This window comes from Pipistrellus hanaki, assembly GCF_964339955.1.
Source record: "Pipistrellus hanaki genome assembly, chromosome: 8".
In the NCBI taxonomy this organism is placed as follows: domain Eukaryota; kingdom Metazoa; phylum Chordata; class Mammalia; order Chiroptera; family Vespertilionidae; genus Pipistrellus; species Pipistrellus hanaki.
In genome coordinates this window covers 35,919,600-35,991,688 of record NC_140510.1, presented here as the reverse complement: position 1 = coordinate 35,991,688, position 72,089 = coordinate 35,919,600, and the positions used below count along the sequence as shown (strand labels likewise).

The 72,089-nt window shown below is 41.1% G+C and overlaps 2 protein-coding genes across 2 annotated transcripts; one reads left to right on the top strand and one right to left on the bottom strand.

Moving 5' to 3' along the window:
* The first annotated feature begins 16,333 nt into the window (after positions 1-16,333).
* On the top strand, positions 16,334-17,309 carry LOC311626398 (protein tyrosine phosphatase type IVA 1-like). Its single transcript, XM_084891666.1, has one exon. The coding sequence runs from the start codon at positions 16,768-16,770 to the stop codon at positions 17,278-17,280; it is 513 nt and encodes a 170-aa protein (XP_084747792.1). The 5' UTR covers positions 16,334-16,767; the 3' UTR covers positions 17,281-17,309.
* Positions 17,310-34,007: 16,698 nt separating this feature from the next.
* On the bottom strand, positions 34,008-52,974 carry DAPL1 (death associated protein like 1). The gene is made up of 4 exons (XM_084893306.1): positions 52,857-52,974; positions 44,797-44,884; positions 42,230-42,290; positions 34,008-34,384 (listed from the first exon to the last, which is right to left on the bottom strand). Exons 1-4 carry the CDS (start codon positions 52,912-52,914, stop codon positions 34,268-34,270), a joined length of 324 nt encoding a protein of 107 aa, XP_084749432.1. The 5' UTR covers positions 52,915-52,974; the 3' UTR covers positions 34,008-34,267.
* Positions 52,975-72,089: the final 19,115 nt, after the last annotated feature.

Genomic DNA, 72,089 nt, shown 5'->3' with positions numbered 1-72,089 from the left:
CTAACAGGGAAGTTCATCTGCTGCCCGGAATGGACCGGTCTGCCTGGGATGAATAGGTCGGCCAAAGCAGGTGGCCCTCTCGGTCCATTTTGGCAAACGATGTGTCCTCCGATACTACTGGTAAACTCATGAAGTCAATTTATTTTTTTGTTGCCAGCATTAAAATAAAATAAAAATCGGGGTGTGTGTGTTTCCTAACAGAGATTATGTGCTAAGTAACAGTCCAGCCCCATCATGCTCTTCTGGCAGATAGAATAAAACACTTAAAATCACTGACAATTTTTAAAAATTAAAGTATGATTTAAAAAGAAAGAAAAAAAAGACAGCTTCTCTGTGGAGATTGGGGGGAGGGGAAAAGGGGAGGGAACTGGGCTGCCAATGCCAAGCTATCCATGCTCACTGACAAGGAAGACCCAGGCAGGCACCAGGTAGAAGAGAAAGCAGATATGTTGATCCATAAACCATCCAGAAATAAACAAAGGAAAACACATGTGCACAGTCTGAGAACAGAAACTCAAAGTTCTGGAAGGATCCAAATAAAACATTGCCTTTGGAAGAGAAAGGAAGTCCTACAGGGGCCACGCATCATATGTGTTGTTGACAAAGGCGAAATGCTCCAGGTAAGCACGGGCTTTCCGTTTTGGCTGCTGGCAGAGGCAACGCTTCAGATCTAACCGCGGTGAGCACACACCATGTTGCTCTTTCTCAAGTGGCCTCCAGGTAAAAAATAAATGGCACGAATATCAATGCCAAGTTTTTTGTTACTTGTCTAATGATACCATTAGAAGTTATAAAAAGAATATTAAAATTAATAGTAACAATAAACATATATTTCATTTTACTATGTGCCAGGGACTCTGCTAAGAACATTTAATCTTGAAGCCGTTGCCACAGGGTTGATATTATTGGCCTCATTTAATAGGTGAGGACGCTGAGGTAAAGGAAGTATCAAGCCCAGCGGTGTGGCTCTATGGTTGAGCATCAACCAATGAACCAGGAGGTCAATGCACCAGGAGGCCACAGTTCAATTCCTGATAAGGGCACATGCCCAGGTTGCAGGCTCCATTACCAGTAGGGGGCATGCAGGAGGCAGCCAATCAATGATTCTTTCTTATCACTGAAGTTTCCTTCTCTCCCTTTTCTCTGAATTTTATATATATATATGAAAGTGGCTTGGTAGAGGCAGGATTTGAATCTGGGCAGTGTCACTCCATAGCCTGAATGCTTAACCTCTAATTAGAGCTGACACTTAATGGAGCTTACTCACTTTGTGCTAGGTGGGTATTGTTCTAACCAGTTACTACTGTCATTTTACAAATAAAGAAACAGAGAGGTGGAAACACTTTCCCAAAGTCACACTGCTGTCACAGATGGAGATGAAATTTAAACCCAGTCACTCTGACCATAGTCTCTGAGCACTTAATGTCTAAGTTTGAGTATATACACATTTCTCTTAGGAATTAGTAAAGGCATTTTTTAAAAAATGGGGCCTGAATTGTTTTGCCTAAATGGGCCATTGTGATGAAGTGATTGCCATCAGGCTTAGGTGTTCTCAGGGCTGTGGCAGTGAATTGGGAGGTTGGGCCTTTTGCTGGTTTACATTGCCCTCTAGTGGTTGGTAGAAAATTCTGATGCTTTGACTATCCAAGAGTATGCTGTCCCTTAAGAGGAAACCTTTTAAGCATAAAGATAAGCCATGAACCGGTCAGAATTAGTAGTATTTATACTTTTAGTATCTTTTGACTAAAAATATATAAAGACAAAGAGCTACCATGAATTTAGTACCTCTTATGTGAATGTATTTTATTAATCTCGAAAGCATACAGATGTATTGAAAATAAGATGATATATATGTATACCTATATGTATTATATTTTTCTTATATACAAATTTAAATATGTATGTATCATCTTTTTTACAATATATCAATATATGTACACACACAGACACACATATATACACACATGTTTACATGTAATTTATTTATAAGTCTTAGCTATAAGCAATGCTTGAGGCACATTGATGAGTTTGAAAGCTCTTACAACAGATTTCTCTTCTAGGCTCCTTGGCTAGAACTTCAATAAATACCCACAGCTAAGCCAAGCACAGGCAAGGAAACAAAATTAACACAAAGTCTTAGATTAATCGGTATATTCTCCTGAACTGGGCCTTCTTCCCCGAGGCACAGAGATCTAAAAAGAATTCTGTTTATAAGGAAGAAGTCCCGCCGCTGTGCATAGCCGTCTCACCCGCGTCTCTCCTGTCCCTTAGTCTCCATCGCTGGCAATGGGAGCAATTCGGTTTGTGCAGGCAGTAAGGGGCGATTGTCTACCAGGAATTTAAAAACAACAATAAAGCCATCTAAAAAGGGGCCTGCTTCTTATTATCACCATCAGCCTGCAAGTCTAAATAGTGATAGTGGTAAAATAATTTCTCATGAAACTTTTTTGCTGGTCTAAATTCTAAACAACTACTTTGGTTTCTACTTAGGTAAGTACCAGTAATATGCATGTCTCCATTTAACATTATTTTATTTCTTATCCTTTTAAAAAATGTATTTTATTAATTTTAGAGAGGAAGGGAGAGAGAGATAGAAACATCAATGATGAGAGAGAATCATTGATCAGCTGCCTCCTGTACACCTCCTACTGGGGAATCAAGCCCACAACCCAGACATGTGCCCTTGGCCAGAATTGAACCTGGGACCCTTCATTCTGCAGGCTGATGCACTGGCCATTGAGCCAAACCAGGTAGAGCTATCTCTTATCATTTTATAAGCATTGTGTTCAATATCATGGACATTAATTTGGAGAACTTTCAGTATACCGCTGACCTAGGGCACATGTAGACTCAGAGGGAAGCATTTGTCTCAGGAGGAGGTTCATGATAAACTGGAGCAATTAGATCTCCACTTGGGGACAGCGGAGTCATATATTCCTGAGTCTAAACTGTAGATCTGAAATTATCAATCACAGCGATTATAAAAACAAATAGTAACTTTAATTCTGTCATTCTCTGTGACCCTACACACACACTTGCAAATAGCCAGAATCAACCTGGAACAACGCCCCATGAAACGCTAAGCTTTAGGATTGTTCACCGAAGACTGGCTCACAGAAATGGTGGAGAATACCATGAACCCTCTGATACCAAAGCATGAGGAAATGGGCGTTTTAAAGAAGACTGTCAGGAGAAACCACAGAAGACACTGGTCTTACGTTGCAGGAGAAATCTAAAGGACAATGTTTGAATGCCTCAGACATTTTCACCAAGAACTGAATCCTCATTCTAAGGCAAAGGATCAAATACAATCAATGTTTATTGTCATTCAGCTACATTCTCTGATTTTTGCAAAAGAAAAATTGGGGAAATTTTTAACCAAACACAGTGGAAATGTGTGATGACGTTTTGGTGAAGAAAATTTAGAAGCTTTTTTTAAAAAAACTGTAGACACATTTGAATGCTATAATTACAAACTCTGGGATTTGCTGTGAAGTGGGATTATTATAAATGTCTGCCAATCCCATTCTTTTTATTTTTTAAATTTTTTTATTATTTTTATTATGAAGATTACTTTTATTATGATACACTCTTTTTATTATGACTTTTATAATGAGGGCACATGCTTTCTTGTTTTGTATTTGCTGCTCTGGCTTTTCATAACATTTCTTTTAATCCTTTTTTTTAAAAATTATTATCTGTGTACATATACCATTGCGCCCCCTCCCATAAATGCCCTCCCTCCCCAGAGTTTTGTGTCCATTGGTTGTACTTATATGCATGTATACAAGTCCTTCGGTTGATCTCTTATCTACCCCAGATCTCCCTACCCTCCCCACTGTAATTTGACAGTCTGCTTGTTGTTTTACTGTCTCTATATCTATCTTTTGGTTCATCAGTTTATAATGTTCTTTATTATCCATAAATAAGTGAGGTCATGTGGTGTTTCTCTTTCATTGACTGGCTTATTTCACTCAGCATGATGTTCTCCAATTCCATCCAGGTTGCTGCAAATGATGAAAATTTCTTCTTTTTATGGTAGCATAATATTCCATTGTGTAGATGTCCCAAAGTTTTTGGATCCACTCATCTGCTGATGGGCACATAGGCTGTTTCCAAATCCTAGCTATTGTAAATCATGCTGCTATGAACATAGGGGTGCATGTATCCTTTCTGATTGGTGTTTCTAGTTTCTTGGGATATATTCCTAGGAGTGGGATTACTGGGTCAAATGGGAGTTCCATTTTCAGTTTTTTGAGGAAGCTCCATACTGTTCTCCACAGTGGTTGCACCAGTCTGCATTCCCACCAGCAGTGCACGAGGGTTCCTTTTTCTCCACAACCTCGCCAGCACTTGTCCTTTGTTGATTTTTTTTTTTTTTTATGTTGGCCATTCTGACAGGTGTGAGATGATACTGCATTGTTGTTTTGATTTGCATCTCTCAATCCCATCCTTTTTAACTATTTGTGTTTGTATTGTTTCTTTTGGAAAATTTTCAAAATTAAAGTATTTAAAGTGTACCTTGTGTAATATGGGTGGAGACAGCTATGTTCTCTATAAACAAGTAAAGAACGTTGATTTTGACAGCCATTGACAAATGTGCAGAAGTGAAGGCTTGAAAACAGAAACTGTAGTGCCTGACATTCATTACCACAATGCAATTACTGTAGGTATAAGGCTCTGCTTATTTTCAAGAAAACTAACTTTTTAAAAATTATCAACCCATTACATGTTTCCTTTTATGTCCTAACATATTTATTTTACATTTTTATTAAAATTTTTACTGACTTAACTGTGTTGATGACCGCTGATCTGTGTAGAGATCACTACCTTGGTGAAGTCTTAGTAGCATCTCAGAAGGGGAAGGTTGGAGGTGGGATTTATTTTTTTTCATTGTTGTCTCCATTTTAATTAACACTTTACAAAGTACAAGATACCCAGTCTTTTTTGGGGGACATCAGATGCATTTTTCTCTACTTAATACAGTACATGAATCTCGAGGGTTTTGTTTCTTCAACAAAGTAAGCGTGAGGGGCCTTGGCGTAGGGTTCTCCACTTCTCCCCTCACCCAGGGTCAGGGCCAGAGGCAGGTGTCACAGCGACTGCTGGTGACCTGGGCATGACCCCAAGATGAGGCCCTGGGTAGGTGAAGGCCCTTCAGAGCTGCACTGTATCCACTCACCCCCATCTCAGGATAATGAAGGTGATTTTGGCATAGAGTAAGAAGTGGGCTTGGGATTTTGTGTTAGGTGCCCAGAGCCGAAATATTTCTGAGGTTTCTGGGGTCTAGTTTAAAGTGGGCCTTTCAATGTCAGGTGAAATTGGGATTGGACAAGCTTCATGATATAATGATATAATACAGTGAAGTTAGGACTTTGGAGTGGATCTTCAAAAAGTAAATAATTATTTGATAAGCTCAGCTGAGCTAATGATTGCTTTGAGAAGGAGCTGTTTATCCAGTGTTGTGGAATGAGTGTTTGTGTTTCCCCCCCGCCCCCCAAACTCATACGTTAAAGTCCTAACCCCCAATGTGATGGTGTTTGTAGGCAGGGCCTTCAGGAGGTAATTAGGTTTAAATGAGGTCACAAGAGTGGAGCCCTCATGAATGGGATGAGTGTCCTTATAAAAGGAGCACAGACCAGAGCTTCTAGGCACACACAATGAGGGAAGGCCACATAAGGACACAGTGAGAAGCCAGGAAGAGGGCCCTCACCAAGAACCTAACCTATTGGAATTTTATCTTGGACTTCCCCAGACTCCAGAACTGAGAAAATGTATGCCTATTGTTTAAGCCACACAGTCTATAGTATTTTGTTATAGCAGCCTAAACTAAGATACTTGCTAAGGGCAAATTGATAGTCTATGGTTTGGATAAATCAATTTTTCAGGAACTTCAACTTTATCTTCCTGATCAAGCATTTTCTTGAAGAGTAAAGTCATGCACACAATAAACTGTATGGCTGTAAATAGTTTCAGATCTCAATATTTGCAAAGTTCAATGAAATAAAATTAATACTGTCTGCATTTCTTTTCTGGCTATCTCATTACTCATTTCATTTCATGACTATTTCTGAAAATAATTTTATTGTATAGAGGAGGGATGTTAAAAACTATTTATCCTGATTGCCAATTATGTAAGGGAGATCTGTGGGAAGGACCATGTAAAGGAGCCTACAGAGGTGTGCATTGTGGGCAGTAGAGTCCTGGCTTCACAGCCAAAAAAAAGGAAATGAGGTTAAACAAGTTATCCCAGAGGAGCTAGTCACCATCCAACTTCTTGGGTGAGTTAAAATTATTAATTTGTACAGCCATGCGCATAGCATGGTTCACAGTGGCCAACAGGTCAAAGCAACCCAAATATCTATTGACATGAATGGATAAACAAAATGTGGTATATCCATATAACGGAATATTCTTTAGCCGTGAGAAGGAAGAAAACTCTGTCACATGCTGCAACAGGGATGAGCCCCAAGGACAGTATTCTAAGTGAAACAAGTCAGTCACAAGAAGACACGTCCTGTATGACTCCATTGAGATGAGCCCAGGGTAGTCACATCCACAGAGACAGAAAGCAGAAGGACGTTGCTTGGGGCCAGGGGGAGAGAGAAGTGGGACTTATTTCATGGGTATGGAATTTCAGTTTTGCCAGATGAAAGGAGTTCCAGAGATTTGTTGTACATTAATGTATTCGAGGCTATTGAGCTTTACATTTAAAAATGATTAAGATGGTAAATTTTATGTGATGAATATTTTAGCACAATTTAAAAATATATTATGTTTTATGTGGAAACATTAATAATTCACCACCATTTGCATAATCTTATTTTAGCATAGTTTAAAAAGGGGGAGGGCACCACTACAGCTTACCTCAATGTATCTTTGTGTGAGTAAGAAAAGGCACTTTGCCGAAACCGGTTTGGCTCAGTGGATAGAGCATCAGCCTGAGGATTGAAAGATCCCTGATTCGATTCCGGTCAAAGGCATGTACCTTGGTTGCAGGCACATCCCCAGTGGGGAGTGTGCAGGAGGCAGCTGATCAATGTTTCTCTCTCGTCAATGTTTCTAACTCTCTATCTCTCTCCTTTCCTCTCTGTAAAAGAAAATCAATAAAATATATTTTTTAAAAAGAAAAAAGAAAAGGCACCTTTGCCCAGGATACCTTGCTGCTATGGGCTGGGGAATTATTCCCATGCATGTACAGTTCCACAGTGATGTCAGCCTGGAGGATGCCCCTACAGTTGTGTAATGTAGGGTCCCAGGCCCTGACAGAAAGCTTCACCTGTAGAGGCTCTGCAGATAGTCCAGGTGTAAGTGGTAGCTTTTAAATCTCCAGGAGATGGGGACACACAGACATCTGTGAATGGAGAAGGCTGGACTAGTCCAGTTGGGCGGTTGAAAGGCTGCTGCATCCCAGTGAGTCAACGTGAAGTCCTCCAGGTGCTGAGCCAGCAGCTAGGAGGCAGCTTCAGGTCAGCAGGTGGGAAGGTTGTACCAGGACAGGAGGGTGCTGTGCCCAGGTGGCTCTTACTCACAGGTAGTCACTGAAGAGGCCTCCGCGTAGAAGTGATTTTCCAGTGAGTCGGGACTGCCTAGAATTCCAGCGGCTTTCTTTATGACTGATAGATGAACAGAACCACAAATAACCTTAGATACCACCGTGTGCCAATCTCTCATGTCAAAGAGGAGCCTGGAATGTTAAGTGACTCACCCATGGTCACCTACTGGCAGTGGGGGTTTGGCTGTGCTCTCCCTCTGGGCTTCAAAGGGGGAAAGGGCATGGGAAAAGGACAGGTAGAAAATTCTAGAGACCTGGGTGCCTCACTTCACTGTCATTATAATTCCCTTTTCCTCAAACCCCTAAGCCCCAGGAAGAGTGAATGGGGAAGAAAAAGGGGAAGTGTGAAATATTGATAGTACTAAGAAGTATACAAAAACTTAAGAAGAAACTGTAAGTAGTGAATATTAGACTTTCATTAACTTACTAGAGGCCCAGTGCACAAATTCATGCATGGGTAGGGTTCCTTGGCCTTGCCAGTGATTGGGGCCAATCAGGAGTCAGATCACCCAGTCCCAATCAGGGCCAATTGGGGCCGGCCAGCTGGGGGGAGGGACAACGTGAGGTTGGCCAGCTGTGGGAGGTTGGCTGTGGGAGTGCACTGACCACCAAGGCAGCTCCTGCATCTGCCTCCGGTGATCAGTGCACATCATAGCAGCTGGTTGTTCAATTGCTTAGGCTTTTATATATATACATCCACTAAATATATTGAACATCAACTTATGACAAGAATTATGTACCCAAGGATCATACCATATAGTGGGGGAGAGAAATATGTGAAACAGATAAATTATAAGAAACCCTGAAATGTGTGTTATCAGAGGTACAAATCCAATGCTTGAGGGGACCTCTAGGAGGCTAACAGCTATCTTCTCACAAAGGCCTTTGGGAAAGCTTTCCAGAGGAATGGCTATTGGAGCGGGTCTTGAAGGGTAAATAAGAGTTTGGCAGGTGGGAAGGATGTAAGGAAAGGTCCTAGGAATTCTGGGTGGAAGGAACAGCCTGTGCCCTGGGGCAAAGTCTAGAGAGTGGCTGTAGGTAGAATGACTTTAGGAATGACAGGAGGGTCGTGTGACAGGAGCACGCTATAAAGTGTGGGAAGTGGCCTGGGCCAACCCAAGGAGCTGGCATTTATTTTCCTGTAGCTACAGCGTCAACAAAGGCTGCTGCACAGAACATGATAGGGCCCCTTGCTGACAAGGAGAGGCGGGCTCAGTGGAAGACAAATGGCAGTGGGCGCGAGGGAAGGTGGGAGACCAGGGAGGCGGCTGCTGCCATGCCCTGGCTGTGCTGTGTCAGTGAACTTGCCAGAACCAGTCAGGCAGGGGGTGGGGAGCGGCTCAGCCTCCACCCCTCTGCAGCCATCTGCTCCTTCACCCAGGCTGTGCCTCCTCCCACTCCAGAGCCAACAGGACTGGGGCTGCTGACACTGAGACAGTGGGGAGGCTGAGAAAAGGAGGCCTGTGGTGAATGTCCGCCCCCCACACACTCCCACCTTGTAGATGGGTCTGATAATATGATGTGATTACGGCTTCTGCATTTAGGACGTGTGCCTAGCCGTAGGTAAGGAAACAGGAATGTATGTTTATCCCTTTCAGGGAGATAAAACTGCATCTCATTCTGACAAAAGCAGGAGAGCGGCCATCTGGGTGCAGCAGGGAAGGCTTTAAATCTGGAAGTGGCTGGACACCAGGAGAGCATGTTAACCTGAGCCCCACGGCTGTCGTGGGGAACAGGCAGAAGCCAGGGAGTCGGCTGAGCCCCGAGGCTGAGGTGGGCTCTGTAGCGCAGTTTTACCAGCCCAGGACACTCTCCAGCTGAGGATTTGAGAAGAATCCCTTGTTTGATAATGCTTAGCTCAACAAAATGCTCAATTCAGTAAGTAATTCTTAAATGAAATTAAACTGAGGTGATTAACCTACGAGGACTCGTTACTTATAACTGTGTGCACCTGAATATAGTCCCAGGCTTGCAGCAACATTTAAAAAAAAAATACACTGCACATTATTAACTGGACAGGTTAAGAATCAGGAGAGGAAGGAGAGAAAAGGGTGCTGGGGGCGGGAACCAGGAGCAGAGGTGGAGAGTGGAGCCAGAGCTGAGCTGAGCAGGGTCTTGGAGCTTTTTCTGGAAACCCAGGAAAGGGGTTGCCTCAGAGAGAAAACAGAGGTGCTGGTGGGGGTGCTGGTGGTGGGGGAAGACACTTGAGGAACCTGGAACAACTGGACGGGAGTTTCTTAATATTTCAAATGACTACTCTGGCCATACTGCTGTTCCTGGTTATGAGGGTGAGAAGTGAGGTGTGAGTTGTCACGGCAAAACTTGTCAAGACGTGTTTGTTCCTGGCCTAACAGATTGCTTTGGAGTTCAGGCTTGGAGGAAAGAGGAAATAATGATACTGTAATAATAGCTGTCTCCAAGCTCTTCACACTTATGCAACTCATTTAATTTTCACAACAGTTCCATGAGGTAGATACATCTGTTATCCCCATTTTGCAAATGAGGAAATCCAAGAGTGCACTGGATCATAAACTTAATAAAATGAAAACAGCAGATACAATCTCAGAAGCGTTGACTGTCTCCTAGGGGTTGAAGGAACAATAGACACCTATCACAACCTGGTCTCATGGTCCAGGGGCTCCCCCTACCTGCTACTCACACCAAAACCGCGTTTTGTGATTGCTGGATTTGAAGGCAGGAGATTACAGTAGAATAAGTGAAAAGTTGTTTTTAAAAACTTTATAGGTGAATCAGTGAGAACGGAAGAACAGTTCTCTGTACCGTGTTAATGGATGTTGGGATAGAGTTGCTTGCTCCAGAAAGGTCTTACTCCTGAGGGGTGAGTACAAACCAACTAAACAGTCTCCAATCAATAGCAACAACTTGCTCATCAAAATGCCTCTCAATACCCTCACCTCACTGAGCCCACAAATGCACTCTGTTTAATTTCAACCAATTCCTTGCCATGCAAGTTCTGTTTAAAAAACAACAACAACAAAAAACACACAACTCAGTCCATATATCCGAAGAAACCTGAAACTCCAATCCGAAAGGATATATGCACCCTTATGTTCATAGCAACACAACTTACAATAGCTAAGATTTGGAAGCAGCCCAAGTGCCCATCAGCAGATGAGTGGATTAAAAACCTGTGGTACATCTACAATGGAATACTACACCGCTATAAAAAAGAAGGAACTTTTACCATTTGCAACACCATGGATGGAACTGAAGAGCATTACGCTAAGCAAAATAAGCCAGTCAGAGAAAGATAAATACCACATGATCTCACTCATATGTGGGATATAATGATCGACATAATTTGATGAACAAGAATAGATCCAGCCGAAGCTGGTTTGGCTCAGTGGATAGAGCGTCAATCTGCAGACTGACGGGTCCTGGGTTCGATTCCGGTCAAGGCATGTGCCTTGGTTGTGGGCACATCCCCAGTGGGGGCTGTGCAAGAGGCAGCTGATTGATGTTTCTCTCTCATCGATGTTTCTAACTTTCTATCCCTCTCCCTTCCTCTCTGTAAAAAATCAATAAAATATATTTTAAAAAAAAGAATAGATCCAGATACAAATGGAAGGGGAGGTGAGGTTAGAGAGCAACCTAAGGACTTGTATGCATGCATATTAGCATAACCAATGGGCACAGGCACTCGGGTGCCCATTGTGGGAATGGCTTGCCTGGGGTGGGAATGGCTGGAGGGCGGGTCAATTGGGGGGGAGGAGATATATGTAAAACTTAGGCAAAATTTTTTTTTTTTTTTAAGTACTCCAGTCAAGTCCTAAAAACCTGAAAATATCCTGTCCCTGCAACAGGTCTTTCTGGTCGTCACTGAGGAGTTAACAGTTGACAGCAGCATACAGTTAGCAACATAGCTCTGGTAACATTGTGACTTCATCGTTTAGACCACCAGGACTTAGAGCAGTCATACGGGTGTAAAACAGTCATTTGGATTCTTCCTGCTGCAGTGACACGTGTTTTAAACTAGAGCCCAAGATGAAAAAACTGGGGGCCCAGGGGCTCTGCTTCCCTGTAATAAATAGACCATGGTCATTGCAATGACTGGCTCAGGGGCCTCCCTTTGGCCCCCACCCACAGCCTCTTGAGTTCCTGCCTCTGACCAAGTAGCCATGAAGTGTGTCATGACACACTGCCAACCATTCAGACTGGATCTGAAATAGGGTTTTGACCAACAAAAACACTATGTTGAAGGGATATATGCACCGCCATATTCATAGCTGTATTATTTAAAATATAATAGTTAAGCACGCGCACACACACACCCATACCATGGAATATTATTCGGCCAGAAAAATGAAGGAAATCCTATCATTTGTGACAACATGGGTGGAACTTGAGGACATTATGTTAAGTGAAATAGGTTAAACAGAAAATGACAAATACTGTATGATCTCACTTACACATGGAATTAAAAACAAAATAAAACTGCCTGGCTGTTATGGTTCAGTCATTGAGCATCGACTCATACACCAAGAAATCACCATTTCAGTTCCTGGTCAGGGTACATGCCCGAGTTGCCACTCAATCCCCCATGGAGGGCGTACAGGAAGCAGTCAATGGATGTTGATGTTTCTCTCTCATCGATTTTTCTATCTTTCTCCCCTTCCTATCTCTATAAAAGAATGAATAATAATAATAATAATAATAATAATAATAATAACAACTACCTAAAAACCAAATTCAGGAAAGAAGTCAGATTTGTGGGGCCCAGAGGTAGGTGGCAGGGATGGAAGAATTGGAAGAAGGTGGTGAAAGGTATATGCTTCTAGTTAAAAGATAAATAAGTACTGGGAATGTAATGTACAATGAGATGGCTCTAGTCAACACTGCTGTATGGTATAACTGAAAGTTGTTAAGAGAGTGGATCCTATGAGTGGTCATCACAAGGAGATAAACACCCCCCCCCCTTTTTTTTGTACCTATATGAGATGATAGACGTTAACTAAACTTACTGTCAATTATATTGCAATAAAGCTGGAAAGAAATAGAGTTCTGATAAAGGCAACTTTATATATCACCAGCAGAGACTTCAAAAGTGGCTGAGTATGAGAAATCAAAGCAATATGAATATAACATAGCGCTAACTCTCCAAATCTTACCCCCCCTAGGGGTGAGCCAAGAGTAAGTAAAGATAGAGACAGCGGTAGAAGACTCTCAGAGAGAACCGGCGTCATAGGAGTGCGGACTCTCTAGGAAATCACAGATGGTTCTGATGGGACCACCAAAGGTTGGCGTTTTGTACGTTTGCAAGTCATGTTCCAGTTCCCCACAAGTCCTGTGGTGTTGCCGGGGAGATGATTTGTTGTAGCAATGATGAAATAGATAGCATTCCTTTGTTTTTTGTTGATGTACAATTTAACACATTATCCAACAGCTCTCAAATGTTCCATTCAGTGAATTTTGAAAGATGCATATGCTCGTGTAACCACCACCCCAAACTGGATAGAACATTTTCATGACCCCAGACAATCCTGCTGTGCTCCTTCCTAGCGGATCCTTCTTGTGCCATAAGCACTATAGTGTAATGTGCCTGATCTGGTGCTTCATATACAAGGTGCCTTTGGGGGTCTAGCTTCTTTTGCTCAACATGGTAGCATAGAGAGTCACCCATGTTGTTGTTATTTCCTTTCTATGGCTGAGTAGCATCCCATTGTCAGGGGATATCCTGTAATTTATCTTCTCTCCTGATGATGAGCGTTTGAATTGTTTCCACTTTGGGGCTATTAAGAATAAGGCTGGCCGTAACCGGTTTGGCTTAATGGACAGAGTGTCGGCTTGGGGACTGAAGGGTCCCGGGTTCGATTCCAGTCAAGGGCATGTACCTTGGTTGCGGGCATATCCCCAGTAGGGGGTGTGCAAGAGGCAGCTGATAGATGACTCTCTCTCATCGATGTTTCTAACTCTCTATCTCTCTCCCTTCCTCTCTGTACAAAATCAATAAAATATATATATATTTTTTAAAAAGAATAAGGCTGCTAAAAAACATCTATATTAAGTCTTTCTGGGGATATGTTTGGATTTTCTTGGATAAATACCAAGGAGTGTAATTTCTGGGTCATCGGGGTAATGTATGCTTAAATGTCTGATAAACTGCAGCTTGCTTCCCAGTGACTATCTTTTTACACTCCTACCCACCATGCACAAGAGTTCCAGCTGTCCCACACCATTGCCAACATTCAGCGGTCAGTCTTTTTTATGTCAGACATTCTACTGGGTGAGAAATGGCATCTCATTGTATCTCAAATATGCATGTTTCTGAGGATTAATGATGTTGAGCAGCTTTTTAGTGCTAATATCCATTTGTATATCTTTCTTTTGAATTTATCTTTATTGTTGAAAGTATTACAGATGTCCACCTTCCCCCCCCCATAGACCCCCTCCCACCCCACACCCTTTTTGTATATCATTTTTGTAAAGTATCTTTTCAAGTTTTTTCCCATTTGAAACAAATTGGGTGGTTCATCTGTTTGTTGTTGATGTGTAACAGTTCTTTATACATTCTAAATATGGATACTTTTCCAGCTAAATATGATGTACATATTTTTCCTGGTCTGTGGCATGCTGATTCATTTTCTTAATGGTGAATTTTGAGGGGGGAAAAAACTAATATTGTTTTGAGTATGAGACACTTGTTTCAGTGCTTTAGTAGCATTATTTCACTCAATTTCAAAAATTAAATAAGTTAGATATTAATTTCCCATTTTACAGATGAGAAAATGAAAGCTGAGTGAAGTTAAATAATTTACACACCAACATAGGGATGGGAGAGCAATATTGAATCAGTTAGACTGACTTCAGAGCCTGAGGTTTTAGCTACATACTACACTTTGGGATTTTACTTTTCTTTTTTAAAATGTATTTTATTGATTTTTTAACAGAGAGGAAGGGAGAGAGATAGAGAGTTAGAAACATTGATCAGTTGCCTCCTGCACACTCCCTACTGGGGATGTGCCCGCAACCAAGGCGCATGCCCCTTGACCGGAATCAAACCTGAGACCCTTCAGTCCGCAGGCCAACACTCCATCCACTGAGCCAAACCAGTTTCAGCTACTTTTCTTTTCTTTTTTTTTCTTTTTTCTTTCTTTCTTTTTTTTTTTTCTTCAATATTTTTATTGATTTTAGAGAGGAAGGAAGAGGGAAAGCTTGAAACATCAATGATGAGAGAGAATCATTGATTGGCTGCCTCCTGCACACCCCCTACGGGGAATCACACCCACATCCTGGGAATGTGCCCTTGACTGGAATCGAACCTGGGACCCTTTAGACCACAGGCCAATGTTCTATCCATTGAGCCAAACCATCTAGGGCTGGGATTTTGCTTTTCTGTGTTAATCATACACCCCCAACCCCCCCCCCCCCCCAGTATTAAAGGTGGGACATCTGAGCCCCTTTTTCCTGAAAACCCCAAAGAGCCTCATGTGGGGCAGCAGTGAACAGTGCTCCCATAAACCTATGATCAGTGCTTTAACCACTTTGATCGGAAACAGCTGCTGGGCACGAGTTCTTACCGTGACTCTCAGCATTTGACTCCATCGTTGACTAAAGGCGAGTTCACCATGTGCGTATAGATGTATCAGCACCATAAAATGCTTTGAAGTGAGGTTAGCGAAGAGAGGTTTCCTTCTGAGGAGCAGTTCAGATTTCAGACTGGCCTTGTCCTTTTCTTAATTCTCCCCCATTAATCACATATAATAACCACATTGTCTTATTGGATAGGGTCCTCTGCACGGTGCTGGCCAGTCTCTCCCACTTCGCTTGCTCTTGTAGGGTTGCCATATCACCGCTGCTAAGTATTTATGCTTTTTGTTCTTCTAAGAATCTCTTGTGTCTAGTAAAACATCGTCATCTGAGCGTGCATTACACAGTTCACTGCCACAATTTGATTATTTATAAAGGCTTGATTGTAGCATGCTTGGATGCGCATGATGATAAACAGGAATACCATCCATGGTGAGGCATCACACCGGATAGAAGAGTGGGCAGCTCAGGGTCAAGGGGCTTAGGAAAACCTGAGTACTCAGAGCTGAAAAGAACTCTGCAATGAAGGGAGCCACAGAGCTTTTCTGAAATGATAGCTGAAGAGAGAAATGTGGGCAGAAGGCCCTGCCCAGAGGGAGGTCTGCAGAAGAAGGCGCCCCTTGCCCTGAGGAGGCTGTTTAATGTGCAGCTGACAAAGGGTGAAGGAGGTCCTGGAAATGTTTACAGGAGTGCGGGGGATTTAACCTACCTTCCCCTTCCCCTCTCCCACCTCTCCCCTCCTCCCCCTCTCCCCTCCCCAGCCCCTTGAGCTGTAGGCTCTGGGCTCTGGGTTCCTAATGAGCAAGATTGAGACTGGGCTGTGTTTGCCTCACTTGAAATGATTCGGTGTTTATCTTGGCTCGACTGTGGTCTCCAAGTAATCACGTCACAAAGATGTGTGATACCTTGCACCATTTCCTCAAATCCATGTTCCTTTTCACTCACTCTTAAATGCCAAAATTGGAAACAATTAAAGTCTAGTCTTTCTGGCCATCTGGCTTTCTGCTGGCATTAAAATCCAACAAAACATGCCTAAACCTCCTCCCCGCCTCCCTTTTCTTCCCCTCTCCTATGAGGTGAAGATCAAAGCATTTTATGGGTAACTGATCACATTCTAATTCAAAAGAGGAAACTAATCCAATGGTACAGCCAAAAGGCATACGCGATCCAGTTGGAACTTTTCTTCAGAGAGAGTCAGACCTAACCCAAGAGGACAGCTAGAAAGGCAGTTCTGTGGTGTTCTTGGTCACACATTTATGGAGTTTCTGAAGGGCAGTGGAGATTATTGCCAGGCACAGCACGACCTCTATGCAGACAAGTGAACTGTAGAAATTCATTACTGCTCCACCAAGAAGCCCCCATATGAGTGGTTTACCTGGACACAGAAGTGTTGAACTAAAAACTGCAGAGCATTTTACGAGTTCTGACCTGGATGGGGTAAACCTCAGTGCACTTCCTTTCTATTGCCTCAGTATTACTGGATTGAAGAGTTGCTGCTTCTTGTTAGGAGGTTCATTTCATTTCCCATTACTCCCAACGTCACTCAAAGCACTGAGAATTTCAAGTGGAGTATATTGAAGTAGACTTGGTTTCTTTGCATCGTTTCTGTATTCGATTTTTAAATTCTTTCCTAACCCTATTGAGTGTTTTTTAACTAAATTATCATGGCTCGAATGAACTGCCCAGCTCCTGTGGAAGTCACATACAAGAACATGAGATTTCTTATTACACACAATCCAACCTTAAAGAAATTCATAGAGGAACTTAAGAATTATGGTGTTACCACAATAGTAAGAGTATGTGAAGCAACTTATGACACTACTCTTGTGGAGAAAGAAGGCATCCAAGTTCTTGATTGGCCTTTTGATGATGGTGCACCACCATCCAACCAGATTGTTGATGATTGGTTAAATCTTGTAAAAATTAAGTTTCGTGAAGAACCTGGTTGTTGTATTGCTGTACATTGTGTCGCAGGCCTTGGAAGAGCTCCAATGCGTGTTGCCCTAGCATTAATCGAAGGTGGAATGAAATATGAAGATGCAGTACAGTTCATAAGACAAAAGCGGCGTGGAGCTTTTAACACCAAGCAGCTTCTGTATCTGGAGAAGTATCGTCCTAAAATGCGGCTGCGCTTCAAAGAGTCCACTGGTCATAGAAACAACTGTTGCATTCAATAAAACGGGTGCCTGATGCCATTGCCTTGAAAGTGGAAAAAAAAAAACAAAAAAAAAAACCAACAAAAGGCATACGCACTGGCTGTGTGACTTTGGGTTATTTAACCTTCCTGAGGTTTCCTGGGGGTGATAATAATATCTACCTTGTATATTCTCTAGGGACATTAAATGAAATTATAAATCTATAAAAACCCACCCAGCACATAAACTGCACTCACTGCCTGTGAGTGCCCCTTCCTTCTCAGTGTGGGCTTCGCTTACCTCACCTGTGAAATGGGACTGGCTTTACCCTCCCCTCACAGGGATCAGAGGAGAGCGCTGTGAGCAGGTGCTTTGTAAGCTGGGAAGCGCTGCCTATGGTAGTTACTGTGAAATAGGTCTTCATATTTTCATCATATTGGAGAAATAATTCCTCTGTGTTCCAGACACTCCTTAGAGAACATGGATGAGAAGGTACTTATCTGTGAGTCCCTCCACCTCCACCTGACAGGGACTGGAATGTAAAGCAGCAGGGTTAAAAGTTTTAATAATTAGAAGAAAATACAAGAAAGGGGTTTTAATGGGAAGATGGAAAAAAAACACACACACATCTTCCAAATATTCTTCCAGACAAAAATACTATCTTCAAAAATTAGCTGCAAAGGTTTGGGTTATAAAAACGAACTGTATGTACTTTACAGTGCTGTGAACACTCAGGGACTCACATGTGCGCCACCATCGAGAATGCAGCTCTAAATGGTTTGTTTTGAAATTTTCCTCTTAATTCCTGAGCACAATCCGATGTTATCCTGGAAGTTTCAACCAGGTGTCACGGTGCCCCGGACGTCACTCCCAGAAGAAGGCCCCATCCCCATAGGCCGAATGAGAGAGCAAGCTGGGGCCCTGAGTGGGGTCCGTGGGAGCTGACCACAGTCTGCTCCCGTGTTGCAGGATTTCCCAGCGGCAGCTGGAACTCCATCGAGTTCTGGTTCTTGCATTGAATCAGGCATCCCGATTACTGACAGAGATTGTGAGTGAACCGAAGGGACCAGAGAACAACTACTCCCTGAGGGCCTGAGCGAGGACGGAGAAGTGGGGGGCGGCCTGAGGCTTCCTCCCCGGGGATCATCAGGAAATGTGTGGGAGGGTTTCATGGTCACAGCGATCAGTGGGGAGGGTGCTACTGGCCCTTAGAGGGCAAGGGCTTGGGATGCTAAACACCCTAAACATTGTGCAGCTTGAAATGCTAACAGTGCCTCCTTTGGGACTCGGCAAGGACAGGATTACCCTTCCCTGAAGACGGTTTTACAGGACAGTAGAAAACAAGCTTAAAGGTATATTTTGATTGTATCATAATTCATGCTTATTCACCATATCAAGTCATGTGGGTTAAAACGATTCTGTGGGTTCTTCGCTGGGACTGACAGGTCTTCTCCGTGGCTGTTCGGGTATGTCCTGGCTGCTGGGACGAAGTAGAGCAGGAGCAAGCTGTGGAGGGGGTCAAGGGTCAGGTGGAAGGTCCACTGAGGGGCTGCTGCAGACACGCCCTGGTGACGGGAGGCCACGGTCAGTCCCAGGTTTGAGGAAGCACGGCCGGCCCTGGTGTGGGAGGCTGAGCAGCGTCCATGTCCTCATCCCCGCATCCTGTGACTACGCCACTTTCCAACGGAAAGGAGACCTTGCTGACGCGATTCATCTAACAGTTTGTGATGCAAAGATGAATTAGGATTATCAGGCCAGTGTATTCACAAGGTTCCCAGAAAAGGGAGGCAACTGGATCAAAGTTAGCAAGAGGAGATGTGTCGACCGGAGTGGAAAAGTTGGAGTGATGCGCTTTCAAGATGGAGGATTCACGTGGCCTCTAGAAGCTGCAAGAGGCAAGACAGTGGATTCTCCTCAAGAACCTCCAGAGAGAAGCACAGCCCTGCGACACCTTGGTTTTTGGCCAGGAGACCCTTTCGGACATCTGATCTCCAAGGCTGTAAGGCAGTCGACTGTGCCTGGCCGGTGTGGCCCAGTTGAGCATTGATCTATGAACCAGGAGGTCACAGTTTGGTTCCCAGTCAGAGCATGTGCCCTTGACTGAAATCAAACCCTGGACCCTTCAGTCTACAGGCTGATGCTCTATCCACCAAGCCAAACCAGGGCAATAAAAATTTTTTTTATTTTTTTTTTAAAGATAGCTGATTGTATTTTTTAAAGACACGAAATTTGTGGTAATTTGATACAACAGCAACACAAAAATAATATCTCTGGTTTGAAGTATGACACAAAACTGCCTAGTCAGGAGACTTAGTGGTTTTCAGAATGTTTTCTGAAGAGCCTTTGCCCCAAACCCTTCCCAGTTTTGAAGACTCCAAGGAGCTAGGACAGCAAGCCCGGAAATCTCTCTGATCAGACCTGTGGGCGTTTGCAGTCAGCACCCTGCTGTGTGACGTAAATGTAGGTGCATCACGACAGGAATCCAAGGAGAATATGAAGGATTTCTTTATCGTCTGTGGTTTCCCTCACTAAATCTCACCCCTCTCTTCAGGGACAACTGAGCACTTTCTCCACTGCAGCAAGGCTATCAAACTGCTTGCTTCCATTTACCCAGGATTTCCCTCAGTCTGCCAATTCCCAGACAAGATCCTGAGCAACCTCAGATCTTGCAGAAGTCTCCAATAGCAAAGTACAAGAAAAAGTAGAGAAAAATTAGAGGAAAATTTGGAGAAACAAAAAGAACCTCCTTTAGTAGGCAGACCTGGCAGTAACCATATCACCATTTCCCAGTGTCAGGTGATATGTGTAGAAATACATTCCACCACGTCCCATGTGACTTCTTTCTCCAGGCCGCAGGTAAATATTAGTTACAAGCTTGAAGACAGAATGAAGCCAGACTTCTAGTTTATTTGACAAGGAAGCTTGGTATCATATGCTTACATCATTGAAGAGAAGAGGCAGGCTCATGTGCTGTGAAAACTGAAGATTAACTAGGAGGCCACTCAGATTCTCTTGCAGCCTGCTTTCTGCTCCTCTCTGTAGGAAAAAATGTGAATTTACTCAGAAGTGCATCTTACAGCACTGAGTCTGGGCTCCCTGACAAGGTCTGCTTTCTCTCAGGAATACTAGGCCTGGCACAGGGGAAATGAAAACAAGTTTAAAAAAAAAAATCATTCCTGGGTAGTAATTTTCTCTGGAGACTTAAAAAAGAAAAGAGGTGTTTATGTTGAATAAACAGTTTTCTCTGTGACCTCATTTTGAATGTCAAGTGAAAAAGCACAGAATGGGTTAGTTACCCTGGTAGCATGAGTCCATCTTTAACTGTTTAAAGTCAAATTTTTTTAAAAAAAGATAAGACCTTTTCTTTCAGCAACTAAAAAATTGGGAAGAAGTTTATATGTGTATTTAATAGGAAACAAAGTAAGCAGTACAGTACAGAGTTAATATTGGGCATGGATCCTAATTTTGTTAAAATCCGACAAACATGAGAAAATAACCAATGCTATTAATCAATGTGTAATTACGTTAGTACCCCGTGTAAACACATCACTCAATGTAACATGCCTGTGGGGCTGCGTTAGATGAAGGTCCAGTTATGGGAACAGTTGGCTAACAGGTTACACTGGGTGCCCTGAGGTCTCCTGGGCTCTGGACAGTACCCTCTGAGGCCCCGGGGCTTGTTTCATTGCTCACCATGGTGACCCGCTGGCTTGCAGGCCACCTTCTCAGCTCATCTTCTCCATCTGCTCTGAGGTCTGTGGGAAATGCTGGTATCACCAGGTCTCTTGAGAGTCAGAGAGGCTTATCAAAGGAGAGGCTAGCTCGGGGGCCCCCTTTCTGTATGGATTTGTCTTATTGAGGTTGCTACATGAATGCTGGCAAGGGGCTTGGAAGAGTCAGCCTCCTCCCAAGGATTCGGGAGGAAAGCAGGTTATAAATGCCCCAAGCCATACCTCCTCACCCTATCCACCAAGTGGTCCAACTCTCTTGCCTACATCTTGCAGAATTCCTTCCCCTGCAGCTCAGAGGGAGCCAGCGTCCTCTGTTCCAGAGATCTCAGAGGAGGTTTTTAGAGCACAAAGAGCCCTCTTCTCTCTCAAAGACCTGACTCTGGGCATTGAAAATGTTAATTTCAAAACTACTGTTTTAAAAAGGTATGCTTTGAAGATTATGACAACCGAACAATGATTTTGATGGTTATTCTGAAATGTAGCTTACATCCCTCTAAGCACAGCAAGCTTTAGTGAGTTGTTGAGCTAACTAAAGGGATTAGCTAAAGAACATATATGGATATCCGATGGACACAGACAATAGTGTGGAGGTGAGGGTGGGTTAGGGTTAGGCAAAGGGGGAGAAGAGGTGGACACCTGCAATAATGTCAACATTAATTTTTTTTTTCCCCCAAAAGGCATTGGTCTGTTAACAGGGGACTAAAAAATACCTAGGCTAATGTTAGAAAAAAGTATGGACAACCCACCCTGCCTCCCCACCCTACCCCTGCACCCCAGCTAAGCAATGGGCTGGCTGTTAGGTTTTGTTTTGGCCTGGACGGCATTGGAAACATTTAATTAGTTGCCATTATTCCCAATGGATGATTTCATCTAAAGAGCAGTACTTTTGCCTTCTCCAGGCATCATGGTGACACTGGGCTGTGGCAGTCACCAGGCCCACGATGGATAATCCTGCCACCCCCGTTTGCTGAAGCCCCTTCCTCCTGCTCCCACATTCGCCTCATGGCCCAGCTTCTGAGGGCATTTGTAACCCCCATCCCTGACAGCACACTCTTCAGTGAACCTCGGTGCCCTTCCTCGTCATACCTCTTAAAAGTTATCCCAGACTTCTCCTTCCTTAAACTCCCGCCGCCCCAACACCCATCCCCCTGCACTCTCACCAGGTGACCTATTTTATTGATAAAATTGAGGCCCCAGCTACTGACTCTTTTATCTACTGTCCAACCACAAAGTTTCCTGAATCTGTACAGACCTTGCCTGTACTCTCAGAGGATAAACAGTCCTCCTTTTGGTCAACCTCTTTCAGTTATGCAATTTAAACAAACAATGCTTTTTAGAATTATAGAAGTGATATAGCCTCGACACTATTCAACCAAAGTTAAAAACAGAAGTAATCCCCTCCACACACCCACAATGATACCACTTCCCCAAAGTAAATGCTATTAAATTACTGCTAAGTATTTGGCCGATAACCTTCTAGTTTGCACACACACACACACACACACACACACACACACTCATACACAGAGACACTCATATTCAGGGTGTCCCCAAAAATGTATACACACTTTGGCTGCCATTATTAATTCCAAAGGGTTAAATCTGAAAAGAAAGAAACATCAGTTGTGCTATCAGCTGTTAAAGTGGGTATACATTTTTTGGGATACCTAGCATACATATGAATACACATAATTTTATTGTACTTTTCAAAATCTTGATTGTGCATTGTTGTACAATTTGGTTCTTTCTACTTAATAGAGATTGTGACTGTCTTTATGTGTTAGTAGAAGCAAACATACTTCTAATGACTATCACGTCCCATTGTTTGAGCATATCATACTTATTAAGCCTTCTCAAAAATTACAAAAGTAGTATATGCTAACTAAAAAGAACCCAAATTATATAGAAGTATAAAAAATGGAACATTCTTCCCTTCCCATACTCCCTCACTCCCATTCTCCAAGGATAATTATTATTAACAGTTAACTAGGAATCTTTATGAGCTTTTCAAAGAGTCCAATATATTAAAGTAAAATTCACATACAATTCACAAACTTACCCCTTGTAATGTACAAATGCATATAGTGTGGAACCAACATCACAATTGAGATTTGTAACATTTCTATTGTCACGAAACACCTCATTTGCGCTTTTTTTAATGGTGACCTTTTTCTGACTCCAGCCCTGGACACCTGTTTTCTGTTCCTATAGCTTTGCTTTTTCCAGGGGGCCAGATAAATGAAACCACACAGTATGCAGCCTGTTTAGTGTGGCTCCTTTCACTTAATACAGTGCCTCTGAGATTCATCCATGTTGATGTGTGTTTTATTGAATCCCTCTTTTGTCTAGTTAGTAGAAATAGTTTTTGTTTCCCAAAATGAGATTATGCTATACCTGGAATTTAACTGTATGTGTTTTTTGTTTACTTAAATATTATAAACATATATTATATAATTTATTATATCTAGATCTAATTCTTTTTAATAGCTCCTCAGCATTCCATTATATACTTGCTACACAAGATATCTAACTGCTCTTCTCTTAATGGATATTTAGCTCATGTCCAGGCAAGTATAACAGTACAATCCGGTAAAAGTAAACATTTTTTCCTATTTTTTTGTATATGTACAGAAAGATTCTTAGAAGTGGAATCGCCGAGTCAAAAGACAGGTACATTTAATATGTTGATAGATACTTCCAAATTGCTCTCTAAAACTGTTATATATATTTAAATTCTACCAACCATGTTTGAGAGTATCTTTTTCTTCATAATCTTACCAACAGATATCAATCTTTCTAATTTTTGTTGATCTTATAGGTAAAATAATGATATTTTATTGCATATCTCTCATCCCTAATGAGATTGATCATTAAAATTTTTTTATTAGCTATGGCATATGATTTTTGTCTCCTATGAATGGCTCAGTTTTATAGATTTTGTCCATTTTCCTGCTTGGTTGTCATTTAAAAATAAATTTGAAGTCATTCTCTATATATTAGACTCGAAATGTATTTTTTTAGTCTTTACTTGTTTATGGGGTCTTCAGAAGCTGTCTGCTTTGTTATCAATTCTGTAACACCTTCTTTTATGATGTCTGGAAATCATATATATAGGGAAACCTTTCCACTCCAAGATTTAAAAGCTTTCTCAACTCCAAAGTTTAATTAATTCTTTGCTGATATACATGTCAGCTGTTTCAAATTTACCCTATTATAAGCAACACTGCCTTGAACATTCTTGTACATATCTCTTTGCCTTTCAAGACTCTTGTACATTTTTTTTCTCTTATGTGAGCATTTTTAAAGATTTTTTGGGGGGTGGTAAGATTTTTTAAAAAAGTATTTTTATTGATTTGAGAGAAGAAGGGAGAGAGAGAGAGTTAGAAACTGCAATGAGAATCATTGATCAGCTTCCTCTCCCCCCACTGGGGATCAAGCCGGCAACCCAGGCATGTGCCCTTGACTAGAATCAAACCTGGTTGCATAGTCTTCTCTTGTGCTTGGCTTTATTGTTTATAAGTTTGTTGTAGCCTAAGTGTGCATTGTTTATGAAGTCTATAGTTGTGTACAGTAATTCCACAGGCCAGCAGTATTCAAGCTTTTTCATCTCATGGCACACATTTACTAATTCTGAGGCACAACAAAAATATGTATTTTTCCCATCTGACAAAAAAACAGGTATAATTTTTATTAATTCACACTAGATGGCTATTGTGTTCAGCTGTTGTCATTTTTTATTTGATAATCTAAGGAAAAAGGGTTCAGTGCCCTTGACTGAACAGTCATGTATTGCATGTTTTAACAATTCTTGCAGCATACTAGTTAAAAATTGCTGCCCGAGGCCTTCACATTCACTCACCACTCACAGACTCACTCAGAGCAATTTCTAGTCCTGTAGGCTCCATCATGGCAAGTGCCCTATACAGGTGTACCATTTTTAAAAAAAAATATATATATATTTTTACTGATTTTAGAGAAGAAGAAAAGGGGGGGGGAGAGAGAGATAGATACATCATTGATGAGAGAGAATCATTGATTTGGCTGCCTCCTGCATGCCACCTACTGGGGAACTCAGCCCATTGCACAGCCTGCAACTCAGGCGTGAGTTGAACTATGACCTCCTGGTTCATAGGTTGATGCTCAACCACTGAGCCACACCTGCTGGGCCCATTTTTATCTTTTATTAGTATGCCATATTTTTATTGTACCTTTTCAATGATTAGATATATTTAAATACACAGATACTTACATTGTGTTAAAAGTACCTGTAGTATTTGATACAGTAACATGTTGTACAGCTTTTAGCCCAGGAGAAATAGGCTACCCCATACAGCCTAGGTGTGTAGTAGGCTATATCATCTAGGTTTGTGTAGGTTCACGCTATGATGTTCACACAACAAAATCGCCTAAGGACACATTTCTGAGAACATGTTCCTGTTGTTAAGTGGTCCATGGCTGTACTTGTAAGCATCTTGGGGCCAGGACCAATTTTTAAAAAATTTTAATTTAATTAAATTTTTTTTTAGAACCAATTTCTTATCCATCTTTAAAAGCTCAGTGGTTTGACCAACAGCTTATACAACTAAATAAAAGGAAGATGAATGATCCAATTAAAAAATGGGCAATGGACCTAAATAGAATATTTTCAAAAGAAGACAGAAGGAAGGCCAAAAGGCACATGAAAACATGCTCAAAGTCACTAATTATTTGAGAGATGCAAATCAAAACAACAATGCGGTACCATCTCACACCTGTCAGAATGGCCAACATCAACAAATCAACAAACGACAAGTGTTGGCGAGGTTGCGGAGAAAAAGGAACCCTCGTGCACTGCTGGTGGGAATGCAGACTGGTGCAACCACTGTGGAGAACAGTGTGGAGTTTCCTCAAAAAACTGAAAATGGAACTCCCATTTGAACCAGTAATCCCACTCCTAGGAATATATCCCAAGAAACTAGAAACACCAATCAGAAAGGATATATGCACCCCTATGTTCATAGCAGCACAATCTACAATAGCTAGAATCTGGAAACAGCCTAGGTGCCCGTCAGCAGATGATTGGATCAAAAAACTGTGGTACATCTACACAATGGAATACTATGCTGCCATAAAAAAGAAGGAATTCTCATCATTTGCAGCAACCTGGATAGAACTAGAGAACATCATGCTGAGTGATATAAGCCAGTCAATGAAAGAGAAATACCACATGACCTCACTCATTTATGGATATTAAAAAACATTATAAACTGACAAACCAAAAGATAGATATAAAGACAGTAAAGCAACAAGCAGACTGTAAAATTACAGCGGGGAGATCTGGGGTAGATAAGAGATCAACCGAAGGACTTGTATACATGCATATAAGTACAACCAATGGACACAAAACTCTGGGGAGGGAGGGTATGTATGGGAGGGGGGGCAATGTTAAAATATGTACACAGATAATAATTTAATTAAAAAAAAAAAGCTCAGTGGTTTGTACTGTCAGGGGGAATTATGTTTGTAAAAAAAAACAAAAAACCAAACTCTGAAATATTTGAAATATTATGACCAAATGAAGTACTTCTTTTCTACCTGCAATGCAAATCAATTCAGTTCAATAGACACAAGGCCCCTGATACACAGTGTATTCTCAATAAATGATACCTACTATTCTATCCTCTCCGAACCTTGAAGAAAAAAAATTATATAGGCCTAGCCTATCTTCTTTATTTGTCTATTAGAGGCCTGGTGAATGAAATTCATGCATGGTTAGGGTCCCTAGGCTTGGCTGGCAATCAGGGCCAGTTAGGGCCTTCCAGATGCCTACTGGGGCCTTCCTTCCTTGCCGTCCCCCTGGTGGTCAGTACACATCATAGCGAGTGATCAAACTTCCCACTCTCTCAGTTGAACTCCTGAGGGGACACTTTGCATATTAGCCTTTTATATATATATATATATATATATATATATATATATATATATATATATATCATCCATATTATTGGATTTTCCTGATTTGTTTTGAATAATCTTATATTTTACTTCATCAGTAGCTGCCAGAGTGCTACCACCTGCAGAAACCAAAGCTGAGCTCCACCTGAAGCAAGCCATTCCCCCCTTTTCTTTCTGTCTCCCACTTCCAGCTGGATTCTCCTTGTTGTTAACTTCTTCCTCTACCTGCCTCCCCACCCCCCCACCCCCGCCCCACCACACACACACACACCCACCCCCCCCCCCCCCCCCACACACACACACACATGCTGCAAAGCCCTCAGGTCATCAGGATCTTTAGATCCTTGTGCAGACCCAAGGTGAAAACTCAACTTTTGTAAAATGGTGGTCATGCTCAGATAATCTAACCCATAGCCTGAAATTGTTTGGTCTGCACAGTGCACAGTAAAAAAAAAAAAAAAAAAAAAAAAAAAAAAAAAAATATATATATATATATATATATATATATATATATATATATATATATATATATAAAATAATAATAATAATAATAAAAGTTGAACCAATATATACAACCCAGGAGATTTCACAGAAAACTACATACAGTTTGCTTTTGGAAAAAAAATCAGATGCTGTGCCAAAACTGGGCCTTTATTTGGGCAAGATAAAAAATAGACTGATATTTCCTATCCCAGCATCTCCCTTCGGTGTGTTTCAAGGCTGCAGTGGAGGGAGCTCCCATTGTCATTTATCCCTGCTGAGCCCCTGGCAGGTCTTGTGATTTCACAACATTCCAACGTTTTTTTTTTTCTTTGTTGAGTATTCTGTTGTCTCCTACTCCATGCTTATATAGTTCTCGACACCTACCCTCTTTCCTTTAAAAAATGTTATCACAAGCTCCTTTCTCATTGCACGGGATCTCTTCACCTTCGTCTGAAGTGCCTGCCGTTGAAAACAGCGGTTTGCTCAGTTCTTAAAAGCCTCATAGAACTAAGCAGCACGCCTGTCAGACCTGCAGTGCCTCCTCGCTTCAAAGCCCGGCTCGCTTTGAACCCCTTAACCCAGGATGTCTGCTGTCAGGTCGCTTGTTTCTTCCTCAGCCCACAGCCACGTTCATTGCTTCATCTTTCCTTGCACTTGATACATTTGGTTAAAGCCTGCCATTGTCTCTAGGCTCTCTTTTCCTGCCCTGTTCTGCCCATTTTAATCTTGCAACAATCCTCTCACTTCTTGCAGACCTTAGATTTCTGACGGCTGTGCTTTTATTCTTGCGTGACCTTTTTCTGCTCTCACCGCCTCTCTTTCTATTTCATCTGTTCTTGATTTTGCTATTTCTGCTCCGGTGTGTTCACCTTGGTTTTCTCTCCCTGTGCTCTCCCTTAAATGCCTCTGTGGCAATATCTATTTTATTTTTTTGAAAGTGTTTGGCTGTATTTCTTTGGAAAGCTGTCTTCGTGTCATTTTAAAACATGTTTTATTATGCTAAAATCTTTAAGAAGCACAACTTCGGTTCTTCACTTCTTTACCCACTTCCCTATGTCTTAAGAAATTAATTTCAATCTCTACCATTGCATAAATAGAAAGGATGAAACCTTTTACTTTACATTTTATGACCTCTAGCCTTTTTGCTAATGATGTTCCTAATCTTGCTGTATTCAAACGGCTAGCATCGGCAGCTGGTTAAATTCCTATCCCCAGTCTAATGATTCTTAAACTAATAATTGATAGATACTAGAAACAAAAATAAAAAGACTCTTCTGCACCCAAACTGTTGACCTAAATTATTTTACTCATAATAAGTTGTCGTCTTAATATAGATATGGCTTAAAATCTTTATCTTGCCTTTATTTGGGCAAGATAAAAAATAGACTGATATTTCCTATCCCAGCGTCTCCCTTCGGTGTGTTTCAAGGCTGCAGTGGAGGGAGCTCCCATTGTCATTTATCCCTGCTAAGCCCCTGGCAGGTCTTGTGATTTCACAACATTCCAACGTCTATAAACTGTACCTTTGCCCCCAACATGGTTTACTGTCATGATTTTTCAAACTCCCATATTGTCTCTTTTAAACAAAAATCTGAAAATCTGAACTTAAATGATTCTTCCTGTATTGAGGAATTGGATTAATCTCAAACCAGCTCTTTCACACACAGGTTTCTCTCTTCAAATTTAACCCTATCTCTTACCGGTAAGTGAGAACTACATCCAGGTCCTCTCATTTTGGAGATTTCTAAGATATAGCTTTAATCTGTGTTTTCATGGGGTAATAGAGAAAGCTCTTGGTTTGGGATTAAAAGATTACTAGGGATGCCCAGCCGGTGTTGCTCAGTGGTTGGGCATCAACCCCAAAACCAGGAGGTTATAGTTCAATTCTTTGATAGGGTGCATGTCCAAGTTACTTATGGGCTCTATCCCAGTAAGAGACGTGTAGGAGACAGCCTATCGATGATTCTCTCTCATCATCTCTCTCTCTCCCTCTCTGAAATCAATAAAAAACAAACAAAAAACATTTTTAAAATTTCCATATAAGTTTCTCCTTTTAATAAGCTGTAAAACCTTGGGAACCTCTTAATTCTCTGAGGTTCATTTTTCTCTTCTGTAAAATGGCATAATTATAGCTACCACCTTGCATGATTCATGTGAAGATTTCATGAAATGCTGTATGCAAAATCATGTTCACAATTCTATATATTTATGTATTTTTAGGTGAAGCTCTGTTCACCCTAATTTTGTGACTGTGTTTTTCTTTCAGTCCTTCAACATTTCCTATGAAAGCTCTCTTTTATTAAAATATTTTTATTGATTTTAGAGAGGAAGAGCGAGAGAGAGAGAGAGAGAGATAGTTACATCAATGATGAGAGAGAATCATTGATTGGCTGCCTTCTGCAAGCCCCATTCTGGAGATCGAGCTGGCACCCCGGTTATATGCCCTGACAAGGGATGAACCGTGACTTTCAGGCTCATAGGTCAACACTCAAGCATTGAGCCATGCTGGCTAAGCTAAAGTTCTCTTTTTTCCTTTGTCTCCTCATTTTTCTTGGTTTGGGTTCTCTGTCACTTTTCTCCTTTTAATTAATCAATCAACTAATCATTCATCCATTCCATCCTATTTGGATGAAAATGTTGACATCCTGACAGCTGAAGTTTGACTTGCTAGATTCAGGGAGACTATTTTGGGGTAAGGTGACTTCCCAAGGATATCGTTTTCTGGGAGTCAAGACAACCCAAGAAACACTAATTGTTTATTTGGAACTGAACAGGTATTAGGAGAAAGAGGAATGGAGAAAAGTGAGAAAAGGGAGAGTAGGAGGAGGAAAGCATCCAATAAGATGGTGTGAGGAATAAGGGATGGCCAGGGATGCGTATAATCCTGTGGGTTTTTTTTTTTATTTTTTTTTATTTTTTTGGTGGGTGGGTGGGAAGTAATGGAATAAGTACATAAATATAAAATCAAGGATATTTAATATCCTATTATAAGTTGTCTGGTTACTATGATGTAAACTCTCTACTAAATCTGTGGAGTAGACATTTGGGGAAACCATGGAAAAGGGCTAAATTTTAACTCCAGATCAGGATGGTGGGACACAGGGACAACAATTAATGAATGAATTTGTTGGAAATCAGAGGTGACCATGACAATGTAACGCTCTTGGAGATTCACAGACATTGTAGGAGGCCTTTGAACATCCTCTAGGGGAGGATGGTGATTTGAGCTTATCTTACCTATTTAAAAGGGATGGTAACTCCAGCTAACATCTAGACATTCAGATTAAAACATAATATGTAACAAAAGCCAGCCTTATCTTCCTTGGTTTTGGGTTTCTGAAGAAAACTCATCACACAAGAAGAACCTAATAAATGTTTGTTGAATAAATCAATTTTAGTTTTTCTTTCCATTAATTTATCTCTTTTTGTTCCTATCTTACCCCACGTTTTGTCTGAGTGGTTTCATAAATAACTTTTAAAATATTATCTATATCCGTTTTCTCAGTAAAAGCTGGTTTTCCCTAGTGTGTTCTTCCTGTACCTTTTATTTAATTCCAATAGCTTTATTTACCTTTTTCTTTCATTCAACCTGAAAGCATCGCCATTTTCTAGCTCCTCTGCTTTCTCAAATTTCCCAGCAGTCATTTCTGTGTGTGTGTGTTACTGGCTCAGCTGTGTGTGTGTTGTGTGTGAGTTGTTTTGTTTTGTTTTGTTTTTGGCTCTTGTGGCTAGCATAGCAATCCCCATCTTCCTTTTATGGTGAAAGATTCTTGGACGGTTTACAGAAATACTCCCTTTTCCCCCCCACAATATTTATAAAATTCAGTTTAGAGAGAGAGATAGAATGTGCACTCACAAGTGCTTAGTTCTTGGAGCTCATATACTGAAGTGTTTCTATGATGTTTGGGATTTGCTTTCAAGTAATCCAGAAAGGAGAGGAACAAGGAAGAGGAACTGGGAGGCTGGACACCATAGATATAATAAGATCGTCCACATTCTTGTAGCTCTGTGATGGGCACCTGAAGGTTCAGTATAATTTTCAGCCAACTTTTGTGTATGTTTTAAATTTTCCATTAAAAGCTTAGTTAAAATATGTTTATTAAGAGCTGCATGTGGGTATTGATTGGTATAGCCATCATTTTTCTTTGGACTCTACATGAACCTTGGGTGGTTTCATGACCCTCTTCCTCAGCATGTTCCTCACCTACCCATCAACCAACTCATTCCTAAACTTCCTCCTGTACTGATTTGTTGGCATGCCTACTTCCCTTTGGTCTAAGAGTGCCTGGTGGGCAGGAATGGTGTCTTCCTCCTCTTTGTGTCCCAGTGCCTAGCACAGAGTCTCTTGAACTGAAAAGAAATGAGCTAAAGAAGAGGATCTGCCAGAGAATCTGTAGTCATGCCCCTACTGACATTCCCTCTCCCAATGCCATGGCTTTTCTGGGCCTGTGAACACATCATAGGGGGCTTATCATTGAGTGGAACCATGGCACATGCAGGGCTTATTCCTCAGGAGAGAAAGGGAATGGCCCCTTTGGCTTTCTACATATGCGGTCATGTTACCAGATAGTTCTCTTATCAGCCTAATCCTTTTTCTCCTGATAAGTTCTCCAAGATAATTCCAGTTTCCATTCATATATGTTCACACTCAACTTTTTTTTTGTAAAGGATTTTTTGTTTGTTTGTTTTTATTATTTTTTCAAATATATTTTATTGATTTTCCACAGAGAGGAAGAAAGAGGGATAGAGAGCTAGAAATGTCGATGAAAGAGAAACATTGACCAGCTGCCTCCTGCACACCCCCTGCCAGGGATGTGCCCACAACCAATGTACATGCCCTTGACCGGAATCGAACCTGGGACCTTTCAGTACGCAGACCGATGCTCTATCCACTGAGCCAAACCGGTTTCCGCCACACTCAACTTCTTACTTTCCATGATTTGGTGATTTAAATGACTAAAATTGTAGACCTCAATTAATGCTGGGGTCCTCACTGGATAGGCTCCCTTCAAGCAGCCTTTCTTCCCCTACAATACATCTTCCATCTCTGACAGAGAGGATGGTGCTTTCTTCTCTTTTTCACTTCCTTTGGGTGGTTGGCCTAATCTTACCCTCAGAAAAGTGGAATGAAGCAGTGCTGCCACATTTGCTTCCCATTTTCTTCCTGCTTCTGTCTAGCCAAATCTTTAGCTTTCCCTTGACTTTCCTATTCTAGGCTCAGCTTATACTATCTCTTATAGTTCTACTACTATAATCCTGTCAGCTGGTAGAGTAGCCATCCTGGCACCACCTTGCTCTCACTACTCTTTAAGTGGCTTATTATAAATCTCAATAAGCTTATTGCAAATCCAATAAGCCATTTAAAGAGTAGTCTACTTGTCTTCTCAGTATGCCACTGGAAGGTTAAACTGGAGGTCAGATGTTGTTATCCTTGTTTGACAAGGATGAGAAAGGTTGAGTAGCTTGCTTAAGGTTGGCAACTTTGGAAGGGTCAGAAGCTGAACCACCGTCTCCTAATCTCAACTCAGTGGTCCAGCTAGCATCCATAGTCAGGCTTATACTTTGCTACTGTGGGGAAGTGGTGGCTGACTTTGAACTTCTGTGCATTTATTTGCCTCGCAACACCTACCATTCTGGGATATTCCTGACCACAGTCCCTGAAGACTGGGAACTGAGATAAGCAAAAGTGGGAGGTGGTTGGGGCTGTTTTATTGATTAATGCCGGCGCTGACTGAGGCTTGATATTGTCTCAAAAAACTCTCTTACTCCTGAAAAAGATCCAAACAACACAGGGGAGGAGGTAGGTTGCATCATTATGACCATTGGGCCTTAGCCAGGTGCCTTTGGGTTTCCAGGAATCAGAAACAGGCTTGGCACCAGGTCATACTTTAAGAGTTGTCAACCTGTAAAATAATGGACTAGAGTGCTGGCCCTGTCCTTGGGTAAAGAGAAGTGCCAAATCACAGATAGCAGTATTAATTAGAGGTTTAGAATGGTGGGATTGTGAGTGGCAACTAACCTCTGTAGAAACCCTTGAGGCTGCCCTTGGCTATTTGATGTGACTATATGTTCTGTGTGTGTGTGTGTGTGTGTGTGTGTGTGTGTGTGTGTATGTGTGTGTGTGTGTTGTGGAAGATAGGAGAGCTAGAGCAGGTTTGGCTATGACAACACTTTCTCTCACCTCTAATTAAAATCAACTTCTATACCCCAACCATAATATCCTGCAGCATCATAATCTATTTCTTTTTAGAAAATGAACCTTCTGGGAGACCCTAATCAAATCTCCTATTGAAACTATATTTCAACTTTCCATCCTTGATTGCTTCGCAGAAGAGAATATGTTTGTAATGAATCTAATTTTTTCATCCCCCCACACACTAAGCCATGCATTTATGTGTGAAATGGGAAGACATTTTTCCTCAAGTGAAAACTTGAGCAGCTGGAGACAAACACACAGAAAAGAATACCTCCTGATGTTTGCACAGAAGATTGGTCTTCACCAAACTCAGTGTACACTTTTCTTTAACCTTTGCCTTAGGGAACTCACTGTGGGTGGAACAACTGAGTCAGCATCAAGGATAAGAGAGCTTGTCCAAGGAGGTAGAGGAGAGGAGTCAAGTCTTCTGGATTCTCCACTTATTCTTCAGAATTCTTCTGTAACTATCAATGGGATCTTGTCCTGGACCAAAATGAGGCCCAAGAATGCATTGCATTCACAGTTTTTGGATGCTTTATTATCTAACATACAAAGAGAAGATACAAAGGCTATTTTTTTTTTTTAACCAAGCAAGTGCACTAAGCCTAAGGAAAGGTTTTGTCCTTTAGTTAAGCTGTCAGATGTTGGAGGCAGTTGGGCAGACGGCTGTGTTTTACGTCCCAGCTTAACATTTCCGAGGCTGCTGAATAATGTAGATCCTTCTCATTGGAGTGACCTTCTCCAGAGCAGGTCTGGGTTTTTGATGTGCCACGTGCACTATTGCTGGAAATTTATGGCTAAGCTAAATGTGAGAAGGAAAGAAAAAAAAATAAGCATATTGGATCTTTTTGACCGTGAAGTATTCAAGTAGTAGAAAGCAACACAGTTGGTCATGGAAATTTTACAATTTTGTTTACTTCTTTGATAGTATTGAAGTACCACTTCCAGCTCTGGGTCCATAGTATGTTAACTTGGGTTTTTACTCATTTGTTTATCTCTAATTTGTACAACTATAACATGTATCATATTAAAATAATATACATAATACATATGTTATGTCTGTTTTGAAGTGACATTTTTCACAAGTAGAAATGGTTCATTATTTCTGCATCAGTCTTCTAATATTAGCAATTATTTTGGCACCAGTATGCATGTATGAATCACTATATTCTAAGAAGCTTACGGGAACATTTGGGAAAGTCCTGCAGGGAAAGAACCCCTCAGTTGTCAAAAGATCAGAAGTAGAGAACCTCTGTAAGAAGTTAGAAAGAGTTAGGATTATTTATTACATTGAAACATGTAAAACTTCTATTTTAAGAGGTCAAAAATGGTGTAATATTGGCTGTTTCAAATGGTTCAATTTAAACAGCCTGATGAAAAGAAAGCTGAGGAATGACTTACTAGCTTCAGGTACCAAAAGTTCTCATTAGTCATCTCCACAGAAGATATGTATGGGGAAACAGGCTTAAGTAGATTTAAGTTAACACAGACTGAGACTATTTGACAATAAGATAAATTTCATATGGAACCGAAAGACCTTATGAAATTTACATTACGATGGCTTAAAATCAAAAGGATGCCCAATGCTGCAAGGACTTCAGATATAATTTTCCTAGAGGAGAGTTTGGACCCAGTGACCTTTTGGGGCTATTCTGGTTCTTAGTTTCCATGCCATTGATACAAACATAAAGGCACCTACGGATACCTTCCTTAGCAAGCAAAAAAGGAATGCCTCAGCTCGCTAGGAATTTAACTTAATCACCATTGGATGTAGATGCCCTTGCCTTGACACTCAAGTTAACTAGAAGGGGAGATAAATGGATCATGACCTCACGCATCACATTGTTTATGGTTTGTTTGGACTCTCCTAAGCCAGGAAAACATAGGTGCCTTATATCTCTTCTCAAATGTCCCTGAGCTCTAGGCACACAGCATCTCTTTTCATGTGAAACTTGACACTAGAAAGTCCTTTATTCTTGGTCTTAAAAAATTAAACACACTGGAGGAATATAACCTGAAGTATTAACAATGGTTATCTCTGAAGGTTAGAATTATGGGAAATTCCTAGTCTTTTTCCTTATTTTGCCTATCAGCATTTTTCTAAAATTTTTCTTTTACAATAATTAAACCCAAGGGTGGTTGATGCTAGCATTCTAGCAGAAAGGAAGAAAAATCCTTTCTAAAAAGCACTAAAGCCTTTATTTTGGTCAGACCAGTTATCACCAGGCCACATGACATGCATTTTATAGTGCGGTAAAGGCAGAGTGCTTTGTTTTGTTTTTCTTTAAACATTAGAACCAGAAGGAAACTTAAGAGGTCACTGACTTCAGGGATTTTCTTCCAGACTGGGTGTCTTTAGCATCAACTAAAACAGATGGATTATTTCAGGCTAGCTCTAAATCACATTCAAGAGATTACAGGTAGGAAGAACAACCCGGCAAGTTACTTCAAGTCAAATGTAAATGTATGGTAAAAGGGTGGGGCTGGTGAGAAAGGAAATGAACAAGTCACTATGATATAACAGAGACCTGGGCAATTAGCCAATGTGAGATGGCCCACGATGACAAGGTGAAACTGAGGAGAGGAAGCCACAATGTTGACTGTTGTTTTTAAGGTGCGAGCGTGGTGATGGGTGGAGGTGAGAAAGCAAAGCGGAAAGGAGAGAGTTTGCTGGAACACACTTAATGCTTAATGTGGCATTAATTCATCTCCAGGGTTATTTCCAATGTAGGGCTTACATTTTTTCTCTCTGTAAAATACACCCAACATATAATTCTGACCATTCTTAAGTGTATAGTTTAGTAGCATTCAATACATTTACATTGTTGTGCAACCGTCACTACGTCCATCTCCAGAAATCTTCATTATACCACATGGAAACTGTGTACCTCTTGAACAATAAATCCTCATTCCTTCCTTCCCTCGCCGCTGGCAACCACTATTGTCCGTCGTGGATGGCACCATTTTCCAATCTTATCAGTAATGCACAGGGTTAGGGGGTCACATTTTAACCACAGCGTTTAACTGAGGTTCTAAAAACTCTGCTCAGCTGCTTCTCAGGAGGGGATTGCCCCAGGTCAGAATGAGGCAGAGACTTCCCTTTGGGGCTCACTGGCCATCTCTGTCTGGTTTGGGAAAGTTTAGGAGGAAAAAGAAATCAACAGGATTGAGAAGGAAGTGGAAATCAATTCAAGCAAAGATAATCGCCTTAGAGAAACTGCTCATAATTATTAAATTACAAATGTTCAGGTTTTGGGGGTGGGCTGGGGCCAGTACAGGCTTCTCTAGCACCACTTATACAGGCTGGGGCAAAAGTAGGTTCACAGTTGTGAGTACATGAAACAGTTGATGTATTGTTATTCATTAATTATTGTATTATTTTCCCATATGAACAATTGTCAACCTCCTTTTGCCACACCCTGCAAATACAACGGGAGAGTCAAGTTCGCTGTCTCTGATACCCACGGCTCCAGCAGGAACATCCTAATGGCGTAGGGGGGTCTACAAAGAGTCTTCCACTAGAATGGAAACTGTAAATAAAATAGTCAATCCTTCCATGTGCTAATTTTGAGGTTTAGGTTTTGTATCAGTGGAGAGAGAAAGGTTTTATTTTTCAAGTCTGAATTAGAAATAAGTAGGGAGAGCTCCACTGAGTGCCGCCTACAGCCCGCTGTGACTTCAGTCTGGCATTTCCACTGAGGGAAGCCTGGGATTCTTCATCACTCGTCTCTGTAAACTGACCGGGTTTGTAGAATGAAAGGTGTTTCCTGTCTGAGTCCTGAGGGTAAGGGAATCGAGGGTAACCCCACAAGAGAGGGAATTCAAGGCAGGCATAGGTGCGAGGACTCTGTCCTGCCGTGGCTCCACCACATAAGGGCCAACACACGGAACTTAAAAAGCAGATCGGTAGAAACACCCACATTGAGAATCCACCTTCCTCTTGCGTAGCGGTGACCTCAGAACCTATATTTTTGGTTTCAAAGGAAAAGCAAAAGAAGTCTGTTCGAAGTCTCTAGGATCGGAGCCGTGAAAGAAATTCCAGATGCAGGAAAATTGGCGGCAGGTTTTGCTTTAGAGCCTGAAGTTAGGGAGCATTGCAGATGTGGGCAGCTCCTCCATTTCTCTTTCCGGCTGTTAACTTCCAACGTAGCACTTAGATTTCCACACCCCGTTAAGTAAAGTGCTTAAAACAAAACATTCGGTCTGAGTCGATGAAATTCAAGGCTCCTCCTATGGCGACATTCGTCCAGGAACAGAGAAGCCTTTCTAGATCCGCAGATGCCTTTGATCCTCTCCTCTCCCCTAGGACCCCACACACATCTGTCTCCCTCCTTTGGGCATGGGTGATGCATCTGGCGGCTTGAAAAGTGGCCCCAACTTTAACTGGGCTTCAACCTTCCACCCCTTCCATACCATAACCCTCCTGTTCTGATGTTTTAGCTGGATACTTTCATGTTGAGAGGCTTCACAACCAATGCCAAATTTAACTTCCAAAACCATCCTGAGAAGCAATAGACTTGGCAGTACCATGCTCTCTCAATCCCTGCCTTTAAAAAAAATTAAATGAGCAAACATAAATCTCAAAGCAGCTATGGGACTTCTAAAAGCTTAAACAATCTCTAAGGAGTAGGTGGAATTTGGTCTCAAACCAGGTCTCCCTGCTTTTCAGCCTAGAGTTTTCAAGCTTACATAACTCCGTCTTCTGCCAGGAATACCATGGTACGTGGTCTGTCACTGGGTAACAGAAATTCTGTTATTATCTAGGGCTGGAGAGGTGGGGAAGGAAGGGGAAAGATAGTGGGGACAGAGGTCTGTGTGCAGGAAGGAATGGGGAAGATAGTGGGAGGGGAAATTCCACTTAGATTTGTACAGTTTTTTCAGTCTCCCAAATCTTAAACCCTCGGTTGGTTTTGAAGTAGGGTATCCTGAAGTAAATAGCATAAGGAAAGAAATGTCCTACCATGATTGAATGGTTGTTGAGATCCTATGAGTCGGGCTGTACTTTTACAGTCTTAGACTCTAAGTTCTTAAGTTGATCTAAGAATTAACATGGGTTCTTGGAACTAGACAGAATTGTAGAGGAGGGCATGAATGAATGTTAATAAATGCAGGTATTTCTTCTGACCAATTGCATATTGTTAGGTCTTTGTGACAATATAGTTTGTGGAAGGCATCGTTATAATACAGGTGAAAATTTATCAGCAGATGTCACTATCTTTATTGCTGTTTTTATGTCTTTTAATTTTTTTGTATAAGCCATATAGCTTTTACATACTTATTTTATTTTTAAATATATTTTAATTGATTTTCAGAGAGGAAGGGAGAGGGAGAGAGAGATAGAAACATCAATGATAAGAGAGAATCATTGATTGGCTGCCTCCTGCATGCCCCACACTGGGAATCGAGCATGTGCCCTTGACTGGAATGGAACTGGGAACCCATCAATCCACAGGCTGATTCTCCAACCACTGAAAAAAAATCAGCCAGGGCATACATATTTTTTTTTTAATTAAGGTGTAGCCCTGGATGCTGTAACTCAGTGGTTAGAATGTTGGCCCATGCACTGAAGGGTCATGGGTTTGATTTCCAGTCAAGGGCACTTTCCTGGGTTGTATGTTTGATCCCCAGCCCTGATCAGGGCATGTGTGGGATGCAACCAATCAATGTGTCTCTTTCACATCAAAGTTTCTCTCTCTCCCTTCATTCCCTCTCTCCTTTCCACTCTCTCTAAAAATCAATGGGAAAATATCCTCATGTGAGGACTAACAACAAAAAGAAAAAAAAATCAAAGTAGAATTTTTCTATAGTAAAATATACCCCTTTTTAGTGCACAGTTTTATAAGTACATAGAGTCTGTGACTATCATCACACTCAAAAGATAGAACCATTCCACCATTCCCCACCTCAAAAAAACTCCCTCCTATCTCTTGTGGTCAACCCCTCCTCTCAGTGAAGCTCCTGACAACCACTGATTGCAGCAGACCTATTTTTTAAAAGGCATTGGTCTTTTACCCCAGTTGACCTTTATTATGAAATCCTATTACATGTCAGGTTGAATTATGAATTCAGGGAGGATTTTTCTTAGCTGTAAGGAAATATGTGGATCCCATTAACTCCCATATTTGAGATAGTCACTATGGAAATCTTGGGACTTGATTTTCTAGCCTCTTATCATTTGCTCAGGAATCCAAATGGTGCCATATAGGATATCTGCCTGGGACTAGAAGGTCACACTTACTGAGGTCTAGTTGTGCCTGCCTCTGTGCTAGGTACTTTGCATGGGTTATATAACTTCCTTTTATTTTCACAATATCACATTGACGTGGATACTGTTAATCACATTCCCACTTACAGATGATGAAACAGAGGCACAGAAAGTGAAGAAACTTGCCCAATACACACAGCTAGGGAGTGACAGAGCTGGCATATGACCCAGGCATCTGATGTCTGATGCCAGAGCCTGTTTTAGCAGTAATCTATACAGTGTTGGCCACATTCCCACCCCAGTAAACACTGAGCTGCATGTATAGTTGCTGTTAAACATATGTCTAACAGTACACCATCTCACTATTGTCTTACTTTTCCAAACACAATTATTATTGTTGTTGTTACTTGACTCTCCTTTTTATCTTTGAAATAGAGAATTGGTATTTTAACTGAAAGTGGAAGAACTCTTCTATGTCACAGACATATGCATATCCTATATAATAAAAGGCTAATATGCAAATTGACTGAACAGCAGAACGACTTGTTCCTATAACACACACTGACCACCAGGGGGTGCTGTTCAGCAAGAATTCGGGCTCAAGGATGGTAAGTGCAGTGGTGGTGGTAGGAGCCTCTCCCACCTCCACAGCAGTGGGACATTCCCCAGAGCTCCCGGACTGCAAGAGGGCGCAGGCCGGGCTAAGGGACCTCCCCTCAACCTGAGTGCATGAATTTCATGCACTGAACCTCTAGTAGGTCTATAAAAAAAACAAAAACAATATGCACCCTTGCATCATACCTACACACAGCGTGGCTTTATTGACCACATATAGTCTCGAGGAATGTGCCATCCGTTTTCACCAACAACTGTGGCATCCTCTTGCCATCGAGGAAGAGGCGTTTAGTGGGCAGGTGCAAGAGAAGGTGAGAGCAGGAGCGGGCAGCTAGTGTTGCCCTGGCAAGGCATCCTCCACCCCTGCCCTTCCTGTAAAGCCAGCAAGGCAAAGAGGCACGTATGACCTCACTTCATATCTATTTGATGGAGAACCAGTCTCCCCACATGAGAAGGCTCTGTAGCTATCATCTATAATCAAGATTTCGTCTTGTATTCTCTGCCTCGTAACATCCCAGGACTTTAGATGTACCTTTTCATCTCGGCCATGAAATATGCTACTCCCCGGAGCACAGTGCAAACAGGTGACTGTGCCAGGCACCGTTCTGAGAGCTAACCTGTGTGAATTCATTTATTCCACACAATGAAACGGTGAAGTATATTTTCTTTCTTATCTCCATTTACAAACAAGAAATCTGAGGCACAGAATGCGTGACCTGCTCAAGGTCATTCAGCTGGTAAGTGGAAGAGCTAGTGCCAGATGGGGATTCAGAGGCCTAGCACAGTTTCTGTTCTCATCTTTTTCAGATCCCTAATGGTGGCAGTAATGACAAGTCTTCCTTTTATAAGGGATGCTCAGTCCTGTCCCTTCAGCAAACGTGGGCGCAGCTGACAGAGTGGCTCTTGCTTGCCTTACATGCAATGTATCTGTCCTCCAAAAATAAGAAAAGGACTCTCATTCAGCTCACCTATGTAGTTGAAAACACTCCTGAATACAAAACCAAACCACTGTCTTTCTGGTAAGTTTTCTTAGTTTGTTGAGCTACTTAGAAGAAATCCATGATATAGAAAGAACAATAGCAATGTTCAACCACCTATTAAACAGACTTTTTTGGACAAAGCCAGTCAGTGCCCAGCCTTCTTCCAGCCTAAAACTGTGGAACCCTCCACCACCTGCACTCACCTCCAGTCAAACACTGCCTCACCGGAAGGCAGTGCTGGAGAGGAAGGGAAAAACTGTAGAATTCCTGATACTTGGGCTGCCTTTTTATAAAAGCATGCCAATGTGTCTGGGAATATTTGGGATGGCAAAGTAAAGTCCTGCCAATTTGGTGTCATGATTCTTTTTTTATTTTCTATCTTATTTTTTAAAATATATTTTATTGATTTTTTTTTTTATATAGAGAGGAAGAGAGAGGGATAGAGAGTTAGAAACATTGATGAGAGAGAATCATCGATCAGCTGCCTTCTGCACACCCCTACTGGGGATGTGCCTGCAACCAAGGTACATGTCCTTGATCAGAATCGAACCCGGGACCTTTCAGTCCGCAGGCCAATGCCCTATCCACTGAGCCAAACCGGTTTCAGCTCTATCTTATTTTTGAGATGATTTATTGAATGGACACTAAGGGTTTGGGAGAAACGATTTTTCTCGCCAAGACCTCTTTGTGTTCTTGGGACTGAGAGCAGATCCTTTCAAAAGGACATTGATCCTCTGAGCTGGAAAACACCTCAGCGGTCATGGGCTCATTCACTCACTCACACAGCCTGGTGGTTGGGGGAGTACTGTCTGGGAGTATCCCATGATGCATCTCACCCACAGCTCACCTTCTCCAGTGTGTCATTCAGGGCATCCATCGTCTGTATTTTGGCAACATTCACAATGGCACTGAAAAGATGAAATGAAACTTCATACAGGACCTGAAAACTTAACCACTGGAGAGGTTAAATGATTTATACCGAAGCAGGTCTACTTGGCCTTTCAGCGTCACTCTGCTTGGCTACATCTGAAAGACAAACAACCCTGCCTCCGTGTGCCCACGTGCCAGGACAAGCCTTATAGGCCAACTCATTATTACTTTTGCTTTTGAACTTTTCATTGAAGTATATTCCATACGCAGAAAAGTGCACCTTTTACCAGTACGTGGCTTAGCACATATTCAGACACTTAAAACACTAGTCTAACCAGCTGCCCCTACGGATAACCACTACCCTGACTTATAGCCCCATAGATCCGTTTTGACGGCTCGTGAACTTCATAACATGAGTGATATAGCACACGCTCTACTGTGTCTGGCTTCTTCCGAGGCCAGGTTATTTTGTAGGAGGGTTTCAATCAGGGACAAGCCTGCAGTACAATTTCTTGACAGAAACTCTGCGCTCACATCGTTCCTTTTTCTGGATGGTTTGTGTTGGTTGGTACACGTTATTAGGAAACAGACATAGATTGATGATGCCTAGAAACTTATTTGCCAGGGTCTATTTTTTCAAAAGCTATTCTCCAAGATGATGTAAGGGGACTGTTTGTCCATGAAGACAAGGCACTCCCATCCCGTGCACACACTCCTGGAGCAGAGGTGAGGGCAGAGGCGAACTGATGGTGCAGCTGGTGAAGCTGCGGTTGCACCTCCGCTCGCTGCACAGGGAGGGCCCTGGCCATTTCACATTGTAATTTCTCTTATTATCTTTTAAAGATGGTGCACAAGTTCCATAAGCTTTAGGTCCTACCTATTTATATCTATCACTGACAAATGGGGAGAGAGGTTGATTTCTTGCTGTTTATGTTCTGTCATAGTCCAATTACCATCTTTTAATGACTATTACAAAGAAATTGCTTTTTAATATATATATCAATATATATGTTGATTTTTTTACAGAGAGCAAGGGAGAGGGATAGAGAGTTAGAAACACTGATCAGCTGCCTCCTGCCTCCTACCGGGGAAGTGCCTGCAACCAAGGTACATGCCCTTGACCGGAATCAAACCCGGGACCCTTCAGTCTGCAGGACGACGCTCTATCCACTGAGCCAAACTGGTTTCGGCAAGAAATCACATTTTTAAAAGAAGGGTCTAATCACCATTTTATTATTCTCTAGGTAACTCCTCTTCCTTCACTGTCAGCTGACATTGGAATTAACAGTAAGCCCCCATTTTTTCTGAGGTGCAGAGAAATAGGTCTTGTCCACTGGCTGCCAACTAGAAGGTCATTTCCAAGCTATGACCCCAGTTGCTGAGCCCCTGACCCAAGTGTGCTACATAAACAGGGCTTATGCTTAAGTCAGAAAGAGTCCACTTTCCAAATCAATCAGCTTGCAATTCAACAGCCAGGTATTATCATCCACAGAGTGCTCTCTCCATTCTAGGAGCTGGCCCCCATGCTGGGTCGCCAGAGAGGACTCAGTGTCACTTTCTTACGTGATGGCTACTTTCTGGATTCGGGAGAAACAAACACTGCTAAAGGGGCTAGGAAGCATTTCATTTTAATGTAGAAAAGATCCTCAAACAATCTCCTCCACAGAAATCAGAAAGGAAACTTTAAAAGTGATCTAAAAATGTGTTATACGAAAGAGGCAGAGACAGTCCATCATCTATGTCCCTCCCTATTCTCCTTCTGAGACTGTTGCCATTTTACCTCTTAAGGAGGTACCTTGGGCATCTAATCAACTCCTTTCAAATACTCACCAACTCCTCTATGGAAACCACCTTGAAATAGTCTCTGAAGTACCATCATTATATTACTTGGGGAAGTCAGTTCCACATGTTTTCCTTCACTAAGGCATAGAGTGACTGGGCCATGTGCGTGTCTGCTCCAGCCACAGCTTTCTGCTTAGCTCTAGGAATAGTGCAGCCTGTCAAGGTCACGGTGGAACGGGCAGGGCGAAACCAGCCTCAGTATCTTATAGGCCCTCCTGCTGTGCCAAATATAGAGGCCATGAATGGTTTCTAAATAATTGAGGGATGCATTCAAAACAACAACTAAAAAGCATTTATTTTTAATTCAGGAGATTTGCTTCAGCAGAAAGCATACTATGAAAACAGGGCAGCCTAGGGACACTATTTTAAAGGCTAATGTGAAGATAGGATAAAGGGATGTGCATCAGGTTTGAATGCATTTAGGATTCTGTCATTTAAGTACAAGACAGCTGGGCTGGACTCTGAGAGTGGGAGAATGAAAGGGTAAGGTTAGTGATGGGGTCCCAGAAAGAATTCTACAGAAGGTAGCCACCTCCAGTTTGCATCACCACTGATCCTGACCCCCACCACACCCCACCTTAGCGGCTGTCTGTAACCCTGGTTAGCAAAAGCCTAGGGGGATTGGGAGGCCTCTGACTTCTGGAAGGAGAGTCACTGAAAACTCCTCGAGGTGACAGGAAAAGAAATCAAGCAGTCCCCTACCTTGTTTTCTCAGGTCCTGCTTTTTTGGTGTGTCTCTCCAAGACACCAATTTCTTGTCTTTTGGAAATTCGTTTCCCTCCAGCTTTTACTACAAACAAATAAGCATGAATATAGGAGTCAGGGTTAGGACAGCAAGAGAAGGCATGATTTGTTATTCAAGGTATGCCTTTAGATTTGGGGAAAATTTTAGAATTTATTTTTTTAGTTTATTTTAAAAATATTTTTATTGATTTCAGAGGAAGGGAGAGGGAAAGATAGAAACGTCAAGGATGAAAGAGAATCAGTGACTGGCTGCCTCCTGCACGCCCCCTACTGGGGATTGAGCACTAAACCCGGTTATGTGTCCTGAGCTGAATCAAACCGTGACCTCCTGGTTCATAGGTCAATGCTCAACCAGGCTAGAACTTATTTTTTTTTAAATCTAAACTTTCATCTAAGCAAAGAAAATAAAACGTTACCCTGGAACTGAATAAAGATAAGAAAAAAGAAGTTTTTTGCAAACAAGGTGCGGAGAAGAAGAAGTGCTGAGGTCTGCTTGTTTATGTTCAGGGAGCTTTCCAAGGCAGCAGGTACATCTTCCACTTGGGGAGATGAATAACAACTCACTCCCTTAGGCATTTCACTGAAAAACATTTTTCTTGTTATCAAACCAATTACACTCTTCATGATACCAAATGACAATTACAATGTGACCCTCCTGTTCTCCCACAAGATTAAAGTTTCTGCAAGGCTTGCATTTTTCTTTTTTCAACCAAAAGCCAGATTCTGAGAATGGGCCAAACGTGAGGGCGGTGGTGATAACAGGCATTTAATTCAACAGAGATGCTTCTGATCCCAGCATATACCCACCTTTCATTTCAGACCCCGAACCTGGGATATTGGCCAAGCTCAGATTTTGTAGTGAGCCACTAAAATGCATTAGTCATCCTACCATTCAATATATCAATTAGTGTTAATCAGGCTACAGATGACCTAACAACAGTTCAAGTGTTTAACAATGTCAGATGAAATCAACTTTTTAAAGGAATGACCCATTTCAGAATGCAAGTCAAAGCAAATACTTTTTTCTGTTCCCAGGAAATTTGCTCATCTGAAATCTGACAAGCTCAAATGAGAAAAAGCTAAACAGACATTGATTCGTTTGAACCTATTAATCCTTTTTATGGGAATGTCAAATGGACAGTTTTCTAAAACTAGCTCAGATAAAGTGAAAAATAAGGAAAATTGTTTCTCCATGCCTTTGTGAACTGACTTAGTCATTGCTCTTTTAAAATGATTGCTTAATTTATTGCTTTGATTCTAATACATACAGAAAGCACACAATTCAAAGAGCATGAAAAGGTCTGCAGTCTCCCTCATACCATTATTTCCCATCCCCTGGTTCATCTCTCTAAATACTGCTATGTTACAAGTTTCCCATGTATTCATCCACAAGTATTCTATATGTCTACTTACATGTTATTATTTTTTAAATGGTAACATAAGGTACACATTGGTCTGCACCTTATCTGTTTATATATTTCTTCAGTTATATGTTTTGGAATAAGTTTTATTTCAATACACATATAGAAGTGTATCTTCCTTTTTAACATCTTGAACATTTCATTATAGGAACATTCTGTGTTTACTTAGCCAATTCCCAAATGTTAAGACATTTCAGATGTTTCTAATCCATTGCTATTACAAACAATGCTGCAATGACTATCCTTTCATATATACAGAATTTTGCACAAGTGCAAGGTCAATGGGGAGAAAAGGAGACATATGTACTACTACTTATAGTACTTTAAACAATAAAATAAAAATTTAAAAAAATGCAAGTATATCCATGGGATAAATTCCTACAAGTGATCTTGTTAGTTCTCAAGAATATAAATTTGTAATTTGGTTAAATCTTGCCAAATTGCCCTTCCCAGAACTTGCACCAGTGTACAATCTCACCAGCCACAACGTTAGCAATTGTCTCCCCAAGTCCCTTGCAACCATGTGAGCTAGAAAACAATTGACTTTGTCAATCAATAAGTCTTTTTAAAAATGGTATCTCATTATTTTATTTGCATTTCTTATATTTTATTAAAGGTTGAGTTTGTTTCTGTGATTAAAAGCTATTTATATTTTCTTTTTATGAACTGTTGAAATTCTTTTTTTTCTAATGTTTTTATTGATTCACTAGAGGCCTAGTGCATGAATTCATGCACCAGTGGGTTCACTTGGCCTGGCCTGCAGGATCAGGCCAAAACAGGCTCCTCTGAGGGGTCTTGGATTGTGAGAGGGCACAGGCCAGGTTGAGGGACACCATTGGTGCATGATCAGGGATAGGGAGGGACGCGGGAGGTTGGCCAGCTGGGGAGGGACCACAGGAGGGCTCCAGGGCATGTCCAGCCCATGTTGCTCAGTCCTGATTGGCTGGACTCCAGCAGCAAGCTAACCTACCAGATTATCCTGATAATACTTTTAAAAATTCATCTTTTATCTATTAATTTGAAATGCCATCTTTATCATATACTAAGTACTCATATATATGTGTGTATATATTACATGTGTATACATTTATACACACGTGTGTATACATACATACATGTATATACATATACACACATGTGAACACATATTACAGTGGCTATATCTGGACTTCTGTTCCATTAATCTCTCTGTCCATTCATATGCCATTATATCTCTATTTAAATTATTGTAGAGTACTTTAATACCTGACAAAGTTAGTCCTTCTTTGTTTCATTTCCTTTGCAAAATATTACTAGCCATTCTTATTTATTTTTCCATATGAACTTTAGAACCAATTTAATAATTTCCTATAAAAAATTCTATTGGTATTATTTTTAAAGATCTTGCTTTAAATTTATAGATTTTTAGATAACATCTTTATTTTATTTTATTGATTTTGTACAGAGAGGAAGAGAGAGAGATAGAGTTAGAAACATCGATGAGAGAGAGTCATCCATCAGCTGCCTCTTGCACACCCCTCACTGGGGATATGCCCGCAACCAAGGTACATGCCCTTGACCGGAATCGAACCCGGGATCCTTCAGTCCCCAAGCGGACGCTCTATCCATTGAGCCAAATCGGTTTCGGCTAAATTTATAAATTTTTAAAGAGGAAAACTTTGTATCTTTATATTCCTGGTAGCTCTCTGTTAAAAAATATGGTATTTTTTTTTATTGTTTATATCTTCCTTTGAGTCCCTCAGCAACTTGTTCACATAATCTCACACATTTATTATTAGATTTATTCCCTAAGCATTTTATCTTCATTGTTGCTGTTGCTATTATAAATGAGGTCTAGTTTTCTGTAATAACTCTAATGGACTGTTGTTCTTATATTACTATTATTGATTTTTATACCTAAATCTTATTAAATTCTCTTATTGTTTATAATAGTTTTAAATTGATTCTTAAGCTTTCCAGGTTTAAAAATGATTAACATTAAAAGAATTATATTAGTTTCTCCAAAATAATGTTTAATAGTGGTGATAGTGGACATCTTTGTTACCCTAATTTTTAAAGAATTGCTTTTAGCATTTTCCTATTAAGTGTAATGTGCACTTAGAAGGCTATATACATGAGAAGTAAGTACATATATTTTCACAAATATATTATTTCATCATGTTAAGGAAATATCTTTCTAGTACTGTTTCATTGCATTTAAAAATTACAAATACATATTGTAGTTTATCAAATGCCTTTTTAGCATAAACAGACATCAAGATTTTTCTGCTTATTGTTAACTAGGCCCAATGCACAAAATTCATGCAAGGGTAGGCCTTCCTTCCCCCGACTGCTGACACCGGCTTCCCTCTGGTGCCCGGGACCCGGGCTTCCCTTGTAGCTCCGGCTTCATCCAGAAGGTCATCCGAAAGGACGTCCAGTCTAGTTAGCATATTGTGCTTTTATTATTATAGATTGTATTAATTATATGAATATTTTATGTGAAACCATTCTTGTATTCATGGAATAAACTCTATTTGGTCATTTTGAGTCACCAACTTGGTTTTTTTAATTGATTATAAAAACTTCTCACTAGGATTTTGTAGTGTTAGATGCAGTCTAGTGCAAATTGTTATTGTAAAATAAACAACAATTAAAAATGAGAACTTAAAATGCTGAGTTTTGTGCCACTCAATTGAAAGGACACTGGCAACCTAGAGACTGTCCAGAGGAGAGTGACCAGAGTGGAGAAGGGAGCAGGTCACAGGAGGCCTTAGGGAACTGGGAGAGATCACTTCTGAAGGAGCAACGACGCAAAGCTCATGGCATCTTCAAAGATCTGAGGGGTTGTCATGTGGGATGAGGAAAGGTTTCTTGGTGAGGAAATGTTATATGGAGTCCAAGAGCTCTACACTTCCTGAACTCTGTGACCTTGAGCAAGATGCTAAACCCCTCTGAGGCTCAGTTTCTGCATCCTTCAAAAGGAAATAATACCAATTGTTCAGGTTGTCCTAAGTCACATAAGCACCTGGTACATGGTAGGTACAGCATAATGTGTTATTAGTATATTGCCTTTTGAACCTCCATAAAAGGATGAACTGGAATTGGGTGATGTGAAATATGAACTGATTTGACATTTTAACAGGCCTTTGAATATGAATACATAACACATAAGCACAATAAACTAGAGAGCAAACATGTAAAAGAGAGAGACACTCTTTTGGATAGTTTCATTAGAAAATAAAATTTATGTGGGGAAAATGACAAGTCCCGCAACCCCGCTGACTTCAGTTTGCTCCTCTGTGGAGTAGGATGATGGTCCGTAGTCCGTCTGCAGGGATGTTGCCCTGACTAGGAGGTTCTGTGCACAGTCAGTGTGGGGTGAATGCGGTTGTTCTCTTGTTCTTGTGGCCATCAAACCCCGTCCCCGTGATGCCTGGGAAAGTGGGTCTCCCAGCCTCTCTCTCAAACCTCACAGATCAAACCCCATAAGTTGACTTGAGCAGATTGAAGTTGAGAGAATTAAGTCTTTGCCCCTTTTTTTTATTAATGGTGCTGGCCCTTATGCAGCTATGGCTTCCCCCCTCTTTCTGCATTAGTTTCACACTTGGGGATCTGATCCCCAAACTTCATTTTCTCTCTTTCTCTTAATATGTTTTTATTGATTTCAGAGAGGAAGGGAGAGGGAAAGAGACAGAAACATCAATGATAAGAGAACCATTGATTGGCTACCTCCTTGCATACCCCACACTGGGGATTAAGCCTACAACCCAGGCAAGTGTTCTGACCAGGAATTGAACCACGACCTCCTGGTTCATAGATTGACACTCAACCACTGAGTCACACTGGCCGGCCGTTCTCTCTTTAATGATCCAGAAAATGGATTCTCTCTGGGGTTCTGTGATGTCCTCTCTGATGGCTCTGATTCATTTGACTAAAACTGAATTAAGAAGTGCAGGGAATATACAGAAAAACTCATGAACTCCTGCTCTTTCTAGTTCATTACCTATGTACTTGGCTTCCTCTGTCGCCTTCTACACACACATTTTGGGCTGTTCACTGTGATGAGATTCTTATAAAACTGAGAGCGAGGCAAATAAAAAGCAGAAACTCCAAAGCTAAGCTTACTAGGGCCCAGGCCAGCTCATGTTTAATGTAGTCTTGTGTCACAGCATAAATTTATAGCCACGGCTAATGGAGCTGCAATATATTCTATTAATATACATGAAAGAAAAACTGCTAAGCACTCCACATGAAGGTGGGAAAGAGTTACCGCTGGCAGACTTTTGAGTGGTTTCATTTTTAACTGCGATGGGGCGGGAATGGGTATATTTTCTATGCATTTTCCTTATTCTGCCTACTGCAATAGTACCCAACACAGCAGCCCTCAGACATCTGATGACTTGTGATTGGCTATGTGTTTTATGAGGCCTGCATTTGATGAGGATTAACATTCATGTGCTTGGTACCTTACAGAGGTTATCGCCTTTCATCACCATCACAATCTTATAATACCCACGTTAGTTATTGTTGCCTGTTTTAGAGGTGAGAAAACTGATGCTCAGAGATGTGGAATGAAAGCAGGGTTTAAACCCACATCTGTCCAATTCCGAAGGCCATTCAAATCCTTCCCGTCATATTGTCCCTGCTTCCCACTTTCCGGGATCTGTAAATTGCTTATTAAAAATCAGGTGAAGCCCTAACTGGTTTGGCTCAGTGGATGGAGCGTTGTCCTGCGGACTGAAGAGTGCCGGGTTCGATTCTGGTCAAGGGTATGTACCTTGGTTGCGGGCACATCCCCAGTAATGGGTGTGCAGGAGGTGTCTGATTAGTGTTTCTCTCTCATCATTGATATTTCTAGCTCTCTATCCCTCCCCCTTCCTCTCTGTAAAAAATCAATAAAATATATTTAAAAAAATAAAATTAAAACCAGGTGACGATTTGATGGAATTCTGGTGATGAATTATTGTTATTCTGTAAATAAAATTGTGCACCATCGAAAACCGGTTTGAACAAGAGCAGAGGAAGGAGGAGGCTTCCTTGTTCCCTTGCTCTCAGTGGGGAGGCAAAAGTCTGCCTTCATCTCCATTCTAATTACCCCAAACCTCTTATCTGTAGTGTCACAGTTCGTAATAATTAATTGTCATGCTGGAGGCATTGTGACATGCTTGATGGATTCCCGGTGTGCTCTGTACACAGAGTAATTAGCAGTCATTAGTGGTGAGGACAGGAAGTTCTTGGTGGCTTCATCCGAATGCTCATTTGGTTGGGTTTATCTCTGTGTCCTTCGTGCTTGATTGTAATTCAGTAAATCAGGCTTTGGCTTAACTGTTTGATGAAGGATTGAGGTGGAAGTGGTGAGAAGAAAATGGTGGATTTTTTGTGTGTTTGTTTTGTTTTGTTTTTTGTCATCATCTGTTGCGATGACTTCTCTTCTAATAATTAGCATTTATCGTTCCTGACCATTAGGTAGCAACATTAACTTTAAATATAGTGTTAAACTCTGCTAAATCCAATTCAATATTAAGTGTCAGGAATCTGTCACAGGAGAACAGGGCATGGAGCCCAGAACTGGAAACGAGTGAAAATTCCGACTCTCTCAGCAAGGTTGCTCACCAGAAAACCACCGATCCTCCGTGTCAGTGTATCAGCTTGGCAGAGGTTATTCCCGACATCCTCTGCAGCACAGATGACTGAAATAACCTTGGCTTAGAGGTGCCAAGTTAGACCAATAAGTACATTTTGCAAATGGGGAAAGGAAAGGAGAAGGCAGGCAGATGAAAGAACATAAAACTGGCTAAAAATAGGCCTACATGGCTCAGTCAACTCAGTCAATCTAGATGAACATACGGTTAAGTACAATAAAACTCATTTCCATATTCCAGAGAGTTGATATAAGTAGCACACATTTAAAATGGTAGGGGGGAGGGAATGAGGGAGAGAGAAAAGAGAGGGAGGGAGGGAGGGAGGGAGGGAAGAAGGGAGAGAGAAAGAGAGAGAGAGAGAGAGAGAGAGAGAGAGAGAGAGAGAGAGAGAGAGAGAGAGAGAGAGCTAACTGTGGATGCTTTGCAAAACACCTTGATATCTATGGTTTCCAGGCAGCCCCCTCCAGTGTCTGAGTCCTTATTAGAAAGTGCTCCTCAGCGTGTTGACAGGCAAATACATCACGGATACCACCGCCCAACCCAAATGCCTGAGGAGGAAGAGACTGCTGTCCTTGCTGTGGAAGCTGGTTTGCCGGGCTATGCTATGAAGTCAGATGACGTACAGTATCTTGGGGATCCTGAGTCTCAGAGCTGGAACCTCTAGGGAGGAGGTTTCCATGGCAGTAAATCACCTTGCATGGAGGAAAGGGCCACCCTTGCTACCTATCTCTTCCCACAAGCACCCCATTTCTTGTCCTCTCACATATCATCAAGTTTTAATAATTGATCCAGGGCCTGAGGAATCCCCAGGTGGTTTACACACAAGCCTAGAGAGATCAAAGGCACAGGAGGAAGTCAGAGTAACAATGGGAACCTCTGCTCTGCTGGGCGCCTCTGTTGAAGGCATGGATGGCAGGGCAGCAGCACTGAGGCCCTTGCTACCTACAGGACAGAGGGCAGGTGGGCAGCCTACCTGCGGGAGGATGCCCCCCTTTCCGCGGGGAGGGCAGGGCTTGCACTTCATTTGCCATAACGCGTGCCAGTGCGGGTGCGGGTGCAGGTGCTGGTGCCGGTGCTCCAGAGGCCCTGCCAGCTGTGGCTGCCCCACTGCACCGGCTTTATACAGGCTGGGGGCGGGGCCCCTTCAGGGCGTTGCTGAGCAGCAACAGGGCTTGTCACCCAGCTCTCTGGGAACCTGCATCTCCTGACAAGCTTTCTCCTAGAAGGAAACTTTCTTCTAATTTCCTCCATCGGAGAGGGCAGGGTAGATGGCTAAGGGGACTCTAATTTTCTTTCACAAAAGGGAGGAGAGAGGACGAAGTTCCACGGAAAACTTTTTCTCTCTAACTATTCATCCATCAAGGATATATGGAGAAGCTACAGCATGATGGGCTGTTTGTCACATACCGGCATGTCAAGGAGGGGAAGACTAGATCTTTGCCTCGAGACATCTGTAATCTTTTTGAAGACACAATTATAAAACAAAGTGCTATGCTTTAGTCCCAGGCTCTGCAACTGTAAGCATTTATACTAAGGAAATGATTGGAGATGTAAACAACGATGTAAACAAGAATGGTAATCATATGTTTCTTATTTTAATTGTCATTGGAATCAACATAAGCATCCCCAAATAGAGATAGTCAAAGAAAATATAGCCAGCCATGAGAGCACACAATTACAAGGCATGCTTTAAAATACTATGTAATGATGTGAAAAAATATTTATAATAAGATAGTGGGCAAGCAGGCTAGAAACCAATAGGTGCCAATTTTGTTAAAAAAGGCAAAGTATGAACTTGAGTATCTCCTGTGCTGCTCAACGTTTAACCAATGGCGGGTACTTCTCTTTGTTCTTGAATATAATTAAGTTCTGTTCTTCAAAAAACATTGTTACAAAAATGAAGACCAGGTGCAAACTGGGAGAAAATATTAATAAAACACATTTCTGATCATAACAACTAAACTTAAAAATAAGCAAAATAGTGTCTGGGCCAGTGTGGCTCATTTGGTTAAGCATCATCCCTTGCACTAAAAGGTCATTGGTTCAACTCATTGATTTTTACTGGTTTAAAAGTAATACAAAAAAACAACACAAAAAAAACCTGAGAAAAATAATAAAAATCAACAGGGGTTTTTTTGTATTACTTTTTAAATCAGTAAAAAAATCAATGAGGCATCAAAAACAAAGACAATAAAAGCAAAAATAAACAAGTAAGACTACATCAAACTAAAAAGCTTCCATACAGCAAAAGAAATCATTAATAAAATGAAAAGGAAGCCTAATGAATGGGAGAAAATATTTGCAAACCATGTATCTGATAAACTATTAATATCCAAATTATATAAGGAATTCATATAGCTCAATAGCCCAAAACAAATAAAGTGATTTTTTTTTAAATGGGCAGGGCAAAAAAAACACACTTTTTTTTCATTAAAAAACAATTTTTTAAAAAATAAATGGGCAGGAGCCCTAACTAGTTTGGCTCAGTGGATAGATCATCAGCCTGTGGACTGAAGGGTCCCAGGTTTGATTCCAGTCAAGGGCATGTATAGGATAACAGACAGTGTCTGTTACTTCTTTTAATAAAAAACATTGAGCCCTAACTGGTTTGGCTCAATAGATAGAGTGTCAGCCTGAAGACGGAAGGGTCCTAGGTTTGACTCCAGTCAAGGACATGTATCTTGGTTGTAGGCACATCGCCAGTGAGGAATGTGCCAGAGGCAGCTGATAAGTGTTTCTCTGTCATCAATGTTCTAACTCTCTATCCCTCTCTCTTCCTCTCTGTAAAAAAGCAATAAAATATATATATTTTTTAAATGGGCAGGGAACTGAAGAAATGGTTTTCCAAAGAAGACTTACAGATGATCAATAGGTGCATGCATGAAAAGGTGTACAATATCACTTTAATCAGGGAAATGCAAATCAAAACTACAATGAAATATCACCTGTTAGAATGACTAGTTTATAAAAAAAAAAAAAAAGACAAGAAATACCCTTCTCTCTCCTAAGCTCCAAGGCCCCTTCTTTTGCCTCTATAACTTGTTTCCTGAGTTCATTTCTTCTACTGCTCAATTCTTCCACTTCTACTACTTTCTAAATAAACTTTCTCTTAGAAATAACAGTTGTTGGAAATAAAAGGAGGTGGAGAGAAAGAAACCTTTGTGCGCTGTTGGGGGAAATGTACACTAACAGGAAAAGATATATGCCCCCATGTTCATTGCAGCATTATTTACAACGAGAGGCCCAATGCATGAAATCCGTGCAGGAGCAGGCCTTCCTTCCCCTGGCTGCTGGCACCAGCTTCCCTCTGGCACCTGGACCCAGGCTGGCTTCCCTCTGGCTGCTGGCAGGCACCTGGGACCCAGGCTTTCCTTGCAGCCGAGCTTTGTTTGGAAGAACTTCCTGTCTAATTAGCATATTGTGCTTTTATTATTATTGATAGCCAAAATATGGAAGTAACTTAAGTATCCATTAATGGATGAATGGATAAAGAAATTGTGGTACATATATACAATGGAATATTATATAGCCATAAAAAGAAAAAAATCATGCCATTTATGACAACATGGATGGACCTTGAGAACATTATGCTAAGGGAAGTAAGTCAGGCAGATAAAGACAAATACCATATAATCTCATTTATATATGGAAGGTACAAAATCCCCTCATATATACAGAGAACAGATAGGTGGTTGCCAGAGGCAGGGGCTGGGGAGTGGACAAAACGGGTGAAGGTAGTCAAGAGGTACAAACTCCTGGTTATAAAATAAGCCACGGGATATAACAACCAGAATGGTGATTCTAGTCAATAATACTGTGTTGTTTAGTTGAAAGTTTCTAAAAAGAGTAGATCATAAAAGTTCTCATCACCAGAAAATATTTTAAAATTGTATGTGATAATTCTATTAACTAGACTTATTGTGATGATCATTTTACACTATATACAAATATGAAATCATTACATTGTACACCTAAAACTAATGTGATATTATATATCAATTATATCTCAATTAAAACAATAAAAACTTTTTTTTTGGGGGGGGGGGATGTGTTAAAGTGCTATGACTAAGATAAGTAGCTACCATGGGAGCAAAGAGAAAGAATAATCATATCATTTGTATGTCTTGCATAGCCCAGGACTAGGAGCTGGGGTTAGAGGTGACACAAAACACCATTCCTGCTTTCAGCAAATCTCACAGTCACATAGGGGTTGTTGAGGGTGACATGAGAAGGATAAGAGAATACCTTCTATGATTAACAAGGTTTATAATAATAATGATCCACAGGAATTTCTTTGATGATGAAATGTTCTATGTCTTCTCTGACCAATATGGTAGCCACAAGCTACATGTGATCTGAGCATTGCAATGTGGCTGGTGCAACCAAGGAACTGAGTTTTTAATTGCAATTAACTTAAATATAATAGCTACACATGGTCTGTGGCTACTGTATTGAGGACAGGTGTCTGTAACATAAAACCTAGTTGTGTGATGGCTTGTTGCCAAGATCTCATTGATTACCCTCTATAACTGCCTATTGCAGAAGGCGAGGAGGGCATCAAAGGGCAAACCACCCCTTAGGAGAAATACAGAGGGTGCAAATCATTAGAAGCGTAACTCTAAATGTACACTAATAAAAGAGAAACATGCAAATTGGCCGTATCTTCTCAACGCCTGCCAGCCAATCAAGAGTGAGCATGCAAATTAACCTGACAAAGATGGCGACAGCCCCACCCCCCAGCCACTCCAGTCTTCTGGGCAGCTTGCATACAGGTGTGAAGCAGCCAGGTGTGGTGGGATGCTTGCTGAGGAGGAGGGAGGGGACAGAGGAAGCTACAGGAGTGGCACTCTGCCCGGATCAAAAGCTAAAGGTGACAGCCAGATCGAAGGCCTGGGTGCTGGGTGCTGGAGGAAAACCCGTGCTGGCAGCCAGGGGAAAAAAGGCCTATTGCACGAATCTCTTTGTGAAATGGGCCTCTAGTAGGGATATAATAAAAGAATGGCATAATTTACAAAGAAACAAAGAGCCCGCTTAACTGTAGGAATGGGAGTAGACTATGGGGAACAGGGAACATGAGGCCTATGCGTTTTTCTTCTGGTGGCCTCTTCCCCACTCTGCTTCCATCTCTGCTTCCACAGAAGTCTCCACCCTGACTTCTTTGGTGCATGTGCTCCACCACAAGGAAGCCCCTGGGTGGAGGGAGCGGGGGCGGGTGGGTCTTCCATGCCCTGCCTCACGTGAGTCATTAAAAGCCCTGGCCTGCTGTGTGCACTGCGAGGTGAGTGGAGCCTGGGTTGTTTGTTCTGAGGATGTACGATGGCCTCCATCAGGATGAAAGTCTCAACCAAGGGAGGCAACATGTTATTACCCGTTAAGTGGGCTTATAAGGCTCATTTTAAGAGAGTCGTTTGTCTAGTTAACTGCAATGGGAGAGTCATTCATGCTAGGACCAAGGTATGTGGAATTGTGCTGAGTAATGCTAAAAGCCTAGTAAAATGGCTTCTCACGACACTGAGCTTGCCAGATGGCCTCTTGTTTTTTAAATGAAAGGACAATATAACATGAAAGACATTAATAATATTTCAAAGTGATACAACACTTTCATTAAAGTACTCTCTTCTTTTAGTTTGTGTGTGTGTGTGGGGGGGGGGGGGGGGAGGACATTATTACCTTACTTATGCACTCATGGTTTTGCCTGTGTGTCTCATTTTTATATTTCAGGTTTTTCTCTTAACATTAGTTAGATGCTGCTTCTAATGCCCAGTTCTGAAAGTATGAGAAATCTGTGTTAGCTCGGCAAGCAAGCTAACCGGAGGATGATGGCTTTCATGTGGTAGGGTGGTTGAGGGGGACACTCCCTTCAAGGGGCCCTGCCCTGCTTTGTAAGAGATATCTGAGCTTCCAGTGCCTGCCTGGGTTCACCAGCTTCCTTTGTCTGTTTATAAGATGGACTGTGCCTTCCTCTCTCCTCTTTCTTCAAAATATTCACATTTTCCTTTCCTCCAGGGACACTTGAAATTCCTGGCATACTTTAGCAGCAAACTTGTGCTGTCTTCTCTCTCTGTTGCACCCAAAACAAAGGGTCTATTAATAACTCAGAGAGGCATGGAGGGATATCTGAGTTATCACACAGACACATACCTGTGCAGATGGGGGATTTCCCCAGCAACAAAACAAGTCTCGATTCTGTGAGCAGGATAGCACATGGGCATTGTGTTGAAGTTAGTCAGCCTCAAAAACAATGCAAACAGTGAAGAGTATGCTCTCTTGCCTGGGGCCTTGAAGTTTTGGAGGTGGGTGCTAGAGCAAAAAGGCAAGTTGTTTGCCTTAGAAGATAACAGTCACTTGTTTGTAGAAATACATTGAGACAATTAGTGAAAAAACTAATTTCTGCAACCCCTGCCTCACCTACTCAGTGGTCAGCAAACTGTGGCTCATAAGCCACATGCGGCTCTTTGGCCCCTTGAGTGTGGCTCTTTCACAAAATACCTCTGCCTGGGTGAGTCTGTTTTGCAGAAGTGGTGTTAGAATAAGTTTAAGTTTAAAAAATTTGGCTCTCAAAAGAAATTTCAATCGTTGTACTGTTGATATTTGGCTCTGTTGACTAATGAGTTTGCCGACCACTGTCCTACCTCCTATAAAGTAAAAGCTTATTTATCCCATTTTACAGATGAGAAAAAGGCCATAAAAGGAGATAAAGAGAGGCAAATGAGCTGATAAACATTGTACAATGGCAGAGAAATGATGGGAAGCTACCATGATCCATGCTGAACCAATCTTCAGCATCTGAGAATTCATGCTGGAAATCTGTTTTTAAGACACTAATAAGAAAACCAAGTTCTCTCTAAGCAGAAGATGCTAATATTATGTTGTATGTAACAAGGTTAACTGCCCCTTCCATGTGTTAGAAAGTTTCAGGTACCAGAGATTCTAAAAGGAGTTCCAACTGTAGCCAGACTGAGCCACTGGAAGATGGGAAAGGTTGCCAGCTACCAAATTTTTTTTTTTTGAGGGAGGTGGGTGCCATCTGTTGATGGCTTCCCTCTTCTACTTCCCAAGGTCACCCTCCACTCTTTCCTATTAAAAGAAAAAGTAGAACTGAAAATTCATAGTGGACATTTTTGCTATAATTTTTCTTTAGCCTGTATCCTTTTATGTTAGTGTTTTGTTTTCTCCCTCGTTGACACCAGTCTTATAGATTTTTTTTATTTGATACCAAAGGCAAAGGCAACAAAAGCAAAAATAAACAAGTGAGACTACATCAAACTAAAAAGCTTTTGTACAGCAAAGGAAACCATCAACAAAATCAAAGGCAGCATACCAAATGGGACAAAATATTTGCAAATCATATATCTGGTGAGTGTTTAATATCCAAAATATATAAATAACTCATAGAAGTCAACAGGAAAAAAACAAACAACCCGATTTAAAAATGGGCAGACAATATCAAAAGACATTTTCCCAAGGAAGACATACAGATGGCCAATAGGTACATGAAAAGATGTTCAGTATCACTAGTCATGAGGAAAATGCAAATCAAAACCACAACGAAATATCAACTCACACCTCCATTTCTCTTAGTATGAGTGAGGTTGAACATAATGCTTAAGATTTATTTATATATCCTTTGTTGTAAATTATTTATTCACAAATTATGTTGATTCTTCTATTGGTTTATTAGTATTTTGGTCATTTTTGTTATTACTTCTTTAGAACCTTTTTATGCACTGTTATCTGTGTAACAAGCAACATGTTAATGATTTTCTTGTGTAAATTAGAAAATACATAGAAATTAGTGATGTGTATGTCAAAAGTCTTCTCTAGAGGAAATTTTGTTATCTTTTATGTTGTTACATATTCATTAAACAAAAACTTATTGATATTTTCAAATATACAGAAGTAAAGAGAATGGTATAACATACTGCCATTCACCCCTTACCCAGTCAATACATGGCCAGAGTCTTATTTCATCTACAACCTTCTCCTGCTGCCCCAAACCCCACAGCTTCCCTCCCCCTTGGACTACTTAGATGCAAAGTCTGTGGTATTATATAATTCCACCATAATGATTGCTATTGCTTTACAATATTACTATAATGTCTTCTAGGGCAAAATTAACAGTTGTCCTTTAATAGCATTAAATATTTAGTTAGTATTCAAATTTGCCTAATTTTCTCATAAATTTTTGTTATAGTTTGTTCACATCAGAATCTAAATCAATGTACACAGTGCATTTAGTTACTATGTCTGCTAAGTCTGTAGGTAAGCTAAGATTTGGAAACAGCCCAAATGCCCATCAGTAGATGAATGGATAAGAAAGCTATGGGATATTTACACTATGAAATACTATGTAGCTGTTAAAAAGAGGAATGTCTTACCCTTTGGAACAGCATGGATGGACCTTGAAAATATTATGCTAAGTGAAATAAGCCAAACCGAGCTAAGCACCAAGACAAATATCACATAATCTCACTCATTTGTGGAATCTAATGAATTGACCAACAAAATAAGACCAATGGCGGCATGGAAAAGACTGACATACCTTGATGTGGGGTTGTGGGGGGTGAGAACAGATAAACCAAAGAACTTATATACTTACTAGAGGCTTGGTGCACAAATTTGTGCACCATGGGTTCCCTTGGCCTGACCTGTGGGATAAGGCCAAAACTGGCTCTCTGACATCCCCTGAGGGGTCCTGGGTTGCAAGAGGACACAGGCCATGCCAAGGGACCCCACTAGTGCATAATCAGATTTGGGGAGGGATGTGGGAGGTTGGCCAGCTGGGGAGGGACCTTGGGAGGGCTCCAGGGTGTATCTAGCCTGCCTCACTCAGTGCTGATCACCCAGACCACAACAGCAAGCTAACCTACCTGTTGGAGCGTCTGCCCCCCGGTGGTTAGTGCACGTCATAGCGAGCAGTTGAGCAGCCTTAGCATATTATTAGCTTATTATGCTTTGATTGGTTGAACTGACCAGACGCTTAGTATATTAGGCTTTTATTCTATAGGATATGCATAGCCCATGGTCACAGCCAATAGGGTATGAAGACCTGGCAGGGAGGAGGGGGGAGGAAGGTAGGGCTGAGAGGGGGCAGAAATGGGAGACATTTGCAATACTATCAACAATAATATATATATATATATATATATATATATATATATATATATATATATATATATTTAAAAATCTGTAGTTTTCCTTCCCTTTTTTCCTTGCAATTATTTACTGAAGAGGCTGGGTCTGTAATCCTGTGGAACTTGTCACATTCTGGATTTCCTTGGATTTAATATATTGCTATTTTTTTTTTCCTGGTCTTTGTATTTCTTACAAACTGATGTTTAGCTCTAGAGGCGTTATCTGATTCAGGTTGGATTTATTTATCTTTGGCAAGTAGACTTCAGGAGTATTAATGTGCACTTTCTATTGAATCATGTCAAGAGGCACATAAAGTCTGTTGTCTCTCTCTCTGTGATGTGAGGTTGATCTGTCAGCTTAGATACGGATCAAGAATGCTATTAGGTACAGAAAACAAACTTGTCTCTCTGTAGAACATGTAGTGCCAAAGCAGAAACCCACAACTTCACTTTGGGAGGAGAGAATACACAGTGTGGGAGGCTGACTCTCATATTGAAGACAGTGAAAGGCTCAGATCAAAACTCATCTTTTTGTTCAAGTCTCCTTTAGTCCCAGTTCAGGTTATTTGTGGGACACATATGCTGGTTTACAGTGTCAAAATACATACAAATTCAGTCATTTTTCTACCTTCTTTTCCTTTCATTTACTTGGAATAAAAATTTCATCTTGCTTATGATGTCTCACTTTTAAAAATGCTTCTGTCAGCTGCCTGTAAAATATTAGTGAACGTTTAGGGGGCTTAGAAAATGTCTTCTAGGAGGATTTGATAGCTGTAGTCTCAGTTGTGCTCACATAGGCTCTCAGTCTCTAAATAACTATTGCTCCTTCTGTCTTCCCACCTCCGAAGTCTTCCCACCACTTTCCTCTTCTCGTACACTCGGTGCTCTGGTCAACTCCCAGCCTTCCAGAACCCCGTGTCAATGAGATGCTCCCGCAATCATCTTTCTCTCCTCATCCATAATACTTTGTGAGGTCAATGAATGAAATTTCATTCTATCCCAAATCTGAACCAACTTACACGTCCTCAGAAGTACATGTTTAAAGGAAAAAAAGTTTCTTAATTTGTGCTTTTATTTTTTTAATATATTTTATTGATTTTTTACAGAGCAGAAGAGAGAGGGATAGAGAGTTAGAAACATATATGAGAGAGAGAGACATCAATCAGCTGCCTCCTGCACACCTCCCACTAAGGATGTGCCTGCAACCAAGGTACATGCCTTTGACCAGAATCAAATCTGGGACCCTTCAGTCTGAAGGCTGATGCTTCATCCACTGAGCCAAACCAGTTTTGGCTAATTTGTGATTTTAAAACTGTATTTCTTCAAAGAAAAGTAGCCCACATGCTTTCTCAACAGAAAATGAGTTTTCCCAAAGTCTTTCTACAATAACCACAATGTTGCTAGTGTTTACATGTGTAGGTGAAGTGAATGATCATCTTGGGTAAGAGGTAATTCTGCTAGAAATAGATACAGCACTGGCCAGTATTCTCAGTGGATACAGTGTCACCCCATGCATCCCAAGGTCAAGGACATATACCTGGGTTTCAAGTTTGATCCCTGGCCCTGATCAGGGCATATGTGGGACGCAACCAATCTCCCTCTCTCTCTCTCTCTCTCTCTCTCTGTCTCTCTCTCTCTCTCTCTCTCTCTCTCTCTCTCTCTCTCTCTCTCTCCCCACTTCCTTCTTCCCTTCCACTCTCTCTAAAAATCAATGGAAAAATATCCTTGGGTGAGGATTAAAAAAATAAAAATAAAAGAAATAGAAATTCAACAGTGAAAATCTTATTTATTTTGAATGGTTTTTAAATTCTCTTAATCCTATTAGTTAATCCTATTTAACCATAAAAATTACTTTTATAAACATATGATAATCCTGTTACAAAACCTGAAAGCAATAAACTAATTAAATTATAAGCAAAGTCTCTTTCTTTGAAAGGTTTCTACAGATGCCCCTACTCTGGCCTTTCCTTTCCTGTGGGTATGAAAGAAACAGCAATGACCTGTGCTTGTGTGGGTTGAGGAGTGGGTGGTCTTGGGAAAGAGGCACTGGAGCTCTGTTCCATCTTGGATATTGTGCTGTGGGTGTATGTGCTGAGTGATGCATTTTAGAAACTGAAAAATTAATGAAAAGCTAAAGACACCAACAGATTTTGCAGAAATTGATTTCAACTGTTGCTGAAAGGGAATTGTGAGAGGACACCCACTTTCCAAAAATAATCTGCTCTTTTATAGCATTGGTTGGAAGTTTTTTAAAAAAATGACAGATGTATATATGAACATCTTAATAGTATATTTTTAATAGATTGAGTGCATTGCATTACCCAAGAACCTTGTTTCTGAATAAAAAAAATTTTCATGGCAGATAATATTAAAACAATTCTTCTTTCCTGTATGACCACAACTACTAGTAAATAGAGAAATAAAAAATAGTCCCTTCTTTTTATTTGCTTTGTGCTCTTTGAAACCCCATAACTGCGTGTAGATGTGGGAAATAGAAAGCTCATGGATATTAGGATGCAGAATAGCTAGGACAAGAACCTTGACTTATCCTTTCAGTGTTGCAACATCAGCATTTTAATCTTGGCCTGTGCTTGCTGGGGAGTGGATTAGGGGAGTGGAATCTGTTTGTTATTCAGATCACATGGCATGTGGTCGGCACACAATGAATGTTATTGATGCTGTGAATACTGGGTAGGACAGTGGGGATAGGTGCAGTACCTCTCTTAACAGCGTGGTACCAATAATAGTCAGCAGGAAAGTTGGCTGCTCCATCTTCCAGAATTCCACTTCAGAAATAGAGGGCCACCAATCCAGCTCACCAGACAATCTTAATGAAGCCCCCTGGAAGTCAAAATGACTAACAGTTGTTTAAGTTTCTCCTCTGTAACCCATGTGTATTCCTTGCAAACAGAAGTGACAAGAAAAGAATCTTCAGCCTGTGAAAAGTGGAAAAGGTCAGAAAGTAACTATGGTGTCAGGCAAAGAATGGAAATGCTAAAAATTAAGAAGGAGAGAGAACATCCTATATAATATACAAATTTTCCCCTCAACTGGGAGTTCAGCCCAGTGTTCAATCAGGAGGTGGAACTGGCAAGCCAACCACCTGCAGCCCTTCCCCCTGCCAGCCTGGCCCGATCAGCCCTGATCAGGGTGGGTCAGCTGGATCCCACCCATATAAAAATTTGTGCACCAGGCCTCTAGTAAAAAATAAAAAGGATGCAAAGAATAGCTTGTATAAAATGAAAGTTAAGTGATAAAATCCAGGTATCAAGCAGGTAGGGGAGCTGATTTCAAGAACAGTAGCTCAGTGGTTGAGTGTCAACCTATGAACCAAGAGGTCAGGGTTTGATCCCCAGTCAAGGCACATGGCCTCTTGGCAGCCGATCAATGATTCTCTCTCATCATTGATGTTTCTATCTCTCTCCACCACCCTTCTTCTCTCTCTGAAATATATATATTAATCCTCACCCAAAGACATTTTTTTCATTGATTTTTAGAGGGAGTGGGAGAGAGAGGAAAAGACAGAGAGCAATTGGTTGCCTTCTGCAAAAGCCCCGACCAGGGCCTGGGCCAGGGAGGAGTCTGCAACTGAGGTACATGCTCTTGACCAGAATTGAACCTGGGACCCTCAGTCTACAGGCCAATGCTCTGTCCACAAAGCCAAACCAGCTAGGACTATATATATATTTTAAAAAGAGCAAAGCCACATAAGAACTGGACTCTACTTAAATGCCATCAGAAAATGCTTCAGAAAAGCAGCAATAGATCTTGCCAAAGCCTGTCAGTTTAGGAGTGGAAACAATAAAGCCTGCGTCTTTCTTTCCAAGCAGAACACCATCTCACTTTACATTGGGGAGTGGAAAGTAGAGCCCTTGGATGAATATATATATATATATATATATATATATATATATATATATATACACACACACATATGCCTTTTAGAAATGAGAAAATTTATTTTCTTGCACCATTAAAATGCACTCTAGTTCTTTTCCTGGCACGCCATCCTGATCCATTTGGAGAGAAAAACAATCCCATTCTAAGCACCCCTCTCACTGTTTTCTATCCAATGGACTCCATGTTCTGAAAGATCTTGTCAGCCACGCTGCGTTTGATCAGCAAGTTCTATTGCTACTTTCTTCCTCAAATGTATAGACCGAAGCTTTGTATGGGCACTTCCTCACTGATAGAATTCCAGTTACCAGTCTGTGTCTGGGCTAGCCTGGGAGGCAGAGTTGCAATGTGACCCTCTGACTGACCAAATGAACTCAGTCTATTTGGGCAGTTTTGTTCATATTGAATTTGAATATTTTTAGGCAGGATGAGTGCTCTCTAATCTGCCCAGGGCGATGCCATTCCCAATGTTTTACTTCTGGGTGTTTTTGCATTTAAATGGAAGGCCTGGCTCCTGAAGGCCCCTGCAGGGAGAGTATGTCTTTTCCCCTCACTGATAAGAGTTCTGGATCCAAGTGCAGTCTTTACCATCCCGGAGCAGTGCCGAGAGCACAGAATGGGGACCACAGTTGTTCCTACAAGGTAAGCCAGGTGGCTTTTGGATGATGTGATCACGTCCTAGGGCATCTTAATCACCCCTCTAAAAAGAATAGGCTGTTTTAATCCACTTTTTCATATTTTGCTTAACTTTTGTGCACCCATTGGATACAACGTCCTTGTGGCTAACCATCACTCAGACAATATAGAAACTCTCTTATGACAGGTCTTTTGTTCTCTGTTTGCTTTTTGGTTCTTCTTTCATCTTCCTTTGATCTTTAGAGAGCAAAAGAGGGAAGAGCCAGCTCTACCCAGAATGGAAATCAAAATAACTTTTAACAACATAGAGTGATACCCTCCCCTGCTAGTATCTTAGTTTAAAATAAATAAATAGGACATTTGATCTGAATGTTAGAAAGAAAAAAATTAAACTTTGTCCAAAGATGTCACATCTATTTGGTGCTGTGGTTATTATGGTACAATAAATGAAAATCAGTAAAAAAAAAAAAGTGGTAAAAGCAAGTTCCTAAGCTATATACTTAATTGCTTTTAAAAAAAATGGAACTTCTTTGCTAATTACTCTGGTTTGAAAATATATACCCCAGGTTAGCTGAAAATTTCCCTGTATTCAGAATGAGGCAGAGTAATATTAATTATATATAAAGTATTTATCACAAGAGGAAAGAAAATAGCAAGAACTAATAATATGGAAGGAGAATCATAGATTCTCAGGGAAGGACTTACAAGTCCACTAGGTTAACTCAACTTTATTTTTGGATTACAGTATCATCTCCACATATCTCCAAAATTCTATTCTATAAGTACATTCAACAATGAAAATACCATATTTTAAAAACATATGACTAAGAGTTAAAAAAAATCAGCTAAAAGAAAAGTTGACCCTCTTTGCCTTTAACTCTATAAATCTAGGAATAATTTAAGAGGGAGGATATTTCATGGTTTTGACATCTGAGGGATCTGGATTTGAGTACTGTCTTCACTTAACAGCTGTAGGAGTTGGGAGATAGTTTGCTTTGAATCTCTCACATTCCTGCATTTGTGAAAGCTTTTGTATCAGATAATCTTTTATAGGATGTTTGCACAGTGGACAGTCTGAGAAGATACAATGTCTTCCCTCCAGGGCACTGGTCAGATTTGTTTACTATCTAAGATAATATAATCTTGCCCTGGCCAGTGTGGCTCAGTTGGTTTAGCATTCATTGTCCCATGCACCTTGGGGTCACCGGTTTGATTCCAGGTCAGGAAACATGCTCAGGTTGTGGGCTCGATCCCCAGTAGGGGGCATGCAGGAGACAGCTGATACATATTTCTCTCTCTCTCCCTCTCCCTTCCTTTCTCTCTCTAAAATCAATAAAAACATATTTAAAACAAATTTATGTCTCTTTTGAGGTCAAAATTTGGTCAAGTTTACTAACAGCTTCCTTATAAGATTGGGGGTTTCCTAAGCTTAGGGTTTCTCAGCTGTGAATCAGATATACTGTGTGAGCACCACATCTGGGCTTCTCCCCACTGCTTTTATAGAACTTGGGGGACAAGGAAATTAGAGTAATCAACCATTTTGGTTTGTTCAGGACATTTAATGCTAAAACTAAAACTGCCCTGGCAGACTGAGATGGTTGGTCACTCTAACTGGGTGGTTGATGAATACATGAAGTCATGTTGTCTGCTGTGCTAAGAAAAATAAAGTCCTTTGTCTGACCCAGGAATTTTGTGTTTTCTGCCAGCATGCAGAACACAGTGCCAAGCAGACTCATTAGCTAATAAGCAGGGTAAAATCTCAGACCCTTCGTAGTTTTTGACAGTGGGATGTTGGGCAAGTACTTCCCTAAACCTCAGTTTTAACTGTAAAATGGAGATAACAGCATCTGCCTCAAAGAGCTGCAAGAATAAAGGAAATGGCTAGGTAAAGCCCGAGCACCCAGCCCAGGACAAGGTAGGTCCTTAACACGTGTTAACAGTTGCCACTGCATTAGTGTAATTCCTATTAGGTAAACGTGTTCTAACCCAGTCATTTCATTGGCTGGTTTGTGTGTATGGTGTGTGTGTATGGCTTCCTCTCCCTGCCTTCACACAGTAGGACATGGATTTAAAAATGCTCAATTAAGTATTTTTGGTTATTTTTATTACCAAGATCAGACTGATTTATGGCTGATTAAAATGCCCCCATCTGGATGACTCAGTGACCCTATACAGTTATTGCACTTTTTACAAAGCTCATTTTAATCTGGTAAAACCATATCTAATGGAATTTAACAAATAACCTTTGGCCTCCTCCCTTAAAGATCTCCAGGAGACATTAAAATTCCAGAGAACACTCTTCAGCTATTATTTGCTCAGCATCACATGGAAGCATTTCATCTGTCATGCAATATAAGGTAAATGCCATATACAAACCCATTAATCTCAGCTGCTATGGCAAACAAAGTTGAAAAATAGCATTTTCATTATTATTTGTTTTTCCAAAGATTTTATAGATTTTTTTTGTGTGTGTGTTTAATGTATTTATGGTCCTTTCTTCTACAAGTCAGAGACAGTTTTCTTTAGAAGAAAAAGATTCCCAGGTTTTCTTTGGAAGATTCAGAATGCCAAACATCTGGGCAGTCTTTTGCTTGTCTGGAGATGTGGATATGTTCATATTGTGTGGCAGAGGAATGTGGCATTCCTTTCATGGGTTACAAGGAAAGCATATTTAAACGGAGTGTGGTTTTGAGATGGTTTGAAACTGTCTAGGAAAATAGATCCATTTGGGACACTATGATTATAACGCAGTTATCTGGTTCATTTATGTGTGGGTAAGACAAGAATGACAAACAGAAAGGAAAACTCAGTCGGTGCCTTTGCCTCTACTCAACTGTGATCAGATGGATAGAGTTCATGCATTATTCTATTTTTGTTCTGAAACGCTGATTTCCATTTCGCTTGCAGGCTGGGTTCAGTTCTTGTTGTTTTGCAAATGTAACATGAGACTCAGTAAATTCACTTAGGCCATCAGGCGTTATCTTTTCTGAACTGGCAACTGCCTTGGTATTTCCCTTGGATCAAACATGAGATATATGGCTTGATGTTTATCTGTAGGAAATAGAAAACATGCAGAAATGTTGCCTGATGGAGCCAATTGAGTTCTGGATGTGTTAGAAGACTTGGGGAATCCCTCTCTGGCTGGAGTTGAAAATCCTTCAACAGCCTCAAATGTTCTGTTGGTTTCTGTACATAGTAAGGAAACTAAACCCACCAATAATGACCACTAATATACACATTTTAATTTTGTATCTTAATTATTTTAATTATTTAATTTTAAGGACATATCAAACACATTTTTATTTTTGAAGAACCTTCTGTTGCTGGTGTGTTTTTTGTTTTTGTTTTTTTAAAGGAACAGTTTCCTTTTTAAAAAAAATAATTTATTTATTTTATTGATTATGGTATCAACAGTTTCCTTTTTTAAAAAAAAATGTATATTTTTATTGATTTCAGAGAGGAAGGATAAGGGAGAGAGAGAAACATCAATGATGAGAGAGAATCATTGATTGGTTGCCTCCTACATGACCCACACTGGGAATTGAGCCCTGTGTGACCTGATTAGGAATGGAACGTGACCTCCTGATTCATAGGCCATGCTGCAGATGGGAGCAGGGGAGACACCTTACCGCTCCAGGGCAAGGCAGTGGCCTCTGCCAGCAGACCACTCCTGTCTGTGATTCTGTGTATCAGCCTAAATGCTCAGCCTCTGAGCATGGCTCTCCAGCTTTCCTGGCAATGTTAGATGAGCACCCCAACTCTTTTAATAAATTCCCTTTCTGTTTAAGCTGGGCTTAGTTTCTGTTGTGTGTCCTACTGAGGAATTATGCCTTTTTCCTTATGCTATTAAGGCTAATGGGATATGCTGGAAATGATATGTTTAGTGTAAAACCAAGAACTATGGTCAGAATCACTTGATTGTATTTTCAATTTCACAAGATCAAGTCAGTCATCAAGTCCTTTTCTGCTAAATATCCATTAGTGTTTCTTTTAAATCAGCAAATATTAAAACCCAAGAGGAAGCATGATTTTAGAAGAAAAATGTTGACCTGACTTTACGTGCATATGCAAAAATGGTTCTAGAATCTAGATCATGCTCATCAGGAACAGTAATTTTAAGAAAAAGGGAGAGCACTGAATTCTTTTCAATGAGCCCATAGAATTAACACACTATAAAATAAATTGGTAAGTGAGGATACACCCGAGACGAGGTTAGTGGTTCCATAGAAATGTACATGGGAGAAGCGGATAGAGGTACTTTATTCCCTCAGCCGCTGGTGGACTTTCCCTTGAGAAGGGCATGGTATTTGGAAGAGATACTTATGATTAGCTGTGAGAGAAGGTGAGGCTCCATGGGGCAAAGTCAGGCAACCAGAGAGAGTGGATAAACTGTCTTCCAGGGAGGGTTTCCATCACCCGACAGGCCTTTGTTTGAGGAAGCTCCTTGGAGAACATAAGTCTGCAGGGATGGGCTCTGTGAAAACGGGTTCCAAGTGTGAGCAGGGCTCCAATGCTCTGCAGAAAAGGGAGTAGGGAGCAGGGAGGGAAAGTCGAGGAGGGAGAACCAGAGGGGTTCAGAGCCCCATAGGAAAAAGCCTTGGAGAGAAACTGCTCTGATCCCAATGCTGCTGGGTATCAGGGAGGGCCTTTAGGAGAACTGTCTCAGGTGCTGCCTGATCTGACCTCTCTCTGTGACCCACAAAGCTTCCATCAAGATCAGGAAAATGAGATCAAAGTGCTTGGAGTAAAGGGATTTCTGTGATAATCAGTGACGGCTCTGTGTTCCGCCTCCAAGTTGACATGGGAACAAGATGTAATTATACACTTGGATGAAGGGATTGCTGAGCATTTTTTTTTAAATAATAAAAATGTGCTTCTTTTGCATTTTAGCAGAGAGCCAGGAGAGGCGAGGGCTGAAACGATGAAACGAGGAACAACGAAGGCGAAGATAAAAAGGGTCAGAATTCTAGAGGGAATTTGGGCGAGGAGCTCTGTCAAGATTCAAGCTCAAGTACAGACAGGGAGTGACAAAGGCTGGTGCCGAAAGGAGCAAGCAAAACAGATATCCCTGGATCACTCAAGACTCAAAGAGCTCGCACCATGAGTCCTAGAGAAACTAGGCCCAGCTACACAAACAACTTGGAATTCTGGGCACAAATCTCGGCGATGTTGTTGATTACCCTACTGAGCTTGGGTGAGGCCATAGGTGATTTCCCGCCATCTGCTTTTGTTTTTCTTTCTCCAACATGCCAAGTAGATTAACTACATGGATGTGGGAAGTGGGAAAAGGCAAGCTTGTGACTGGTCTTCTACTCCTACTTCTTCCTCTATTCCCTTTCAACTTCTGTCCAACCTCCAGAGCAGAGCGCCCCACTATTTTTGACAATAAAGATTATTTAACCTCAATAGTCTCCAGAAAACTGCAATATCAGTTGTTTCCACTAATTAAAACATACATATTGTTAAAATATTGCTAATACAATACTTTTTTATAATTCTTTATTGTTGAAAGTATTAGTTATGTCCCCCTTTTCTCCCCATTGCCCCCCCCCCCATCCCTACCCCCTCTCTACCCTGGCCACGGCATTTAGCACAATAACATTTTAATTATATATTTATCTTATTAATTTTATGGCATTTAAATACAATATAAAAATTAGGATTCGATTTATGTGTAACAGAGATCTGAAAAACAGTGGCTAAAACAATATAGAAATTTCTTTTTCTACCACATAAAAGTCTGATGTGGGGGATCCTCAGTCACTGGCAACCTTGGCCCTCACAGATTTTGATGTCACAGTCACTAGAGTGTGGCTCTTGACATCATGGTCCAATTCAGAATTCCATTTAACATTTCACAACCCTAGAAGTAGGGTGACAGAGGAAGGAGAGAAAAAGCAAAGGGCACAGTCCTATTTGTCTCTTAAGGAAATTTCTGAAAACTTCCATATAGTTGTTGATCCTTTTCCGTCCCATTCGCCAAAACTTAGTCACATGACTATATCTAGCTGCTAAGAAGGCTGGGAAATGAAGTCTTTGTTCCTGGTTGTCACATGCTCAGATAAACTGTGGTCACCCTAGAAGGGTGAATGTATATTGGGATAATTAGCATTTCCTGCTCCAACAGATGTGTGCGATTTGCCCATAGCTGCATAGCAAGTTAGTGCAGAGTTATGACTAGATAGAATTCGGTTCTCCCACGTTTCCCGTTATTGTTGTCTGGTATCATTTATATTCTAGCTCTTTATTTTGTCCACTGAACAGTATACATCTTTCTATCGCGGGCAGATGCTTCTCTGGTGACTAATAAGGTTTTCTTGAATGCCATTTTCCTTTGTGTGTTTGACATTCTGGTAATGTACACGATGCTATGTGTGAGTCCTCTTGCTACCCTAATGCTCCATGGCAGAATATTCTCATGTCATGACAGATGAGGCATTTGGGGCTTAGCATGGTCTCTTGGGCACCTAAGAAAGTGTAGAGAAAGCAAGAAAGCAGACAAGAATTGTTTTCGGCTCATGGAGGAGTTCACGAGATAA

Bases quoted from the DNA above. Each gene is read 5' to 3' on its own strand.
- LOC311626398 (XM_084891666.1), top strand. From the start codon at position 16,768: ATGGCTCGAATGAACTGCCCAGCTCCTGTGGAAGTCACATACAAGAAC.
- DAPL1 (XM_084893306.1), bottom strand. From the start codon at position 52,914: ATGGCAAATGAAGTGCAAGCCCTGCCCTCCCCGCGGAAAGGGGGGCAT. The intron at 42,291-44,796 runs GTAGGGGACTGC...TCATCTTTTCAG, and splicing joins GCAGGACCTGAGAAAACAAG to TGCCATTGTGAATGTTGCCA. The intron at 34,385-42,229 runs GTGAGCTGTGGG...TCTCACATTTAG, and splicing joins TGAATGACACACTGGAGAAG to CTTAGCCATAAATTTCCAGC.